The sequence below is a fragment of the Triticum aestivum genome, chromosome 5A, assembly GCF_018294505.1.
Source record: "Triticum aestivum cultivar Chinese Spring chromosome 5A, IWGSC CS RefSeq v2.1, whole genome shotgun sequence".
NCBI lineage: Eukaryota > Viridiplantae > Streptophyta > Magnoliopsida > Poales > Poaceae > Triticum > Triticum aestivum.
The window spans coordinates 600,599,582-600,660,529 of record NC_057806.1 but is presented as its reverse complement, the minus strand read 5'-3'; the positions used below and the strand labels follow the sequence as shown (position 1 = coordinate 600,660,529).

The following is a 60,948-nucleotide window of genomic DNA, read 5'->3' as shown; positions in this document are numbered from 1 at the left end:
ATGTATGCACGCCAGCACCCTAGGTGGGGTCACTACGTGATTACATTATATTTCTTTTTGTGGGGTGTGATTAGATTATACTCATACTACAAAAAGAAGGACGACGATAACTGCCACATGTGTGGGCATTAAGGGGTCTGTCCACACATTTTGTGTGGTGTCTAAGAGAACCAGCCCACACACCTACGTGTGGGCAAAACAACTAGCGCCCACACGCCTCGTTTTTTTCTTGCGGTCCCTCTCACATGCCTACGTGTGGGCAAAATGCATAACACCCACACGACCTCTCTCAGCCACCTACCTCAAGGTCCCGCACGCCCCGCGTGACAGTCACCACGCATCCCCGCAGTTGCCATGGTCTGGACCCTCTTCAATGTCCGTTTAACTGCAGTTGCCATGTCGCTGAACTACAGTTGCCATGTCGCTGAACTACAGTTGCCATGGTTGCTCAACTGCAGTTGCCATCTCAGGTCAAGTGACAGATGCCATTTTGGACAACTGCAGCTGTTGCCATGTATGGTCTGGTTTACTATAGTTGCCATGATTTGAAAACTTTAGAGGTTGCCACCTACTAACACTAAGCAGTTGCCATGTATGGTCTGGTTTACTACAGTTGCCATAATTTGAAAACCTTAGGAGTTGCCACCTACTAACACTAGGCAGTTGCCGTGTAGCGCTACAAAGAGACATGACAAAACAACATGTTCGGGTAAAAGAGAGAGTTGCCATCTGCTTACAAGCACACTAGGGCAGTTGCTGTGTACCCTGCAAAACACATGGCAACTGACATGTTCGAATAAAAAAAGAGAGAGTTGCCATCTGCTTACAAGCACACTAGGGCAGTTGCCATGTACACTGCAAAACGCATGGCAACTGGCAGCTTGGGTGTGGGAGAGAAGACGAGCGTGTGGGCGAGATGGCAAATATCCGCACACCAGCCCTTGTGTGTGAGTGAAAACTGGTGTGTGGGCGAACTGCTAAATGCCCACACACCAGCCCCTCCGTGTGGTGAAACAAACGTGTGGGCGACCGGATGAATGCCTACACACCAGCCCAGTCCTACGTGACACCACAAACATGTCAAGATTCGTGCACCTACAAACGGACGCGGATCCACGCGTGTGGGCTAGATGCAAATGCCCACACGTGTGGGCGTTAGTGTTTCCGAAAAAGAATCCACTATACGTGATTAGAATATACTATACAACTTCCTCCGTTCGAAAATACTTGTCATCAAAATGGATAAAAAGAGATGTATCTAGATGTATTTTAGTTCTAGATACATGTTTTTCTATTCATTTTGATGACAAGTATTTTTTGGATGGAGGGAGTATAAAAAAGCTGCAGATTTGATACTTGCAATTTTTCCTTCTATCAAGCAAGAACAATTTTTGTTTATTACTCAAAAAAGCTGCAGATTTGATGTTTGCAAATTTTTCTTGCATCAAGCAATAACTTTTTTTTACAGTTCAAGCAAGAATAATGTAAACATTCCAAAGAAGGAACCCCTATATTTTTAGGCCAAAGCTAATATGATCCCAAAAGCTTTCGCCATGCGAAAATTCATAGAAGCGTCCATCCTCGCCTAATCACTTTATCAGCCCTCTATTAAGGATTTTACTATTGGACCTAAGCCCGGACATAAAAATTGAAGACCGAAGATCGAATCCAGAAAGACTAAGTCCAAACCCATAAAGGTCCAAGTATAAAAGACCGAACAAAAATTGGTCGTCAAAACTGAAGGCCCAATTTAAATTTGGCCGGATCGGGCTTCTTATCTGGATGACCACATAAACCAGATAGATTGAATTACCACAATTCTCTGAAAGTATATGGGACAATTAGCACAATCCGTGGTTATCTCTTGATGTTTATGACACAGTTCGGCTGAATACACCTACTACACACACGTTGTTTCAACTCTAAAATTTTGGTTGCATATACCTGTTACACATACCCATTATCTCAATTTTGTTTGCATACATATGTACTGTAATGTACATAAATTTTAGTTGTAGTATGACATTTGGTCTATTTGGTCGGGACCGAACACCACCCTATAGAAGCCGAAGACTGAATAGAGAAGAACCGATAAGACCAAATAATTTCAGTGTTAATTATGAAATATCAAATTCTTCAAAAAACAAAAAACTGGAATCAGCGGGCACTTGTTCGCGTCAGGATATGGGCCACCTTCCGGATTGTATACTTATTTCAACCGTGTAGGGTACTGTTGGCCTCACGTGCTAGCAAACGACGTTTCTTGAAACATGGCATTGCGGGTCTTGTACTCACCTGTGCAGACTATATTCTAATGTATGCAAACAAAACATATGCAAGCAGAGTGTTTTTTTAGTAATGATGTATTTAAAAGATATACCATGTACATTTTCTAATACAAGGTGAATATTTTTTTAATTACATTTGAGTATATTTTTGTACACGATGAACACTTTCAAATATACGTTTAATGGTTTTGAATTACAGTATGAGCAATTTTGGAAACACCATGATTCTTAATGTTGATGTAACTATAAAACGTGTTAACGCACAATGAATATTTTGAGATTACACGATGAACATGTATGAATTACACTATGAATAATTTTTACTGCATGACAAACAAGTTTGCAATATACATCATGAATTTTTTAAAGATATGAGTTGATTTTTTTAACGTGATGGATATTTTTTAACACACACATAAAAATATTTTTGACATACACTTGAAAGTTTTGTATATCCACGAACATTTCTTTGATGTGTGTGAATGTTTTATTTTTTAGCATGTGTATTTACCGAAAAGAAAAAAAGAAATTAAAATGTAAATAAAACCGGAAAAGAAAAGAAAAATAACAATGCTAGAGTGTTCGCTCCACTAGTAATCCCTCCGTTCGAAATTACTCGTTCAAGAAATAAATGTATCTAGATATATTTTAGTTGTAGATACATTCATTTTTGTGATAAGTAATTCCGAACGGAGGGAGTATTTTTTTACGAAGTGCGTTCCTAACCTTTTCTGTTTCGAGAAAGCGTGTAGCTAACCTCACGGCCGCGAGCCGTTATGCACCGGCGTCGTCATATCGGACGGCGAAGTCACTACAGTGCTGGACGCTAGGTAGCTTTTCCTCTCCTATCTACCATCGCATTCAATACCTGTACCAACTACTCGTTCTTCCATTGGAACACGTAGCATGAGCAGGCGAGCCCGGGAGCTCTATCGCCACACTCCACACAGCACGTCGTATAAAGAGGTGTATTCTCACCCCTGTGAATCATGCCGCCTCGTATTGCCAGAGGGCCTATTAACAGTAGGAATCGCGACGCGCGGCGGACGGACTGGATATCGGCAGCGCGTGGCCGCATGTCCCAAAAATTCATGTCGCATCTTCAACATCCTAAATTAAAATGTGGGGAATCGTATACTCCCTCCCTTTCTAAATACTTCCTCCGTCCAAAAAAATTTGCCCCTCAAATGAATGTATCTAACACCAAGTTAGAGAAACAAGCTTTTTCGAACGGAGCGTGTACAAGTTTTTATAGATATTTCAATGCGGACTACATACGAATGTATATAGACGTACTTTAGAGTATAGATTCACTCATTTCGCTCTGTATGTAGTTTGTAGAGAAATCTCTAAAAAGACATATATTTAGGAACGGCTTTTTTGGGAATGTGAAATATAAAACAGTTTTGCTAAAGCGCATCTAGATGTTCTCTAAGTATTGCACATCTAAGTCCTAAAATGATTCATTTGAGACCAGAACATTAAAAGCCTCTTTGACTTGCAAGGAAAAAAGAGCATGGGAACACAAAGTTTTACCATGGTGGCACTTGATCTAACCATTGATTTTTGTGTGTATGTGTGTGATGAACATTAATTTACATAGACTACAATAAGAAAAGAAGTACTCACATAATAGAGTGGATTTCATTTATTTTTTTCACCCCCAAATTTCACATGTGTGACAAATTTTACCCCATTTAGCGTAATTTCTCAACTTTTAGTCGACTTAGCCAAACTTGTGCCACATCTTTTAGATATGTGTAAGTCATTGAGGTCATGTTTTCTCATCTAAACTTGATCTTTCCACTTGGTTCATATCTCAGAGCTGTCAACTTATACAGAGAAATATAACATGATTAGTTTTAGCAAAACCTTCTGACATAAAATAGGCCAATTTTCTACATATCGAGATGCCCCTGGTTCACCGCACTTTTTCTTATTCTGTATATGGATTTTGATATTGATATAGCAAAATATTCTAAATAGTACTCACTCATGTCTTAATTTTTCGGTAAATTGTAAAATAATTCAAAGATTACAAATAACTGATTTTAGGAAGATAATATTGTTTCAACATATTACATTATCCCCCCCCCCCCCCCCCCCCCCCAAATGATGTCACCTATTTCAGAAAGGTTTCATTATTCCAAAAAAGCGATCCATTTGTTTTAGAAAGGTTCCATTATTCCAAAAAGGTGATTCCATTTGTTTCAGAAATGTTTTCAATTTTTCATTATTCCAGAAAAGTGGTTTCATCTCGCAAAAAAAGTGGTTTCAACTATTTAAGATATATATTTCAATATTTTGGAAATATTGCAGTGTCTTTAAAAGTTGATTTCAACTATTACAGATAGATTTGGTTGCTTCAAACAAGTGAATGCACCTACGCCGAGATATTTCAGTTATTTCATAACGGTTTAATTATTAATTAGAAATGGATTTCGACCATTTCAGCGAGAATTCATTATTTGGTCACTACTATTTCAGAGAGGCTCCATCATTTCAAAAGGGCGTGGCGGTGCACAGCCATAGCTGGCAACAAAAGGGCGTGGCCGGCCTTGTCGCGGGCGGCCGGAGCCCAACGGCCGCCCCGCGCGCGCACGTGCTTGTCGCCTCCGCCGCGCGACAGCGCCACTCGCCTAGCTATTACTCGCAACCGGCCACGCGCCGTCGCCGTCGCGCCACAGTTTCGCCGACCCCGGCCGGGAGCCTGGCCGTACTACGCGCCCAGGAGAAGCAGCTGAAAAAACAGGCACCACCCGTGCCGTACGCAGGTCACGAGCGCCGAACTGGCTAAGCCCATGCCGACGGGTGGTCCTCTTCCCCTTATCCCCTCCCATACAACGAGCGATCGACGTAAAGCGGGGGAGGCCCCGCCGATCAAGTGCACGCCGTCACGCCCACGCTGCCCCGCCGGAACAGGAACGGGCCGGTGCCGGCCACGCGCACTATATATGCGGCTTAGCCATGCCATCGTGTGGCCGGCTGGCCGCTGCGCGCTACCCCCTCATCCCGCCCCCCCGGACAGCCAGCGGCAGAGCCCGGCCGCCGCGCCGAGAGCCACGCAGCTGGTCGGTCATGTCGTCGTCCCAAGAGGGGAAGGCGGGCGCCAATGGCGAGCAGAGGCTGGAGGAGGGCGAGGGCGTGCTGGCGGCGGCGATGGAGCAGCTGGCGGCGGAGGGGGTGCGGGCGCTGCACGCGCGGGTGGAGGCGGAGTGGGACCCCGTGCTGCAGAGCGCGTGCCAGACGGCGGCCGTGCGGGCGCTGTGGGCGGGCGCCGTGCGGGACCCGGCCGCCGGGGTGCTGGCCGGGGAGCGCCACCTCAGGGGCCTCCACGAGAGGATGCGCCGCGACGAGCGCACCGGCGCGCGCGAGGTGCACGGGGTCATGATCGCCGTGCGCACGCTCTGGTTCGACGCCCGCATCGAGGCCGCCGTCGCCGGCCTCGTCGGCGCCGCGCAAGTCGTCCTCCTCGGCGCAGGTTCGTCACGCCTACACAAGTAACACAGCCTCGCTGTGCTGTGCGTAGCTACTGTGCACGTGGCATTCCTTGGTGAAATGTGTTGCGAATTCAAAGTTTGAAATGCATCTTCGTATTACACGGATGCAAGCTGCATGCATCGCACACAGAGTATTTGTTTGTTTTACAATTGATTGCTTATTCCACTGGTTGAAACGCTTTTAACATGTTTTGGCATTTCGGTCTGGTTCGTGCTTCAATTTGTTTATGATGACTAAATAGTTGCTTTAATGAAATATAATTGCTTCCATCAAACAGAATAATAGTTTTACTTACACAATTGCACATGCTTCAAACAAAATGGGTGTGTGTTTCCAAAGATTTTGAAATTACTTCTGTCGAATGGGCAATTAGTTTTCATCGTGGTTGTGAAACACCATGGTATCTGCAAGCTTAAATAGCTTAACCATTTGCAAATAGATGAATTTGCTGAAATCTGAGATGGGCTCTAGGCCCATATTGCAATTTCTGAAAAATCTCTAAGGGCCCATGTGGGTTATATGGCACTAGGTGTGTGGGAAGTTTAGTCCCACCTTGGAAGTGGAAGGAGAGTTGGAGTGGTTTATAAGGGACTCTCTCCCTCATGCTATTGGAGCTTGAGAAGAGATGAGGCCCTCGCGCACTTCTCCTCCTCCCGCTCGCCTCGCCACGCCACGCGCCCGCGGGTTTGCGGGATGCCGAGCCGAGCTCACTCCTATGCGCTTTCTTTTTGCCGGTCAGGACGGAGAGTCTTTGACAGGTGGGGCCACGATCTGAGACGTCGGATCGTGGGCTACCGACTTGGACGTGGGTTAGCCACGTCTTCCACGCGCGGCCGCACATATATATGTGGGGCGCTGCCAACCCTAGCCGTCACGAAAACAGAACGCATCTCCGCCTCCACGCCCACGTCGTTCCTCTGCTGCTGCTGCCGCCGGCGACTCCGTCCCGTTCACACGCGTACACGGTTGACGGGAGAGCAGGCCTCCGAAACCACGCCTCTCCGGATCCTGTACGGGAGAGGGGCGATTAGGTTTTTGGGTAGCGACTACGCGACTGCTCGCTTCTGTTCATCTACGTCCGCATCACCTTCATCATCACCATGTCGACCGACACCGACCGTGCCGCCGCTGAGAAAGCCGAGGCCGACAAGAAGGCCGCCGAGGATGCCGCGGCTGCTGTCACCGCCACCGCCACCGCGTGGCCGATTGGAGGGTATACATCGCTTATCCCTCTCGTGTTTCTTTCTGTTGTAGCAGTACTAGCGGTATGCGTAGATGTCTCTACTATATGCGTAGTACATGCTCTGTTAGATCATAATCAGTATGTTATCAATGCTGTCCATGTCATGCTCATGATTTATTCATGGATTAATTTAATCGAAAAACTGCCTATTTTCTCATCAATCCAAAAACCTAATATCTGTAGGAGTTTTTCGAATTCTGGTTTTGCTGCTGCACTGAAACCGTCCCCGTTTACGGGGACGTACTTTAAGCGTTGGCAGACTAAAACCACCTTATGGCTCACGGCCATGAACGTGTTCTGGGTCGCCGGTGTGACTCCTACAGGAACGATCGCTCCTGAACAGGAGAAGGCGTTTAAGGAGGCCACCGTGGTGTTCCTCGGGGCAGTTCTGAGCGTGATTGGAGATAAGCTGGTTGATGCATATTTACATATGCGGTCTGCCAAGGACTTGTGGGAGGCGCTCGAATCTAAGTTCGGGGCTGCCGATGCAGGGAGCGAGATGTATATTATAGAGCAGTTCCACGATTACAAGATGGTTGAAAACCGTCCTGTATTGGAGCAGGCTCATGAGATAATATGCATTGTTAAGGAGCTTGAGCTTCTTAAGTGCGAGTTACCGGGCAAATTTGTCGCGGGCTGCATAATCGCTAAGCTCCCCAATTCCTGGAGGAACTTTGCCACCACTCTGAAACATCAGAGGCGTGAATTCTCTGTGGAGGATGTCATTGGCCATCTGAGTGTTGAGCAGAACTCAAGGGCAAAGGACTCGCACGGAAAAGGGGTCGAAGGAACTTCTGTGGCCAATATGGTGCATCAGAAGAACTCCAATTCCCACAAGCCCAGGGGAAAGAACGGTGTCCAACAGACTGCCGACTTTAAGAAGAAGGGTAAGAAGACCTTCAAGAAGAACAAGAAGGATGAGGGCTGCTTTACTTGTGGTTCGGCTGAACATTGGGCCAACAAGTGCCCAAACAAGTTTAAGAAGTCAGGACAGGACTCCAAGTCTGTCAACATGATTGTGAGCAACAATGAGAATGGTGCATCTGGGTACGGTAATTTATTTACTGTTTTTTCAGTGTTTCAGCCTACCGATTGGTGGGTGGATACAGGTGCAGGTGTTCATGTGTGTGCTGACATTTCATTGTTCTCTTCTTACCAGGTCACAGGCCACGGGTCCGTATTGATGGGGAATGGCGCGAGTGCTTCTGTTCATGGTGTTGGCACGGTCGATCTGAAGTTTACTTCGGGAAGGATCGTGCAGCTGAAGAACGTGCAGCATGTCCCCGCCATCAAGAAGAACCTCGTTAGTGGCTCCCTTCTATGTAGAGAAGGGTTTAAGTTGGTATTCGAGTCTAATAAATTAGTTGTTACTAAGTATGGACTATTTGTTGGAAAAGGTTATGAGAGCGGAGGGATGTTCCGCCTTTCCCTCGCAGATTTCTGTAATAAAGTCGTGAACCATATTCATTCGAGTATTAATGAATCTGAGGTTTGGCACTCACGTCTTTGTCACATAAGTTTCGGTGTTATGACGCGGCTAGCCAAGTTGGATTTAATCCCGAGTTTCACTTTAGCCAAAGGTTCTAAGTGCCTTTCATGTGTGCAAGCTAAGCAACCTCGCAAGCCTCATAAGGCCGCGGAGGAGAGACACCTGGCACCATTAGAACTCATACATTCTGATCTTTGTGAGATGAATGGTGTGTTGACTAAAGGTGGAAAGAGATACTTCATGACATTGATAGATGATTCCACTAGATATTGCTATGTGTATCTGTTAAATACTAAAGATGAGGCTCTACACTACTTTAAAATCTATAAGGCAGAAGTTGAAAATCAACTTGAAAAGAAAATTAAACGAGTCCGGTCAGATCGTGGTGGAGAGTACTTCTCGAGTGAGTTTGATTCCTTCTGTGCGGAACACGGCATTATTCATGAGAGGACGCCTCCCTATTCACCCCAGTCAAACGGGGTTGCCGAGCGGAAAAACCGTACTCTAACTGATTTGGTTAACGCCATGTTAGATACATCGGGTTTATCCAAGGCATGGTGGGGGGAGGCTATATTGACGGCATGTCATGTCCTGAATAAAGTTCCGACAAAGGATAGTGAGATCACTCCCTATGAGAAATGGGCAAAGAGAAGGACGACACTCTCGTACTTGCGCACTTGGGGCTGTTTGGCGAAAGTCAACGTGCCGATCCCCAAAAAGCGTAAGCTTGGACATAAGACCGTGGACTGCATTAATTTGGGCTACGCTAAGAACAGCGTTGGCTATAGATTTCTAGTAGTGAAATCTGAGGTACCTGACCAGAAGATCGGTACAATTATGGAGTCTAAGGATGCTACATTCTTTGAGGATATTTTTCCTATGAGAGATATGCAAAGCACTTCTAGACAGGAATCTGAGGAGACTCCTGAACCTGCCATCCCTATGGAATATTATGAACAAACACATGATGAAAATCCCGAGGAGGATGACGAGGAAACCCTTGGTAGGGGCAAGAGACAAAGGACTGCAAAGACCTTTGGTGATGATTTCTTCGTGTACCTCGTGGATGATACTCCAACTTCTATTTCAGAAGCGTATGCCTCTCCAGAAGCTGACTACTGGAAGGATGCGGTCCGTAGCGAGATGGATTCCATCATGGCTAACGGGACATGGGAGATCACCGACCGTCCCTATGGTTGCAAACCACTGGGATGTAAGTGGGTGTTCAAGAAAAAGCTTAGGCCCGATGGTACGATTGAAAAGTACAAGGCTAGACTTGTGGCCAAGGGCTATGACCAGAAAGAAGAGGAAGATTTCTTCGATACTTATTCACCTGTGGCTAGACTGACCACCATTCGAGTATTACTCTCGTTGGCGGCCTCACATGGTCTTCTCGTCCACCAAATGGATGTCAAGACGGCTTTTCTGAATGGAGAGCTAAATGAGGAAATCTACATGCAACAGCCAGATGGCTTTGTGATAGATGGTCAGGAAAGAAAGGTGTGTAGGTTGCTGAAATCTCTATATGGCCTAAAGCAAGCACCTAAGCAATGGCATGATAAGTTTAATACAACTCTGACATCTGTTGGCTTCGTTGTTAATGAAGCTGACAAATGTGTATACTATCGCCATGGTGGGGGCGAAGGAGTTATACTGTGCTTGTATGTTGATGACATACTGATATTCGGAACCAACCTCAAAGTCATTGAGGAGGTTAAGTCCTTTCTGTCTCAGAACTTTGAGATGAAGGATCTTGGTGTGGCTGATGTTATCTTGAATATCAAGCTACTGAGAGATAATGAGGGTGGGATCACACTTCTGCAATCCCATTATGTTGAGAAGGTGTTGAGTCGCTTTGGATATTCGGACTGCACACCATCTCAAACACCATATGATCCTAGCGTGTTGATTCGAAAGTCCAAAGGCATGGCTAAAGATCAATTGAGATACTCTCAAATCATTGGTTCACTGATGTACCTAGCGAGCGCAACGAGGCCTGACATCGCGTTTGCTGTGAGCAAACTGAGCCGGTTTGTTTCCAAACCGGGTGATGTACATTGGCATGCTGTAGAAAGAGTTATGCGCTATCTCAAAGGTACTATGAATTATGGACTTCACTATACCGGAGACCCGTCGGTACTTGAAGGGTATAGTGATGCGAATTGGATCTCTGATGCTGATGAGATGAAGGCCACAACTGGGTATATGTTTACTCTTGGAGGTGGCGCTGTTTCTTGGAAGTCTTGCAAGCAAACGATCTTAACGAGATCGACAATGGAAGCAGAATTAACAGCATTAGACACTTCTGGTGTTGAAGCAGGATGGCTTCGAGATCTTTTGATGGACTTGCCACTGGTTGATAAACCGGTTCCGGCTATCCTTATGAACTGTGATAATCAGACTGTTATCACCAAGGTGAAGAGTTCAAAGGACAACATGAAGTCCAACAAACACATAAGAATGAGATTAAAGGCTGTCAGAAAATTAAGAAACTCCGGAGTGATAGCGTTGGACTATGTCCATACGGCTAAGAATCTGGCAGATCCCTTTACGAAAGGGCTATCACGTGTAGTGATAGATAGTGCATCGAGGGAGATGGGTATGAGACCCACATGAGTTACCATGGTGGTAACCCAACCTATGTGATCGGAGATCCCGTGAAGTAGGACCTGGGGAAACAAGCCAGTGGTGAACTGAGGAGAGTAACTTTACTAACCCACTCCGTTGGAGATGCAATACTCTCGGAAACTGTACGGAAGGATGACTATTGTCTTAATGTGTTCCAAGGCTTATATGTATAAGCAAGATGCTATCCTACAGAGCGATCTTTGGAGGAACACACCTATGTGAGCCCGACTGCTAGTCACAGTCTATGAGATTGGGGTGATCTCTAGTAAACTCATGAATAGGCCAGGAGTGTGACTTATATGCTCCACCCGAGGGGTCAGCCTTCGGCAGCCCAGTACTAGTAAGACATGTGGTGAAACTTCTTTACGCCAAACTGACAATTCAAGGCATAGTCCATTGTTCAGTTGTGAAGGAATGTAGCTACTTGCTCTAGGTGAAGCTCAACCTTAATAGGTCTTCACTGAAACACTAGTATATCAAAACAGTATTTGGAACAGAGGACACTATGGGCCCTCGAGATCTGGTGGGGGATTGCTGAAATCTGAGATGGGCTCTAGGCCCATATTGCAATTTCTGAAAAATCTCTAAGGGCCCATGTGGGTTATATGGCACTAGGTGTGTGGGAAGTTTAGTCCCACCTTGGAAGTGGAAGGAGAGTTGGAGTGGTTTATAAGGGACTCTCTCCCTCATGCTATTGGAGCTTGAGAAGAGATGAGGCCCTCGCGCACTCCTCCTCCTCCGCTCGCCTCGCCACGCCACGCCTCGCCACGACGCGCCGCGGGTTGCGGGATTGAGCCGAGCCGAGCTCACTCCTATGCGCTTCTTTTTGCCGGTCAGGAACGGAGAGTCTTTGACAGGTGGGGCCACGATCTGAGACGTCGGATCGTGGGCTACCGACTTGGACGTGGGTTCAGCCCACGTCTCTCCACGCGCGGCCGCACATATATATGTGGGGCGCTGCCAACCCTAGCCGTCACGAAACAGAACGCATCTCCGCCTCCACGCCCACGTCGTTCCTCTGCTGCTGCTGCCGCCGGCGACTCCGTCCCGTTCACCGCGTACACGGTTGACGGGAGAGCAGGCCTCCGAAACCACGCCTCTCCGGATCCTGTACGGGGAGAGGGGCGATTAGGTTTTTGGGTAGCGACTACGCGACTGCTCGCTTCTGTTCATCTACGTCCGCATCACCTTCATCATCACCATGTCGACCGACACCGACCGTGCCGCTGCTGAGAAAGCCGAGGCCGACAAGAAGGCCGCCGAGGATGCCGCGGCTGCTGTCACCGCCACCGCCACCGCGTGGCCGATTGGAGGGTATACATCGCTTATCCCTCTCGTGTTTCTTTCTGTTGTAGCAGTACTAGCGGTATGCGTAGATGTCTCTACTATATGCGTAGTACATGCTCTGTTAGATCATAATCAGTATGTTATCAATGCTGTCCATGTCATGCTCATGATTTATTCATGGATTAATTTAATCGGAAAACTGCCTATTTTCTCATCAATCCAAAAACCTAATATCTGTAGGAGTTTTTCGAATTCTGGTTTTGCTGCTGCACTGAAACCGTCCCCGTTTACGGGGACGTACTTTAAGCGTTGGCAGACTAAAACCACCTTATGGCTCACGGCCATGAACGTGTTCTGGGTCGCCGGTGTGACTCCTACAGGAACGATCGCTCCTGAACAGGAGAAGGCGTTTAAGGAGGCCACCGTGGTGTTCCTCGGGGCAGTTCTGAGCGTGATTGGAGATAAGCTGGTTGATGCATATTTACATATGCGGTCTGCCAAGGACTTGTGGGAGGCGCTCGAATCTAAGTTCGGGGCTGCCGATGCAGGGAGCGAGATGTATATTATAGAGCAGTTCCACGATTACAAGATGGTTGAAAACCGTCCTGTATTGGAGCAGGCTCATGAGATAATATGCATTGTTAAGGAGCTTGAGCTTCTTAAGTGCGAGTTACCGGGCAAATTTGTCGCGGGCTGCATAATCGCTAAGCTCCCCAATTCCTGGAGGAACTTTGCCACCACTCTGAAACATCAGAGGCGTGAATTCTCTGTGGAGGATGTCATTGGCCATCTGAGTGTTGAGCAGAACTCAAGGGCAAAGGACTCGCACGGAAAAGGGGTCGAAGGAACTTCTGTGGCCAATATGGTGCATCAGAAGAACTCCAATTCCCACAAGCCCAGGGGAAAGAACGGTGTCCAACAGACTGCCGACTTTAAGAAGAAGGGTAAGAAGACCTTCAAGAAGAACAAGAAGGATGAGGGCTGCTTTACTTGTGGTTCGGCTGAACATTGGGCCAACAAGTGCCCAAACAAGTTTAAGAAGTCAGGACAGGACTCCAAGTCTGTCAACATGATTGTGAGCAACAATGAGAATGGTGCATCTGGGTACGGTAATTTATTTACTGTTTTTTCAGTGTTTCAGCCTACCGATTGGTGGGTGGATACAGGTGCAGGTGTTCATGTGTGTGCTGACATTTCATTGTTCTCTTCTTACCAGGTCACAGGCCACGGGTCCGTATTGATGGGGAATGGCGCGAGTGCTTCTGTTCATGGTGTTGGCACGGTCGATCTGAAGTTTACTTCGGGAAGGATCGTGCAGCTGAAGAACGTGCAGCATGTCCCCGCCATCAAGAAGAACCTCGTTAGTGGCTCCCTTCTATGTAGAGAAGGGTTTAAGTTGGTATTCGAGTCTAATAAATTAGTTGTTACTAAGTATGGACTATTTGTTGGAAAAGGTTATGAGAGCGGAGGGATGTTCCGCCTTTCCCTCGCAGATTTCTGTAATAAAGTCGTGAACCATATTCATTCGAGTATTAATGAATCTGAGGTTTGGCACTCACGTCTTTGTCACATAAGTTTCGGTGTTATGACGCGGCTAGCCAAGTTGGATTTAATCCCGAGTTTCACTTTAGCCAAAGGTTCTAAGTGCCTTTCATGTGTGCAAGCTAAGCAACCTCGCAAGCCTCATAAGGCCGCGGAGGAGAGACACCTGGCACCATTAGAACTCATACATTCTGATCTTTGTGAGATGAATGGTGTGTTGACTAAAGGTGGAAAGAGATACTTCATGACATTGATAGATGATTCCACTAGATATTGCTATGTGTATCTGTTAAATACTAAAGATGAGGCTCTACACTACTTTAAAATCTATAAGGCAGAAGTTGAAAATCAACTTGAAAAGAAAATTAAACGAGTCCGGTCAGATCGTGGTGGAGAGTACTTCTCGAGTGAGTTTGATTCCTTCTGTGCGGAACACGGCATTATTCATGAGAGGACGCCTCCCTATTCACCCCAGTCAAACGGGGTTGCCGAGCGGAAAAACCGTACTCTAACTGATTTGGTTAACGCCATGTTAGATACATCGGGTTTATCCAAGGCATGGTGGGGGGAGGCTATATTGACGGCATGTCATGTCCTGAATAAAGTTCCGACAAAGGATAGTGAGATCACTCCCTATGAGAAATGGGCAAAGAGAAGGACGACACTCTCGTACTTGCGCACTTGGGGCTGTTTGGCGAAAGTCAACGTGCCGATCCCCAAAAAGCGTAAGCTTGGACATAAGACCGTGGACTGCATTAATTTGGGCTACGCTAAGAACAGCGTTGGCTATAGATTTCTAGTAGTGAAATCTGAGGTACTTGACCAGAAGATCGGTACAATTATGGAGTCTAAGGATGCTACATTCTTTGAGGATATTTTTCCTATGAGAGATATGCAAAGCACTTCTAGACAGGAATCTGAGGAGACTCCTGAACCTGCCATCCCTATGGAATATTATGAACAAACACATGATGAAAATCCCGAGGAGGATGACGAGGAAACCCTTGGTAGGGGCAAGAGACAAAGGACTGCAAAGACCTTTGGTGATGATTTCTTCGTGTACCTCGTGGATGATACTCCAACTTCTATTTCAGAAGCGTATGCCTCTCCAGAAGCTGACTACTGGAAGGATGCGGTCCGTAGCGAGATGGATTCCATTATGGCTAATGGGACATGGGAGATCACCGACCGTCCCTATGGTTGCAAACCACTGGGATGTAAGTGGGTGTTCAAGAAAAAGCTTAGGCCCGATGGTACGATTGAAAAGTACAAGGCTAGACTTGTGGCCAAGGGCTATGACCAGAAAGAAGAGGAAGATTTCTTCGATACTTATTCACCTGTGGCTAGACTGACCACCATTCGAGTATTACTCTCGTTGGCGGCCTCACATGGTCTTCTCGTCCACCAAATGGATGTCAAGACGGCTTTTCTGAATGGAGAGCTAAATGAGGAAATCTACATGCAACAGCCAGATGGCTTTGTGATAGATGGTCAGGAAAGAAAGGTGTGTAGGTTGCTGAAATCTCTATATGGCCTAAAGCAAGCACCTAAGCAATGGCATGATAAGTTTAATACAACTCTGACATCTGTTGGCTTCGTTGTTAATGAAGCTGACAAATGTGTATACTATCGCCATGGTGGGGGCGAAGGAGTTATACTGTGCTTGTATGTTGATGACATACTGATATTCGGAACCAACCTCAAAGTCATTGAGGAGGTTAAGTCCTTTCTGTCTCAGAACTTTGAGATGAAGGATCTTGGTGTGGCTGATGTTATCTTGAATATCAAGCTACTGAGAGATAATGAGGGTGGGATCACACTTCTGCAATCCCATTATGTTGAGAAGGTGTTGAGTCGCTTTGGATATTCGGACTGCACACCATCTCAAACACCATATGATCCTAGCGTGTTGATTCGAAAGTCCAAAGGCATGGCTAAAGATCAATTGAGATACTCTCAAATCATTGGTTCACTGATGTACCTAGCGAGCGCAACGAGGCCTGACATCGCGTTTGCTGTGAGCAAACTGAGCCGGTTTGTTTCCAAACCGGGTGATGTACATTGGCATGCTGTAGAAAGAGTTATGCGCTATCTCAAAGGTACTATGAATTATGGACTTCACTATACCGGAGACCCGTCGGTACTTGAAGGGTATAGTGATGCGAATTGGATCTCTGATGCTGATGAGATGAAGGCCACAACTGGGTATATGTTTACTCTTGGAGGTGGCGCTGTTTCTTGGAAGTCTTGCAAGCAAACGATCTTAACGAGATCGACAATGGAAGCAGAATTAACAGCATTAGACACTTCTGGTGTTGAAGCAGGATGGCTTCGAGATCTTTTGATGGACTTGCCACTGGTTGATAAACCGGTTCCGGCTATCCTTATGAACTGTGATAATCAGACTGTTATCACCAAGGTGAAGAGTTCAAAGGACAACATGAAGTCCAACAAACACATAAGAATGAGATTAAAGGCTGTCAGAAAATTAAGAAACTCCGGAGTGATAGCGTTGGACTATGTCCATACGGCTAAGAATCTGGCAGATCCCTTTACGAAAGGGCTATCACGTGTAGTGATAGATAGTGCATCGAGGGAGATGGGTATGAGACCCACATGAGTTACCATGGTGGTAACCCAACCTATGTGATCGGAGATCCCGTGAAGTAGGACCTGGGGAAACAAGCCAGTGGTGAACTGAGGAGAGTAACTTTACTAACCCACTCCGTTGGAGATGCAATACTCTCGGAAACTGTACGGAAGGATGACTATTGTCTTAATGTGTTCCAAGGCTTATATGTATAAGCAAGATGCTATCCTACAGAGCGATCTTTGGAGGAACACACCTATGTGAGCCCGACTGCTAGTCACAGTCTATGAGATTGGGGTGATCTCTAGTAAACTCATGAATAGGCCAGGAGTGTGACTTATATGCTCCACCCGAGGGGTCAGCCTTCGGCAGCCCAGTACTAGTAAGACATGTGGTGAAACTTCTTTACGCCAAACTGACAATTCAAGGCATAGTCCATTGTTCAGTTGTGAAGGAATGTAGCTACTTGCTCTAGGTGAAGCTCAACCTTAATAGGTCTTCACTGAAACACTAGTATATCAAAACAGTATTTGGAACAGAGGACACTATGGGCCCTCGAGATCTGGTGGGGGATTGCTGAAATCTGAGATGGGCTCTAGGCCCATATTGCAATTTCTGAAAAATCTCTAAGGGCCCATGTGGGTTATATGGCACTAGGTGTGTGGGAAGTTTAGTCCCACCTTGGAAGTGGAAGGAGAGTTGGAGTGGTTTATAAGGGACTCTCTCCCTCATGCTATTGGAGCTTGAGAAGAGATGAGGCCCTCGCGCACTCCTCCTCCTCCGCTCGCCTCGCCACGCCACGCCTCGCCACGACGCGCCGCGGGTTGCGGGATTGAGCCGAGCCGAGCTCACTCCTATGCGCTTCTTTTTGCCGGTCAGGAACGGAGAGTCTTTGACAGGTGGGGCCACGATCTGAGACGTCGGATCGTGGGCTACCGACTTGGACGTGGGTTCAGCCCACGTCTCTCCACGCGCGGCCGCACATATATATGTGGGGCGCTGCCAACCCTAGCCGTCACGAAACAGAACGCATCTCCGCCTCCACGCCCACGTCGTTCCTCTGCTGCTGCTGCCGCCGGCGACTCCGTCCCGTTCACCGCGTACACGGTTGACGGGAGAGCAGGCCTCCGAAACCACGCCTCTCCGGATCCTGTACGGGGAGAGGGGCGATTAGGTTTTTGGGTAGCGACTACGCGACTGCTCGCTTCTGTTCATCTACGTCCGCATCACCTTCATCATCACCATGTCGACCGACACCGACCGTGCCGCTGCTGAGAAAGCCGAGGCCGACAAGAAGGCCGCCGAGGATGCCGCGGCTGCTGTCACCGCCACCGCCACCGCGTGGCCGATTGGAGGGTATACATCGCTTATCCCTCTCGTGTTTCTTTCTGTTGTAGCAGTACTAGCGGTATGCGTAGATGTCTCTACTATATGCGTAGTACATGCTCTGTTAGATCATAATCAGTATGTTATCAATGCTGTCCATGTCATGCTCATGATTTATTCATGGATTAATTTAATCGGAAAACTGCCTATTTTCTCATCAATACATTGCTGAAATCTGAGATGGGCTCTAGGCCCATATTGCAATTTCTGAAAAATCTCTAAGGGCCCATGTGGGTTATATGGCACTAGGTGTGTGGGAAGTTTAGTCCCACCTTGGAAGTGGAAGGAGAGTTGGAGTGGTTTATAAGGGACTCTCTCCTCATGCTATTGGAGCTTGAGAAGAGATGAGGCCCTCGCGCACTCCTCCTCCTCCGCTCGCCTCGCCACGCCACGCCTCCACGACGCGCCGCGGGTTGCGGGATTGAGCCGAGCCGAGCTCACTCCTATGCGCTTCTTTTTGCCGGTCAGGAACGGAGAGTCTTTGACAGGTGGGCCACGATCTGAGACGTCGGATCGTGGGCTACCGACTTGGACGTGGGTTCAGCCCACGTCTCTCCACGCGCGGCCGCACATATATATGTGGGGCGCTGCCAACCCTAGCCGTCACGAAACAGAACGCATCTCCGCCTCCACGCCCACGTCGTTCCTCTGCTGCTGCTGCCGCCGGCGACTCCGTCCCGTTCACCGCGTACACGGTTGACGGGAGAGCAGGCCTCCGAAACCACGCCTCTCCGGATCCTGTACGGGGAGAGGGGCGATTAGGTTTTTGGGTAGCGACTACGCGACTGCTCGCTTCTGTTCATCTACGTCCGCATCACCTTCATCATCACCATGTCGACCGACACCGACCGTGCCGCTGCTGAGAAAGCCGAGGCCGACAAGAAGGCCGCCGAGGATGCCGCGGCTGCTGTCACCGCCACCGCCACCGCGTGGCCGATTGGAGGGTATACATCGCTTATCCCTCTCGTGTTTCTTTCTGTTGTAGCAGTACTAGCGGTATGCGTAGATGTCTCTACTATATGCGTAGTACATGCTCTGTTAGATCATAATCAGTATGTTATCAATGCTGTCCATGTCATGCTCATGATTTATTCATGGATTAATTTAATCGGAAAACTGCCTATTTTCTCATCAATCCAAAAACCTAATATCTGTAGGAGTTTTTCGAATTCTGGTTTTGCTGCTGCACTGAAACCGTCCCCGTTTACGGGGACGTACTTTAAGCGTTGGCAGACTAAAACCACCTTATGGCTCACGGCCATGAACGTGTTCTGGGTCGCCGGTGTGACTCCTACAGGAACGATCGCTCCTGAACAGGAGAAGGCGTTTAAGGAGGCCACCGTGGTGTTCCTCGGGGCAGTTCTGAGCGTGATTGGAGATAAGCTGGTTGATGCATATTTACATATGCGGTCTGCCAAGGACTTGTGGGAGGCGCTCGAATCTAAGTTCGGGGCTGCCGATGCAGGGAGCGAGATGTATATTATAGAGCAGTTCCACGATTACAAGATGGTTGAAAACCGTCCTGTATTGGAGCAGGCTCATGAGATAATATGCATTGTTAAGGAGCTTGAGCTTCTTAAGTGCGAGTTACCGGGCAAATTTGTCGCGGGCTGCATAATCGCTAAGCTCCCCAATTCCTGGAGGAACTTTGCCACCACTCTGAAACATCAGAGGCGTGAATTCTCTGTGGAGGATGTCATTGGCCATCTGAGTGTTGAGCAGAACTCAAGGGCAAAGGACTCGCACGGAAAAGGGGTCGAAGGAACTTCTGTGGCCAATATGGTGCATCAGAAGAACTCCAATTCCCACAAGCCCAGGGGAAAGAACGGTGTCCAACAGACTGCCGACTTTAAGAAGAAGGGTAAGAAGACCTTCAAGAAGAACAAGAAGGATGAGGGCTGCTTTACTTGTGGTTCGGCTGAACATTGGGCCAACAAGTGCCCAAACAAGTTTAAGAAGTCAGGACAGGACTCCAAGTCTGTCAACATGATTGTGAGCAACAATGAGAATGGTGCATCTGGGTACGGTAATTTATTTACTGTTTTTTCAGTGTTTCAGCCTACCGATTGGTGGGTGGATACAGGTGCAGGTGTTCATGTGTGTGCTGACATTTCATTGTTCTCTTCTTACCAGGTCACAGGCCACGGGTCCGTATTGATGGGGAATGGCGCGAGTGCTTCTGTTCATGGTGTTGGCACGGTCGATCTGAAGTTTACTTCGGGAAGGATCGTGCAGCTGAAGAACGTGCAGCATGTCCCCGCCATCAAGAAGAACCTCGTTAGTGGCTCCCTTCTATGTAGAGAAGGGTTTAAGTTGGTATTCGAGTCTAATAAATTAGTTGTTACTAAGTATGGACTATTTGTTGGAAAAGGTTATGAGAGCGGAGGGATGTTCCGCCTTTCCCTCGCAGATTTCTGTAATAAAGTCGTGAACCATATTCATTCGAGTATTAATGAATCTGAGGTTTGGCACTCACGTCTTTGTCACATAAGTTTCGGTGTTATGACGCGGCTAGCCAAGTTGGATTTAATCCCGAGTTTCACTTTAGCCAAAGGTTCTAAGTGCCTTTCATGTGTGCAAGCTAAGCAACCTCGCAAGCCTCATAAGGCCGCGGAGGAGAGACACCTGGCACCATTAGAACTCATACATTCTGATCTTTGTGAGATGAATGGTGTGTTGACTAAAGGTGGAAAGAGATACTTCATGACATTGATAGATGATTCCACTAGATATTGCTATGTGTATCTGTTAAATACTAAAGATGAGGCTCTACACTACTTTAAAATCTATAAGGCAGAAGTTGAAAATCAACTTGAAAAGAAAATTAAACGAGTCCGGTCAGATCGTGGTGGAGAGTACTTCTCGAGTGAGTTTGATTCCTTCTGTGCGGAACACGGCATTATTCATGAGAGGACGCCTCCCTATTCACCCCAGTCAAACGGGGTTGCCGAGCGGAAAAACCGTACTCTAACTGATTTGGTTAACGCCATGTTAGATACATCGGGTTTATCCAAGGCATGGTGGGGGGAGGCTATATTGACGGCATGTCATGTCCTGAATAAAGTTCCGACAAAGGATAGTGAGATCACTCCCTATGAGAAATGGGCAAAGAGAAGGACGACACTCTCGTACTTGCGCACTTGGGGCTGTTTGGCGAAAGTCAACGTGCCGATCCCCAAAAAGCGTAAGCTTGGACATAAGACCGTGGACTGCATTAATTTGGGCTACGCTAAGAACAGCGTTGGCTATAGATTTCTAGTAGTGAAATCTGAGGTACTTGACCAGAAGATCGGTACAATTATGGAGTCTAAGGATGCTACATTCTTTGAGGATATTTTTCCTATGAGAGATATGCAAAGCACTTCTAGACAGGAATCTGAGGAGACTCCTGAACCTGCCATCCCTATGGAATATTATGAACAAACACATGATGAAAATCCCGAGGAGGATGACGAGGAAACCCTTGGTAGGGGCAAGAGACAAAGGACTGCAAAGACCTTTGGTGATGATTTCTTCGTGTACCTCGTGGATGATACTCCAACTTCTATTTCAGAAGCGTATGCCTCTCCAGAAGCTGACTACTGGAAGGATGCGGTCCGTAGCGAGATGGATTCCATTATGGCTAATGGGACATGGGAGATCACCGACCGTCCCTATGGTTGCAAACCACTGGGATGTAAGTGGGTGTTCAAGAAAAAGCTTAGGCCCGATGGTACGATTGAAAAGTACAAGGCTAGACTTGTGGCCAAGGGCTATGACCAGAAAGAAGAGGAAGATTTCTTCGATACTTATTCACCTGTGGCTAGACTGACCACCATTCGAGTATTACTCTCGTTGGCGGCCTCACATGGTCTTCTCGTCCACCAAATGGATGTCAAGACGGCTTTTCTGAATGGAGAGCTAAATGAGGAAATCTACATGCAACAGCCAGATGGCTTTGTGATAGATGGTCAGGAAAGAAAGGTGTGTAGGTTGCTGAAATCTCTATATGGCCTAAAGCAAGCACCTAAGCAATGGCATGATAAGTTTAATACAACTCTGACATCTGTTGGCTTCGTTGTTAATGAAGCTGACAAATGTGTATACTATCGCCATGGTGGGGGCGAAGGAGTTATACTGTGCTTGTATGTTGATGACATACTGATATTCGGAACCAACCTCAAAGTCATTGAGGAGGTTAAGTCCTTTCTGTCTCAGAACTTTGAGATGAAGGATCTTGGTGTGGCTGATGTTATCTTGAATATCAAGCTACTGAGAGATAATGAGGGTGGGATCACACTTCTGCAATCCCATTATGTTGAGAAGGTGTTGAGTCGCTTTGGATATTCGGACTGCACACCATCTCAAACACCATATGATCCTAGCGTGTTGATTCGAAAGTCCAAAGGCATGGCTAAAGATCAATTGAGATACTCTCAAATCATTGGTTCACTGATGTACCTAGCGAGCGCAACGAGGCCTGACATCGCGTTTGCTGTGAGCAAACTGAGCCGGTTTGTTTCCAAACCGGGTGATGTACATTGGCATGCTGTAGAAAGAGTTATGCGCTATCTCAAAGGTACTATGAATTATGGACTTCACTATACCGGAGACCCGTCGGTACTTGAAGGGTATAGTGATGCGAATTGGATCTCTGATGCTGATGAGATGAAGGCCACAACTGGGTATATGTTTACTCTTGGAGGTGGCGCTGTTTCTTGGAAGTCTTGCAAGCAAACGATCTTAACGAGATCGACAATGGAAGCAGAATTAACAGCATTAGACACTTCTGGTGTTGAAGCAGGATGGCTTCGAGATCTTTTGATGGACTTGCCACTGGTTGATAAACCGGTTCCGGCTATCCTTATGAACTGTGATAATCAGACTGTTATCACCAAGGTGAAGAGTTCAAAGGACAACATGAAGTCCAACAAACACATAAGAATGAGATTAAAGGCTGTCAGAAAATTAAGAAACTCCGGAGTGATAGCGTTGGACTATGTCCATACGGCTAAGAATCTGGCAGATCCCTTTACGAAAGGGCTATCACGTGTAGTGATAGATAGTGCATCGAGGGAGATGGGTATGAGACCCACATGAGTTACCATGGTGGTAACCCAACCTATGTGATCGGAGATCCCGTGAAGTAGGACCTGGGGAAACAAGCCAGTGGTGAACTGAGGAGAGTAACTTTACTAACCCACTCCGTTGGAGATGCAATACTCTCGGAAACTGTACGGAAGGATGACTATTGTCTTAATGTGTTCCAAGGCTTATATGTATAAGCAAGATGCTATCCTACAGAGCGATCTTTGGAGGAACACACCTATGTGAGCCCGACTGCTAGTCACAGTCTATGAGATTGGGGTGATCTCTAGTAAACTCATGAATAGGCCAGGAGTGTGACTTATATGCTCCACCCGAGGGGTCAGCCTTCGGCAGCCCAGTACTAGTAAGACATGTGGTGAAACTTCTTTACGCCAAACTGACAATTCAAGGCATAGTCCATTGTTCAGTTGTGAAGGAATGTAGCTACTTGCTCTAGGTGAAGCTCAACCTTAATAGGTCTTCACTGAAACACTAGTATATCAAAACAGTATTTGGAACAGAGGACACTATGGGCCCTCGAGATCTGGTGGGGGATTGCTGAAATCTGAGATGGGCTCTAGGCCCATATTGCAATTTCTGAAAAATCTCTAAGGGCCCATGTGGGTTATATGGCACTAGGTGTGTGGGAAGTTTAGTCCCACCTTGGAAGTGGAAGGAGAGTTGGAGTGGTTTATAAGGGACTCTCTCCCTCATGCTATTGGAGCTTGAGAAGAGATGAGGCCCTCGCGCACTCCTCCTCCTCCGCTCGCCTCGCCACGCCACGCCTCGCCACGACGCGCCGCGGGTTGCGGGATTGAGCCGAGCCGAGCTCACTCCTATGCGCTTCTTTTTGCCGGTCAGGAACGGAGAGTCTTTGACAGGTGGGGCCACGATCTGAGACGTCGGATCGTGGGCTACCGACTTGGACGTGGGTTCAGCCCACGTCTCTCCACGCGCGGCCGCACATATATATGTGGGGCGCTGCCAACCCTAGCCGTCACGAAACAGAACGCATCTCCGCCTCCACGCCCACGTCGTTCCTCTGCTGCTGCTGCCGCCGGCGACTCCGTCCCGTTCACCGCGTACACGGTTGACGGGAGAGCAGGCCTCCGAAACCACGCCTCTCCGGATCCTGTACGGGGAGAGGGGCGATTAGGTTTTTGGGTAGCGACTACGCGACTGCTCGCTTCTGTTCATCTACGTCCGCATCACCTTCATCATCACCATGTCGACCGACACCGACCGTGCCGCTGCTGAGAAAGCCGAGGCCGACAAGAAGGCCGCCGAGGATGCCGCGGCTGCTGTCACCGCCACCGCCACCGCGTGGCCGATTGGAGGGTATACATCGCTTATCCCTCTCGTGTTTCTTTCTGTTGTAGCAGTACTAGCGGTATGCGTAGATGTCTCTACTATATGCGTAGTACATGCTCTGTTAGATCATAATCAGTATGTTATCAATGCTGTCCATGTCATGCTCATGATTTATTCATGGATTAATTTAATCGGAAAACTGCCTATTTTCTCATCAATACATTGCTGAAATCTGAGATGGGCTCTAGGCCCATATTGCAATTTCTGAAAAATCTCTAAGGGCCCATGTGGGTTATATGGCACTAGGTGTGTGGGAAGTTTAGTCCCACCTTGGAAGTGGAAGGAGAGTTGGAGTGGTTTATAAGGGACTCTCTCCCTCATGCTATTGGAGCTTGAGAAGAGATGAGGCCCTCGCGCACTCCTCCTCCTCCGCTCGCCTCGCCACGCCACGCCTCGCCACGACGCGCCGCGGGTTGCGGGATTGAGCCGAGCCGAGCTCACTCCTATGCGCTTCTTTTTGCCGGTCAGGAACGGAGAGTCTTTGACAGGTGGGGCCACGATCTGAGACGTCGGATCGTGGGCTACCGACTTGGACGTGGGTTCAGCCCACGTCTCTCCACGCGCGGCCGCACATATATATGTGGGGCGCTGCCAACCCTAGCCGTCACGAAACAGAACGCATCTCCGCCTCCACGCCCACGTCGTTCCTCTGCTGCTGCTGCCGCCGGCGACTCCGTCCCGTTCACCGCGTACACGGTTGACGGGAGAGCAGGCCTCCGAAACCACGCCTCTCCGGATCCTGTACGGGGAGAGGGGCGATTAGGTTTTTGGGTAGCGACTACGCGACTGCTCGCTTCTGTTCATCTACGTCCGCATCACCTTCATCATCACCATGTCGACCGACACCGACCGTGCCGCTGCTGAGAAAGCCGAGGCCGACAAGAAGGCCGCCGAGGATGCCGCGGCTGCTGTCACCGCCACCGCCACCGCGTGGCCGATTGGAGGGTATACATCGCTTATCCCTCTCGTGTTTCTTTCTGTTGTAGCAGTACTAGCGGTATGCGTAGATGTCTCTACTATATGCGTAGTACATGCTCTGTTAGATCATAATCAGTATGTTATCAATGCTGTCCATGTCATGCTCATGATTTATTCATGGATTAATTTAATCGGAAAACTGCCTATTTTCTCATCAATCCAAAAACCTAATATCTGTAGGAGTTTTTCGAATTCTGGTTTTGCTGCTGCACTGAAACCGTCCCCGTTTACGGGGACGTACTTTAAGCGTTGGCAGACTAAAACCACCTTATGGCTCACGGCCATGAACGTGTTCTGGGTCGCCGGTGTGACTCCTACAGGAACGATCGCTCCTGAACAGGAGAAGGCGTTTAAGGAGGCCACCGTGGTGTTCCTCGGGGCAGTTCTGAGCGTGATTGGAGATAAGCTGGTTGATGCATATTTACATATGCGGTCTGCCAAGGACTTGTGGGAGGCGCTCGAATCTAAGTTCGGGGCTGCCGATGCAGGGAGCGAGATGTATATTATAGAGCAGTTCCACGATTACAAGATGGTTGAAAACCGTCCTGTATTGGAGCAGGCTCATGAGATAATATGCATTGTTAAGGAGCTTGAGCTTCTTAAGTGCGAGTTACCGGGCAAATTTGTCGCGGGCTGCATAATCGCTAAGCTCCCCAATTCCTGGAGGAACTTTGCCACCACTCTGAAACATCAGAGGCGTGAATTCTCTGTGGAGGATGTCATTGGCCATCTGAGTGTTGAGCAGAACTCAAGGGCAAAGGACTCGCACGGAAAAGGGGTCGAAGGAACTTCTGTGGCCAATATGGTGCATCAGAAGAACTCCAATTCCCACAAGCCCAGGGGAAAGAACGGTGTCCAACAGACTGCCGACTTTAAGAAGAAGGGTAAGAAGACCTTCAAGAAGAACAAGAAGGATGAGGGCTGCTTTACTTGTGGTTCGGCTGAACATTGGGCCAACAAGTGCCCAAACAAGTTTAAGAAGTCAGGACAGGACTCCAAGTCTGTCAACATGATTGTGAGCAACAATGAGAATGGTGCATCTGGGTACGGTAATTTATTTACTGTTTTTTCAGTGTTTCAGCCTACCGATTGGTGGGTGGATACAGGTGCAGGTGTTCATGTGTGTGCTGACATTTCATTGTTCTCTTCTTACCAGGTCACAGGCCACGGGTCCGTATTGATGGGGAATGGCGCGAGTGCTTCTGTTCATGGTGTTGGCACGGTCGATCTGAAGTTTACTTCGGGAAGGATCGTGCAGCTGAAGAACGTGCAGCATGTCCCCGCCATCAAGAAGAACCTCGTTAGTGGCTCCCTTCTATGTAGAGAAGGGTTTAAGTTGGTATTCGAGTCTAATAAATTAGTTGTTACTAAGTATGGACTATTTGTTGGAAAAGGTTATGAGAGCGGAGGGATGTTCCGCCTTTCCCTCGCAGATTTCTGTAATAAAGTCGTGAACCATATTCATTCGAGTATTAATGAATCTGAGGTTTGGCACTCACGTCTTTGTCACATAAGTTTCGGTGTTATGACGCGGCTAGCCAAGTTGGATTTAATCCCGAGTTTCACTTTAGCCAAAGGTTCTAAGTGCCTTTCATGTGTGCAAGCTAAGCAACCTCGCAAGCCTCATAAGGCCGCGGAGGAGAGACACCTGGCACCATTAGAACTCATACATTCTGATCTTTGTGAGATGAATGGTGTGTTGACTAAAGGTGGAAAGAGATACTTCATGACATTGATAGATGATTCCACTAGATATTGCTATGTGTATCTGTTAAATACTAAAGATGAGGCTCTACACTACTTTAAAATCTATAAGGCAGAAGTTGAAAATCAACTTGAAAAGAAAATTAAACGAGTCCGGTCAGATCGTGGTGGAGAGTACTTCTCGAGTGAGTTTGATTCCTTCTGTGCGGAACACGGCATTATTCATGAGAGGACGCCTCCCTATTCACCCCAGTCAAACGGGGTTGCCGAGCGGAAAAACCGTACTCTAACTGATTTGGTTAACGCCATGTTAGATACATCGGGTTTATCCAAGGCATGGTGGGGGGAGGCTATATTGACGGCATGTCATGTCCTGAATAAAGTTCCGACAAAGGATAGTGAGATCACTCCCTATGAGAAATGGGCAAAGAGAAGGACGACACTCTCGTACTTGCGCACTTGGGGCTGTTTGGCGAAAGTCAACGTGCCGATCCCCAAAAAGCGTAAGCTTGGACATAAGACCGTGGACTGCATTAATTTGGGCTACGCTAAGAACAGCGTTGGCTATAGATTTCTAGTAGTGAAATCTGAGGTACTTGACCAGAAGATCGGTACAATTATGGAGTCTAAGGATGCTACATTCTTTGAGGATATTTTTCCTATGAGAGATATGCAAAGCACTTCTAGACAGGAATCTGAGGAGACTCCTGAACCTGCCATCCCTATGGAATATTATGAACAAACACATGATGAAAATCCCGAGGAGGATGACGAGGAAACCCTTGGTAGGGGCAAGAGACAAAGGACTGCAAAGACCTTTGGTGATGATTTCTTCGTGTACCTCGTGGATGATACTCCAACTTCTATTTCAGAAGCGTATGCCTCTCCAGAAGCTGACTACTGGAAGGATGCGGTCCGTAGCGAGATGGATTCCATTATGGCTAATGGGACATGGGAGATCACCGACCGTCCCTATGGTTGCAAACCACTGGGATGTAAGTGGGTGTTCAAGAAAAAGCTTAGGCCCGATGGTACGATTGAAAAGTACAAGGCTAGACTTGTGGCCAAGGGCTATGACCAGAAAGAAGAGGAAGATTTCTTCGATACTTATTCACCTGTGGCTAGACTGACCACCATTCGAGTATTACTCTCGTTGGCGGCCTCACATGGTCTTCTCGTCCACCAAATGGATGTCAAGACGGCTTTTCTGAATGGAGAGCTAAATGAGGAAATCTACATGCAACAGCCAGATGGCTTTGTGATAGATGGTCAGGAAAGAAAGGTGTGTAGGTTGCTGAAATCTCTATATGGCCTAAAGCAAGCACCTAAGCAATGGCATGATAAGTTTAATACAACTCTGACATCTGTTGGCTTCGTTGTTAATGAAGCTGACAAATGTGTATACTATCGCCATGGTGGGGGCGAAGGAGTTATACTGTGCTTGTATGTTGATGACATACTGATATTCGGAACCAACCTCAAAGTCATTGAGGAGGTTAAGTCCTTTCTGTCTCAGAACTTTGAGATGAAGGATCTTGGTGTGGCTGATGTTATCTTGAATATCAAGCTACTGAGAGATAATGAGGGTGGGATCACACTTCTGCAATCCCATTATGTTGAGAAGGTGTTGAGTCGCTTTGGATATTCGGACTGCACACCATCTCAAACACCATATGATCCTAGCGTGTTGATTCGAAAGTCCAAAGGCATGGCTAAAGATCAATTGAGATACTCTCAAATCATTGGTTCACTGATGTACCTAGCGAGCGCAACGAGGCCTGACATCGCGTTTGCTGTGAGCAAACTGAGCCGGTTTGTTTCCAAACCGGGTGATGTACATTGGCATGCTGTAGAAAGAGTTATGCGCTATCTCAAAGGTACTATGAATTATGGACTTCACTATACCGGAGACCCGTCGGTACTTGAAGGGTATAGTGATGCGAATTGGATCTCTGATGCTGATGAGATGAAGGCCACAACTGGGTATATGTTTACTCTTGGAGGTGGCGCTGTTTCTTGGAAGTCTTGCAAGCAAACGATCTTAACGAGATCGACAATGGAAGCAGAATTAACAGCATTAGACACTTCTGGTGTTGAAGCAGGATGGCTTCGAGATCTTTTGATGGACTTGCCACTGGTTGATAAACCGGTTCCGGCTATCCTTATGAACTGTGATAATCAGACTGTTATCACCAAGGTGAAGAGTTCAAAGGACAACATGAAGTCCAACAAACACATAAGAATGAGATTAAAGGCTGTCAGAAAATTAAGAAACTCCGGAGTGATAGCGTTGGACTATGTCCATACGGCTAAGAATCTGGCAGATCCCTTTACGAAAGGGCTATCACGTGTAGTGATAGATAGTGCATCGAGGGAGATGGGTATGAGACCCACATGAGTTACCATGGTGGTAACCCAACCTATGTGATCGGAGATCCCGTGAAGTAGGACCTGGGGAAACAAGCCAGTGGTGAACTGAGGAGAGTAACTTTACTAACCCACTCCGTTGGAGATGCAATACTCTCGGAAACTGTACGGAAGGATGACTATTGTCTTAATGTGTTCCAAGGCTTATATGTATAAGCAAGATGCTATCCTACAGAGCGATCTTTGGAGGAACACACCTATGTGAGCCCGACTGCTAGTCACAGTCTATGAGATTGGGGTGATCTCTAGTAAACTCATGAATAGGCCAGGAGTGTGACTTATATGCTCCACCCGAGGGGTCAGCCTTCGGCAGCCCAGTACTAGTAAGACATGTGGTGAAACTTCTTTACGCCAAACTGACAATTCAAGGCATAGTCCATTGTTCAGTTGTGAAGGAATGTAGCTACTTGCTCTAGGTGAAGCTCAACCTTAATAGGTCTTCACTGAAACACTAGTATATCAAAACAGTATTTGGAACAGAGGACACTATGGGCCCTCGAGATCTGGTGGGGGATTGCTGAAATCTGAGATGGGCTCTAGGCCCATATTGCAATTTCTGAAAAATCTCTAAGGGCCCATGTGGGTTATATGGCACTAGGTGTGTGGGAAGTTTAGTCCCACCTTGGAAGTGGAAGGAGAGTTGGAGTGGTTTATAAGGGACTCTCTCCCTCATGCTATTGGAGCTTGAGAAGAGATGAGGCCCTCGCGCACTCCTCCTCCTCCGCTCGCCTCGCCACGCCACGCCTCGCCACGACGCGCCGCGGGTTGCGGGATTGAGCCGAGCCGAGCTCACTCCTATGCGCTTCTTTTTGCCGGTCAGGAACGGAGAGTCTTTGACAGGTGGGGCCACGATCTGAGACGTCGGATCGTGGGCTACCGACTTGGACGTGGGTTCAGCCCACGTCTCTCCACGCGCGGCCGCACATATATATGTGGGGCGCTGCCAACCCTAGCCGTCACGAAACAGAACGCATCTCCGCCTCCACGCCCACGTCGTTCCTCTGCTGCTGCTGCCGCCGGCGACTCCGTCCCGTTCACCGCGTACACGGTTGACGGGAGAGCAGGCCTCCGAAACCACGCCTCTCCGGATCCTGTACGGGGAGAGGGGCGATTAGGTTTTTGGGTAGCGACTACGCGACTGCTCGCTTCTGTTCATCTACGTCCGCATCACCTTCATCATCACCATGTCGACCGACACCGACCGTGCCGCTGCTGAGAAAGCCGAGGCCGACAAGAAGGCCGCCGAGGATGCCGCGGCTGCTGTCACCGCCACCGCCACCGCGTGGCCGATTGGAGGGTATACATCGCTTATCCCTCTCGTGTTTCTTTCTGTTGTAGCAGTACTAGCGGTATGCGTAGATGTCTCTACTATATGCGTAGTACATGCTCTGTTAGATCATAATCAGTATGTTATCAATGCTGTCCATGTCATGCTCATGATTTATTCATGGATTAATTTAATCGGAAAACTGCCTATTTTCTCATCAATACATTGCTGAAATCTGAGATGGGCTCTAGGCCCATATTGCAATTTCTGAAAAATCTCTAAGGGCCCATGTGGGTTATATGGCACTAGGTGTGTGGGAAGTTTAGTCCCACCTTGGAAGTGGAAGGAGAGTTGGAGTGGTTTATAAGGGACTCTCTCCCTCATGCTATTGGAGCTTGAGAAGAGATGAGGCCCTCGCGCACTCCTCCTCCTCCGCTCGCCTCGCCACGCCACGCCTCGCCACGACGCGCCGCGGGTTGCGGGATTGAGCCGAGCCGAGCTCACTCCTATGCGCTTCTTTTTGCCGGTCAGGAACGGAGAGTCTTTGACAGGTGGGGCCACGATCTGAGACGTCGGATCGTGGGCTACCGACTTGGACGTGGGTTCAGCCCACGTCTCTCCACGCGCGGCCGCACATATATATGTGGGGCGCTGCCAACCCTAGCCGTCACGAAACAGAACGCATCTCCGCCTCCACGCCCACGTCGTTCCTCTGCTGCTGCTGCCGCCGGCGACTCCGTCCCGTTCACCGCGTACACGGTTGACGGGAGAGCAGGCCTCCGAAACCACGCCTCTCCGGATCCTGTACGGGGAGAGGGGCGATTAGGTTTTTGGGTAGCGACTACGCGACTGCTCGCTTCTGTTCATCTACGTCCGCATCACCTTCATCATCACCATGTCGACCGACACCGACCGTGCCGCTGCTGAGAAAGCCGAGGCCGACAAGAAGGCCGCCGAGGATGCCGCGGCTGCTGTCACCGCCACCGCCACCGCGTGGCCGATTGGAGGGTATACATCGCTTATCCCTCTCGTGTTTCTTTCTGTTGTAGCAGTACTAGCGGTATGCGTAGATGTCTCTACTATATGCGTAGTACATGCTCTGTTAGATCATAATCAGTATGTTATCAATGCTGTCCATGTCATGCTCATGATTTATTCATGGATTAATTTAATCGGAAAACTGCCTATTTTCTCATCAATCCAAAAACCTAATATCTGTAGGAGTTTTTCGAATTCTGGTTTTGCTGCTGCACTGAAACCGTCCCCGTTTACGGGGACGTACTTTAAGCGTTGGCAGACTAAAACCACCTTATGGCTCACGGCCATGAACGTGTTCTGGGTCGCCGGTGTGACTCCTACAGGAACGATCGCTCCTGAACAGGAGAAGGCGTTTAAGGAGGCCACCGTGGTGTTCCTCGGGGCAGTTCTGAGCGTGATTGGAGATAAGCTGGTTGATGCATATTTACATATGCGGTCTGCCAAGGACTTGTGGGAGGCGCTCGAATCTAAGTTCGGGGCTGCCGATGCAGGGAGCGAGATGTATATTATAGAGCAGTTCCACGATTACAAGATGGTTGAAAACCGTCCTGTATTGGAGCAGGCTCATGAGATAATATGCATTGTTAAGGAGCTTGAGCTTCTTAAGTGCGAGTTACCGGGCAAATTTGTCGCGGGCTGCATAATCGCTAAGCTCCCCAATTCCTGGAGGAACTTTGCCACCACTCTGAAACATCAGAGGCGTGAATTCTCTGTGGAGGATGTCATTGGCCATCTGAGTGTTGAGCAGAACTCAAGGGCAAAGGACTCGCACGGAAAAGGGGTCGAAGGAACTTCTGTGGCCAATATGGTGCATCAGAAGAACTCCAATTCCCACAAGCCCAGGGGAAAGAACGGTGTCCAACAGACTGCCGACTTTAAGAAGAAGGGTAAGAAGACCTTCAAGAAGAACAAGAAGGATGAGGGCTGCTTTACTTGTGGTTCGGCTGAACATTGGGCCAACAAGTGCCCAAACAAGTTTAAGAAGTCAGGACAGGACTCCAAGTCTGTCAACATGATTGTGAGCAACAATGAGAATGGTGCATCTGGGTACGGTAATTTATTTACTGTTTTTTCAGTGTTTCAGCCTACCGATTGGTGGGTGGATACAGGTGCAGGTGTTCATGTGTGTGCTGACATTTCATTGTTCTCTTCTTACCAGGTCACAGGCCACGGGTCCGTATTGATGGGGAATGGCGCGAGTGCTTCTGTTCATGGTGTTGGCACGGTCGATCTGAAGTTTACTTCGGGAAGGATCGTGCAGCTGAAGAACGTGCAGCATGTCCCCGCCATCAAGAAGAACCTCGTTAGTGGCTCCCTTCTATGTAGAGAAGGGTTTAAGTTGGTATTCGAGTCTAATAAATTAGTTGTTACTAAGTATGGACTATTTGTTGGAAAAGGTTATGAGAGCGGAGGGATGTTCCGCCTTTCCCTCGCAGATTTCTGTAATAAAGTCGTGAACCATATTCATTCGAGTATTAATGAATCTGAGGTTTGGCACTCACGTCTTTGTCACATAAGTTTCGGTGTTATGACGCGGCTAGCCAAGTTGGATTTAATCCCGAGTTTCACTTTAGCCAAAGGTTCTAAGTGCCTTTCATGTGTGCAAGCTAAGCAACCTCGCAAGCCTCATAAGGCCGCGGAGGAGAGACACCTGGCACCATTAGAACTCATACATTCTGATCTTTGTGAGATGAATGGTGTGTTGACTAAAGGTGGAAAGAGATACTTCATGACATTGATAGATGATTCCACTAGATATTGCTATGTGTATCTGTTAAATACTAAAGATGAGGCTCTACACTACTTTAAAATCTATAAGGCAGAAGTTGAAAATCAACTTGAAAAGAAAATTAAACGAGTCCGGTCAGATCGTGGTGGAGAGTACTTCTCGAGTGAGTTTGATTCCTTCTGTGCGGAACACGGCATTATTCATGAGAGGACGCCTCCCTATTCACCCCAGTCAAACGGGGTTGCCGAGCGGAAAAACCGTACTCTAACTGATTTGGTTAACGCCATGTTAGATACATCGGGTTTATCCAAGGCATGGTGGGGGGAGGCTATATTGACGGCATGTCATGTCCTGAATAAAGTTCCGACAAAGGATAGTGAGATCACTCCCTATGAGAAATGGGCAAAGAGAAGGACGACACTCTCGTACTTGCGCACTTGGGGCTGTTTGGCGAAAGTCAACGTGCCGATCCCCAAAAAGCGTAAGCTTGGACATAAGACCGTGGACTGCATTAATTTGGGCTACGCTAAGAACAGCGTTGGCTATAGATTTCTAGTAGTGAAATCTGAGGTACTTGACCAGAAGATCGGTACAATTATGGAGTCTAAGGATGCTACATTCTTTGAGGATATTTTTCCTATGAGAGATATGCAAAGCACTTCTAGACAGGAATCTGAGGAGACTCCTGAACCTGCCATCCCTATGGAATATTATGAACAAACACATGATGAAAATCCCGAGGAGGATGACGAGGAAACCCTTGGTAGGGGCAAGAGACAAAGGACTGCAAAGACCTTTGGTGATGATTTCTTCGTGTACCTCGTGGATGATACTCCAACTTCTATTTCAGAAGCGTATGCCTCTCCAGAAGCTGACTACTGGAAGGATGCGGTCCGTAGCGAGATGGATTCCATCATGGCTAATGGGACATGGGAGATCACCGACCGTCCCTATGGTTGCAAACCACTGGGATGTAAGTGGGTGTTCAAGAAAAAGCTTAGGCCCGATGGTACGATTGAAAAGTACAAGGCTAGACTTGTGGCCAAGGGCTATGACCAGAAAGAAGAGGAAGATTTCTTCGATACTTATTCACCTGTGGCTAGACTGACCACCATTCGAGTATTACTCTCGTTGGCGGCCTCACATGGTCTTCTCGTCCACCAAATGGATGTCAAGACGGCTTTTCTGAATGGAGAGCTAAATGAGGAAATCTACATGCAACAGCCAGATGGCTTTGTGATAGATGGTCAGGAAAGAAAGGTGTGTAGGTTGCTGAAATCTCTATATGGCCTAAAGCAAGCACCTAAGCAATGGCATGATAAGTTTAATACAACTCTGACATCTGTTGGCTTCGTTGTTAATGAAGCTGACAAATGTGTATACTATCGCCATGGTGGGGGCGAAGGAGTTATACTGTGCTTGTATGTTGATGACATACTGATATTCGGAACCAACCTCAAAGTCATTGAGGAGGTTAAGTCCTTTCTGTCTCAGAACTTTGAGATGAAGGATCTTGGTGTGGCTGATGTTATCTTGAATATCAAGCTACTGAGAGATAATGAGGGTGGGATCACACTTCTGCAATCCCATTATGTTGAGAAGGTGTTGAGTCGCTTTGGATATTCGGACTGCACACCATCTCAAACACCATATGATCCTAGCGTGTTGATTCGAAAGTCCAAAGGCATGGCTAAAGATCAATTGAGATACTCTCAAATCATTGGTTCACTGATGTACCTAGCGAGCGCAACGAGGCCTGACATCGCGTTTGCTGTGAGCAAACTGAGCCGGTTTGTTTCCAAACCGGGTGATGTACATTGGCATGCTGTAGAAAGAGTTATGCGCTATCTCAAAGGTACTATGAATTATGGACTTCACTATACCGGAGACCCGTCGGTACTTGAAGGGTATAGTGATGCGAATTGGATCTCTGATGCTGATGAGATGAAGGCCACAACTGGGTATATGTTTACTCTTGGAGGTGGCGCTGTTTCTTGGAAGTCTTGCAAGCAAACGATCTTAACGAGATCGACAATGGAAGCAGAATTAACAGCATTAGACACTTCTGGTGTTGAAGCAGGATGGCTTCGAGATCTTTTGATGGACTTGCCACTGGTTGATAAACCGGTTCCGGCTATCCTTATGAACTGTGATAATCAGACTGTTATCACCAAGGTGAAGAGTTCAAAGGACAACATGAAGTCCAACAAACACATAAGAATGAGATTAAAGGCTGTCAGAAAATTAAGAAACTCCGGAGTGATAGCGTTGGACTATGTCCATACGGCTAAGAATCTGGCAGATCCCTTTACGAAAGGGCTATCACGTGTAGTGATAGATAGTGCATCGAGGGAGATGGGTATGAGACCCACATGAGTTACCATGGTGGTAACCCAACCTATGTGATCGGAGATCCCGTGAAGTAGGACCTGGGGAAACAAGCCAGTGGTGAACTGAGGAGAGTAACTTTACTAACCCACTCCGTTGGAGATGCAATACTCTCGGAAACTGTACGGAAGGATGACTATTGTCTTAATGTGTTCCAAGGCTTATATGTATAAGCAAGATGCTATCCTACAGAGCGATCTTTGGAGGAACACACCTATGTGAGCCCGACTGCTAGTCACAGTCTATGAGATTGGGGTGATCTCTAGTAAACTCATGAATAGGCCAGGAGTGTGACTTATATGCTCCACCCGAGGGGTCAGCCTTCGGCAGCCCAGTACTAGTAAGACATGTGGTGAAACTTCTTTACGCCAAACTGACAATTCAAGGCATAGTCCATTGTTCAGTTGTGAAGGAATGTAGCTACTTGCTCTAGGTGAAGCTCAACCTTAATAGGTCTTCACTGAAACACTAGTATATCAAAACAGTATTTGGAACAGAGGACACTATGGGCCCTCGAGATCTGGTGGGGGATTGCTGAAATCTGAGATGGGCTCTAGGCCCATATTGCAATTTCTGAAAAATCTCTAAGGGCCCATGTGGGTTATATGGCACTAGGTGTGTGGGAAGTTTAGTCCCACCTTGGAAGTGGAAGGAGAGTTGGAGTGGTTTATAAGGGACTCTCTCCCTCATGCTATTGGAGCTTGAGAAGAGATGAGGCCCTCGCGCACTCCTCCTCCTCCGCTCGCCTCGCCACGCCACGCCTCGCCACGACGCGCCGCGGGTTGCGGGATTGAGCCGAGCCGAGCTCACTCCTATGCGCTTCTTTTTGCCGGTCAGGAACGGAGAGTCTTTGACAGGTGGGGCCACGATCTGAGACGTCGGATCGTGGGCTACCGACTTGGACGTGGGTTCAGCCCACGTCTCTCCACGCGCGGCCGCACATATATATGTGGGGCGCTGCCAACCCTAGCCGTCACGAAACAGAACGCATCTCCGCCTCCACGCCCACGTCGTTCCTCTGCTGCTGCTGCCGCCGGCGACTCCGTCCCGTTCACCGCGTACACGGTTGACGGGAGAGCAGGCCTCCGAAACCACGCCTCTCCGGATCCTGTACGGGGAGAGGGGCGATTAGGTTTTTGGGTAGCGACTACGCGACTGCTCGCTTCTGTTCATCTACGTCCGCATCACCTTCATCATCACCATGTCGACCGACACCGACCGTGCCGCTGCTGAGAAAGCCGAGGCCGACAAGAAGGCCGCCGAGGATGCCGCGGCTGCTGTCACCGCCACCGCCACCGCGTGGCCGATTGGAGGGTATACATCGCTTATCCCTCTCGTGTTTCTTTCTGTTGTAGCAGTACTAGCGGTATGCGTAGATGTCTCTACTATATGCGTAGTACATGCTCTGTTAGATCATAATCAGTATGTTATCAATGCTGTCCATGTCATGCTCATGATTTATTCATGGATTAATTTAATCGGAAAACTGCCTATTTTCTCATCAGAATTTCTAGAAACAACACAGTAGATAATTTTCAGTTTGTATAAAAATATATTTTGATTGGTAAACTGAAAATAGTACCAATTTGCGTGTCGTGATTTTTTTTCACAATATAAGTTAATAATTTCCTTTAACTAACATATGCCAGCAAAAACAGTTGTAAAAATGCATACTGCAGACTAAGTTAGTGTACGAGCTCATCTATTTATGACCAGAGACCTCACAAAGTGTCATTTCACCTTTTAGAAAAACAGATGCACAAAAGAGTTGTGAATGATTTACAGCATATTTTCCAGATCCTATCAAAGTAATTTTTTTGAAAGGCCAATACCATTAAAATAGTTTAAATTCTACTATACTATCCAGCAGGCTTCATATCATATTTTCACAAGTATAACATTCCACAGAAAAATAAGTATTTTCACAAGAACATCAGCAAAGCAAAGTGGCAAAACAAATACAGGCGAAAATATCATTTAACTAAACGGTACTGTCATAATCCATCATAATACCCAAACTGACTTGAAATATATAGAAAAGCATCCTCAAAATCTTAAACGGGAGTTTCATTGGTAGGCAACGGTCCCTCCTCTGCGCCAGTCTTTTTCCACCCTGCAGATTTTATACGTGGCAGAAAACTTATGTGGATCACTTTTGGAAAACAATCAGTGTGAAAGAAAAACTCTGATCTTTTTCTTTTTTGCGGGGGAAAGAAACCCTGATCGATTCGAGGAAAAAAACAAGGTCCACGAGAGACATTATCACTGTACATGTAGACGGAAAGGGAAACAAAACAAATTACACAATTGTGGCCAGCAATGGAGACACTCGGCGACACTGCAGCAAGAGCAAAGCTATCCAGTAATGTAGGGATGTAAATTTTAGTACAGGCAAAATATGAGTGTGATTTGTCCAGACTCCAAAGAGCACTTGACACATCAACTTCATGTCCTCTTCTTTTTTGCGGAAAAGCTTCATGCCTTCAAGACCCTGGCATTTATATCCTCCATCGGTTGGCGCCCACGTAGACCAGGATATATTTTTTCTCTAGATACAGTGTACCAGGACATTTTGTTGGTATCTACCTAGGGGAGTAAAGGACACGCACATAAAGTTCCAAGAAAAGAAAAACATCGATTTCTTTTTCAGCAGCTACAGATGAGCATCTATAGAAACCCAAACTTCCACAAGCAAATTTTCCTTTGGATACATGACAGTTTGCCGAAATTCGCTATGTATTCAGCAATGCATTTGAGGCTCATCCCTGAACATTCTAACGCTTTTCAGCAATTGCACAAAAGATTGCTAGAAGAAGACGTTGAGCATTTTGCAGCTGATGAAACATGTAGAGCTGCACAATTAAACTCTAGCATTTTTCATTAATAGTATTTTTTTCATTTTGAAGCATTGCACAAACCTGATGAAGAAACTTGGGAGATATGTTCACATGTACAACACACTTTTACTTTGACGAAATAAAGGACTGACTTGGATAAATATTGTTTTTATAGGGATGGACGCAAGAGCCTATCGACTGGGCTGCCTAAAGGAATGCGCTGTATTTGAACTCGACTTTGCAGATCTCCTAGATATGAAATCAGATATTCTGCATGAAGCAATGAGTTCTGGAAATCATCAAAAACTCACCATGATGGCAAAATCGTTGACTAGGGTTCCTGCTGACATACGAGATGTTGACTGGATGACCAAGCTACAGAGTTGTGGGTATGTTCCTGAAAGAAATACCGTATGGGTTCTTGAAGGAATCCTCTATTACCTTCATCATGTGCATGCAATGCAAGTCCTTGAAACAATTGCGGCATGCCGCACCTTAGCCTGCACAGTCCTCCTTGCTGACTTCATGAACAAGAATGCGGCGTCGCTGTCGCAGACGATGTACCATTTCTACCACGACAGCCCTGATCTCCTTCTGCCTTCTATGGGGTTCTCTCAAGCAATGTTGTCACAAATTGGAGACCCCCAAGCACATTTTGGTCTCCTAAATCATCCACAAAATCTGTTTGATAAGCTGAGGAGATTGCCAAGATCAGTGGAGACTAATCCAGAGGATGGCACACCATGCCGCAGATTGTATTTGGTAGAAGCCTCTGCTTCTCCAGATGATCACACCACTTTATAAGGCTTTATATGCACTGGATCGCTGTTTGAAATAATTATGATTCTTCATTTTGCTCTGATTACTTGGAGAGTACGGTCACACTCAAACCCAGACGTGAGTTTGTATAATACACTTATCGATATTTTTCACTGACAAGATTTTGTGGATTATCTCGGACTGAAAGGTGCACTTTATCAAGGATTTGCCCAGTTCTTCGCCCATTTATAGTACCTTCCAAGCAATCACAGTTCATTAAAAATCATCAATAAGTGTGAGCATAAAACAATCTCATGGTACACAAAGCGAAGGAAGGGAACCACACTACAGGAAGATGCATGTATATATATTTTACTGGCATTAAACATTCTGATAAAATGTGGAACCCAAGAGATGGAAAACATTAAACGAGGTAACCGAAACACAACAGATAGAAAACACTGAAGGAAGTGACATATATCTTATCTGAACCAATAACTCTTGTTATTTCATTTGTCCAATAGGGTGAGCGATTCTATTTACTATGAATCGCATTTGCCAAACAAAATATACAAACTGTATTGAACAAAAAAGGCAATGGTGAGAAAAGACCAGAGGCAAGCAAAACCCTTACCACACATGGCAGGAAAACAAAACGATTTATATTCTGAAATGATTTCAATCCTCAAGAGTTGCTTCAGAGTAAACTTAACGAAAATCAGCAAAGTATTCTATACACCTAAACAATCCTTAACACCCTGTTCGTATTTATCAAGGGCGGAGATAGTGCTCAGCAGGTCATCCTTCATCTTCTTTCTGCAGTACAGTGAAGTTGGTAAGCGCCAGCGAGTTTACTAGCTTAAGAAGACTCCAAAGCAGTTTCATGGAAAATACAGAACTATAATCTACATTATAAAACTCTTTTTGTAAGGAAAGTCAAGGAATGGGCACATCGACATTGGTATTTAAATCCTACCTAGGAGTATTAGTGAACAAAAGTGTAAATTTTACTTGATTGCAATATGAAAAGACTTTTCACAGTAAAGAATATAAATATGAAAATAACCTGTGATGACAAATTAACGATACATAAGACCTATGGGTACTTAAACACGGTTTTATAAAACTGTTTCAACTGTTTGAAACCATCACCTGAACTAGGAACTTGAAAAAGTGGTAACAATCATTAGTAATAAAACTAGTGCTTGCTGGGTTTAACCTGGCTAAAAACCAACATGAGCACCCCTAATAAGGCCTATCGGAAACACAGAGAAATGGTTGGTTATGGGAACTTTTTTAGTAAAGAAACAAGTTGAGTGGCGAGGCCACATCACTCACCTATCATCACTGAGCTCAAAGTTACTGTTCTCCACCACAGTTCCCAGGTCAGAGAATGATCTGCACAAGGTTAACTAACGATCAATTTTGCCACAAAAAAAGACCCGATAGTTTACTCGACAGTTGACACAATAATATACAGAAATTTGGCAAGCTTCTTGAGATGTCCAAGATAAACCTACTGTATTAGCTCTGCAAGGCTGGTATCAGCTTCAACCTTGAGAGGATCCTTATCGTCGAGCAGCGACGCGGCATTCTTCAGAATCAAGCTGAATGTGCAGACCTGCGGGTAATTTCATCAAACACTTGGAACACCAAAAATGCAAAGAGAAACCACCCATGGCTAGTGCAAGCCCCCCAACCTCGACGCCGGTTCGTGACTGAAAGGCGACTACCGAGTTCCTCTCCCGCGGCACGCAGTCCCTCCCCGCCGCGCTCAGCCGCCCCCTCACCTCCTCCGCGTCCGCCGCAGACGCATTCTCCGAAGCTGCATTGCGTAGGTCACAATTGCCGAGAACTGCAAGACAAAATTATAGGAGGATAAACTAAGCCATTGGAGAATACCGAGAAGGTTCTGGGCCTTGACGAGGGTCTCGCGGGAGGCGGCGATGGGCGCGAGGAGGAAGCGCGCCGACTTCCTCTTCTGCTCCCGCAGCAACTCCTTCGGCCCAGCTGCGCACACACCAGCGAGGAAAGCAAGAAGAGTGAGGGGGAACGATAGCCATGACCGGCGGTTGAAGAGATGGTGGTGGTGTCCGTACGGAAGCTGAAGGAGAAGGCGGCGGCGGCGGGCCTTGCCGGCGAGGCGGCCAGGACGAGGGCGAGGAGGGCGGCGCGCCGAGAGGAGATGCTCAGGGGCGCTAGAGGCGGCTGTGGGGACTCCCGGAGGGTGGATACCGCGGAGGTAGCGCGCCGGAGAGGAGGCGTTGCCGGCGCCTGCGGCCGCGGCGGCGCGCTGAGCGAGTGGATGGCGGGAGTCGGGGCGCTCATGGTCATCGCCGGATGTGCTTCCGTGGTGGGCGTCAACGCGATTTCGTGCTTACGCGCCCGTCTCCGAAGGTAGTCTCGCGCGGCCGCTGCTGAACCCGCTTTATGAAGAGCAAGGCGTATTCACTCTTTCTGCTTTTAAAATACTCCAATAGGCTCCATGTTTTTTAGCACAATCCACTACTCCCTCCGTTCAAATGGGCTATAATATAAAAATGTATGTAGACATATTTTAGAGTGTAGATTCATTCATTTTGCTTTGCATATAGTCACTTGTTAGAATCTTTATAAAAACTTATATTTGGGAACGAAGAGAGTAGGTTTTATTCATTGATGATCATCGGAATACAAATAGTATCATGGGGGAGACCAAGCCATGCATGCCTCCCCTGATTTAGAGTAGTAGCAAACGTAGCTAGATTGTGGGCTTCATAATTCGGGCCTCTTTTTTCATGGATGAAATTACATAGCGTAAATAAGGATCTGGATGTGGTAAGTTCTCTAATGACAACTTCATGTTTCCCTTCCTGCTTGGCGGCAATATCATTGATCACACTTTGGCAATCCGAAGCAATATGCTTCATGTTTCGACTGTGAACTTTTGGTTCCCGGGCTTTTTGAAGCCCGGTATGTTAGGAAAACAAAATTCCTATCCAAAGTTTACAAAAAGAATTATGTGAACACATACATGACTAGAAGTGTGCGCGCGCTTTTGCCACGCTGATTCCTTTTAGAGGGCTTATATGTTGGTTGTTTATTGTGGGCCAGATGTTACTGCAACATGGGTGAAAATGGATTGACAGTGATGTTGTTTTTACAAACCTCGACTTAAAACTCTAAGTAAAAGTATAATTATTTCATTATACTTCCTCTAAAATATATTAGGTTACACTTCAAAATATGCAAAGTTACTAATTATGGCTACGGTGTGAAACACAGAACCAAAATCAGATGTCAGTGCTATGAAACTGCAAGGTATATGTTTGATCCACATCGAAGCTTCGTCAGTGCATGTCACCTTGTTTGAATGCATCTGCCAATTTAATATATGGTACTTGCTACAACAAATCAACCACAAGTCATCTAACCTTGTGAAACTGCATTGTGGCATGAAAGTAATTTGAATGAGTATGACCACAAATCACAAACTTAACAACACTACTCACAAAAAATGATTTACAATACATCATATTCACAACTCAAATATGGAAAGATTTAAAGCAATATTAGAAGGTGGGCCGATGTGAACATCACATGCCAACTGACTGAACTTCTCTATGCAAACAGATAGCACAACAAAGGAGACACAACTGTTATGCTCAAACTATTATCCGACATAGAATAACTACAAAATGATGATCTCATAAGCAAAGTGTCGTTTAAGTAGTGGATAATAATTCTAGAACCAGTAACTTATTTTTTTCATGTTAGCTTCCTGAATTCACATCACAAAGATAACATGGCAACTAAAAACACTTTCGTCGGAGGCTTAAGTGGTCTAGAAAATAAAATTTGGTGGGTGGGGGGGGGGGTGGGAAGGGGGGTGAGGGAAATTAAATGAATACAACGTGTTATGAAATATAGACAACAAAAGGATGTAAGCCTGTGCAAAATTATGAACAAGTGCTTACTTCTGAAGGGGTGAAAACCCGTAAACCCAACTCACTTAGTGAAGAAATTTCAATGTTCTCTTTTGGAACTAGTTTACGGGTCTATGATTTGAAGAAATTTACAACAAAATGAGGAATCATGAAAAATAAAGGGTAATGCCAGATGGTGAGTGGTGTAACATGTTAAAGACTGGAACTAAAGACAAGCAAAAGACTATATAGAAGAGCCTTACTTTGGATGTAGATAGTAGGGAGCTGAAGTTTTGTCTAGCATGTGCCCTTGTTGCAAGAGAGTGACTAAACCAGCATTTTTCAGTGCAACTATGCAGGGAAACACACGAGAGTAATTAGACTTGAAAGGTAACTATTTTAGTTATCTATTCATGCATTAGTATGGGCAAGTTTATAGTATACGAATGACAAGTGCTCTTCCTTGTTTAGATCCTATTTCAATCGGAGCTTTCCACGTCGATCTTTTTTTATTAGGCCTTGCTTTTACTCCTATATTGGGAGTTACTCTACATATTGCTTGACGTGAAACCAATAGTGGATTTGTTTCTATCTTTTGTTGGATCTTTTTCCGGGCTCGATAGAGAATTTGATAAGCCAATTATTTTTTTTCCTCCTTCACAATACCAGTAACATCTTATATTGTGGGACGGAGGGAGTAATATTTTTTGTTTCATGCTTTACTTGGCTTGTGCATCCCTTATATTATATCATCATCATAACTCCGAAATTTTAAGATGTGCTGAAGAAAATACTCCCTCCATTTTTATATACAAGGCCACTATCAAAATTACAATTTGCACATATACAAGGCCACTAACACTAATTGATGCAATATTAATGGTGTTTGCCTCGTAGTACTAGCAAAGGAGACATTAATTATCCCTTGCATGCATGCGGAAGTAGGAGCATTGGTTTGATGTGCATGAAAGAAAAAATACACATTAATTTACACGGCAAACAAGGAAACAAGCTGACTTGCAACATTGACTTAAAAGACATTAACTTTTGCCTTGATACCTGTAATATGAGTTTGTGTCCTTGTATATAAAAATGGAGGGAGTACTAATCTTATGTGTAAAATCATGCACTTCTAAATTTTGTTGCCTTTTTGGAATTGATTCCTTATTTTACATACCTTATATATGTTTCATAAAATTCAGAACATATCCATCGTCTCTCCCCATCTCCATCTTAGCCCATCACCCTTTCCTCCTTTTTATATCTTAAATGTGTTGAAATTATTTTTCACTTTAATTTGTGCGCTTTTGAATTTTATAACCTTTTCATATATAGTAGATTTGGTAATTCTTTTGGAGCATATTTTCTTTCATTAGTATTACCAAATTATGGAAAACTTCTTAATTCCAAGACTTGTATCTTCTATACATTATAAACTTAATAATGCACTCTTCAATTTATATATATATTAGTTAATTTGATATTTTTGAAATGTATGTAATTTTATCATATTTTCTAAAAATCACTTCAAATCTTGAAATGACTCGGGCCTCGAGTCCAGCCAGTTCACCACCCATCTTTTCTCTCCATCCCCAACCAAAAGAGGCCTTAGCCCATCACCATTTCTTCTCATTTTGGTTTTCTTATTTTTTCCCGGCATTTCCTCTAAAGCACGCTTAGATTTTCCTCTTTCAGCCCATCTCACAACTGAAATTTACTAGGCCAAAAATTAACATCACTAGGTGGTTTTTAATTTAATCTGAACCGTTATAATTTTGTCCCATGGAAGTTGAATGGCTAGGAATATTATTTTTCCAATTAAAATGGAATTCTTAAATAATGGGATAGGCCAAAACAAATTCGAATGTGTTTTTTGTGTCGGCGCACTCGACCATTGAATCTCCACTGGACGGCAAAGAAACATATATTTTACACTAAAAAAGGCAAAAGACAGAAAGCAAATACTAACACAAATCGTAATGCAGATTGGATGGAACTCCATTGAGTGCGCAGAAGCAATATACTTTATTTAACATAGTACAATCCAAGCGGCGCATATACACGAGCATAGACTATCCCTATGAACGCACACACGCACACCCTACCTCTATGAGCACCTCCGAGAGACTGAACGGGCACTATCCCACTGAACGCGTATCACCGGACTTAAACTCCGGTGCGCAGGAGATACCACTGTCCTCCTAACCATCCAACCACCGGTTGGTTTTCGGAAACAATATACTTACATAATAACTTACTCATGGTTATGCATGCAAAAATAAAAAACTTACGCTTAGAAAAAAAAAAGAAACACTAGGGACAAATAGCTGCTTCACGCTTCCTCCTTGCGGTTGTTTTATGCCTCTGTTTAGCACAAGATGGAACGAAGTAGCTAAACTCGGTATAAGGTGGCAACCGTGATTTCCATTTCACTAAATCGAAGTCACCCTTGGGACGGATGGTAGGATCCACTATGAGGTCCGCCATCGTCACTTTAGGTAGTCTCCTCTGGGAAACCTCGGTTTCAGTTCGAGGACGAGTAAGCAACAATGGAGCAGCAGGAGATGGAAGAAAGCTTGTGATGTCTACCGGAGCGCGCCTTCTGATACGGAGCGACAGATGCTCGCCGAACATGGACAAGTTATTCTCGGTCACATTCTTGTACCTGTTGAAAATAGAAAGCCAGAACTGAAAGCTTACATCCTTCCTCAGCACACTGGCAAGTGAGTATGCTGCCACAAATGACCCTCCCAACATTGTCGCCAACTCTATTGCAATTGGTGTCAGATTCGGGTGGTCCTCTGGGTCTGCACTTCCAAATGCCAGTGTCTTGAAGAGGTAGATGTACTCCTCGGCTGGTAATCTAGTTAGGCGGATTGGCTTCACAGTACCATATTTCACTCAACTTTCCTTCCTGCTTACGATTATGACCTTGCTTTCTGTGTTTATGCATGCCACTGCATGGTGAATCTTCTTCCATTCCTCACAATCAACATCTGAAGCAAATATGACAACAATCAATGTCCTTCCTGCTGCAGACGCACACCTTCCATGGTCTTCTGCGCAGAACTTGTCTCCATTGAGGTGCAAAACCGAAGCGAAGTGACCGCGGACCCTCTTATCGTTGCATACATTTGCTACCAGAGTTTTCTTTCCGACTAGGTTGTCACCGGTGATTGGAAGCACAGCTGGAGAACCAGGAGCGTTATGATGAAGTAACAAGAAGTTCAGAACTTTCTGCTTCTCGATACTGCGACCGAACATGAAGTTGTCAACGTACAGATAGGTGTCATAGGGTCTACGGGACATGCGCTCGCATCCTCCCAAAAGTATAGCAAACTCCGTCAGGTTAGAAACTAAAGCTTCTAGATTTGACAAGGTACCATGCAGCAGGTCGGAGCCACCAACTCTGTGATTTGATCTACTGCTGTTTGCACGAGCGCGCTTGAGAGGAGTGCCAAGGCACAACGCAAATGGGCCACTCGTACCTTCGTTGGAGCCCTCTTTGATCAGTCGATTGCACTTGACGGTGTCTAGGGCATGATAACCATTGTACATAGCCTCAGCCAGCATCTTCAGTTGTAGGAGCATACCAGAGTTGGTGATGTATCGCCCGTTCGCCTCCTCAACCACGGCGTGAACTCTTACAAGGAGTTGCTGCAACCTCTCCACCTGCTTCTCCTCTGAACATGCAAGATCTGAATACTTGCTTGTCATAAAGGAGATGAATCTGCTGACAAAGTCGCCTATAACAGCCGACAAAATAGCTTCCATTTTTGAACAACTTGAGATCAGGAGTTTGAGATTGAAGGGGGATACTGTTGTGCAAGGAAGAAACTATATATTCCGATGCAGAGATAGGGTTTTGATGTGTGTGTATTTATTCTGGTGTGCGATGTCCTGAACTACAGGAATTGCAAGGTAATTGGGAGAAACTGGGATAAGAAGCAGACGAATGGATTGGGGGTGAGAAGTTGAGAACAAAGGCGAGACAGACGGAGGGTGTTCAGTTTTCATTCATTCTGATCGATACATGATTCGGTGCAGAAGGATGGGCATTATATGCCACTTACCACTGACACGGCACTGCACTCTGGATCCAGTCCAAATGTACAGAGGTCAGGGATGCAACCATTACACGATGCCATGGTATTCACCCGTCCCATGATGCCGTATATCCGAGGCCACGATACCCGTCAAGCTATAAGTGCACCGTAGAAGGCCAGGTGATGCCTTTTAGGTCGCCAGTCATACCACGAGGTGGAGTACGGTATTTTACCTTCAGTCCATAGCGGCGGGGAAGGCAAGACGCGCGTCTTCCACATGGCCTTCTACAAGACGCGGTCCATTCTTCCATTTTCTCTCCTTCGGTCTTTCTCTTTCGCCGCTCACCCTAGCTGCCACGACACATTCCTTTCGAAACTCGACGAGTCTGTCACCTCCAACAGCAACGGTACACCCCGACTCACACGCCGCTTCTCCTCCTCCGCCGTTCTGCACCCCTCTTCGACCGCCGTGTAGGTACCATCCGCTCCTATGATGCTCATTATGCCCGACAATTGTTTGATAAATTGCCCGAGCTAAATTTTTTTGTCTTTTTTCTTTTTAACAATGGATCCGGAGCAAATTTGAGGGTCGGTACTGCTGAATCTTGACCCAGGACGACACGATCCACGTACCCCATCCCTGGGTTCTACAAATCTCTTTTGACTCCGGGTTAACTAGAGATGAAAGTAAACTTGTGCCTGTGCTAAAAGCATGAGCGATAATGCAGGCTTTCACTACACCGACGTACGTGCGAGCAAACTTGAAAGACAAAAAAACTAATGTCAGATGCCATTGGGCACACTGGCTAGAAAAATACGAACGTCGTCCCTACGATCAACCCAAACAAACAAAAAATATTCATTTGGGTCGACGCATTGAAGTTAGCGTAAGAGCATCTACAACAGGGCACTCTAAATCCGTCTCAAACGTTGGTCCGAACGGCAAGGTCAAAAAAAGTCAATACCTCTGTGACGGCCGGAGATATACAACAGTGGACGTCTGGCAATACCTTTGTGGCGGCCGGAGACGTACAACAGTCGTGTCGAAGGTGGAGGGTGCGGATGCAAAGTAAAGGGGAGAAGGAGCAAAGTCGAAGGATGTCGGTGTCAAAACCGACGGATCTCGAGTAGGGGGTCCCGAACTGTGCGTCTAAGGCGGATGGTAACAGGAGGCGGGGGACACGATGTTTACCCAGGTTCGGGCCCTCTTGATGGAGGTAATACCCTACGTCCTGCTTGATTGATATTGATGATATGAGTATTACAAGAGTTGATCTACCATGAGATTGTAGAGGCTAAACCCTAGAAGCTAGCCTATGGTATGATTGTTGTTGTCCTACGGACTAAACCCTCCGGTTTATATAGACACCGAAGGGGGCTAGGGTTACACAGAGTCGGTTACAAGGGAGGAGATCTACATATCCGTATTGCCAAGCTTGCCTTCCACGCCAAGGAGAGTCCCATCCGAACACGGGACGAAGTCTTCAATCTTGTATCTTCATAGTCCAACAGTCCGGCTGTCCGGAGACCCCCTAATCCAGGACTCCCTCAGTAGTCCCTGAACCAGGCTTCAATGACGATGAGTCCGGCGCGCAGATTTGTCTTCGGCATTGCAAGGCGGGTTCCTCCTCCGAATATTCCATAGAAGATTTTAAACACAAGGACAGTGTCCGGCTCTGCAAAACAAGTTTCACATACCACCGTAGAGAGAATAATATTTCCACAAATCTAATCTGCTGACACGTTTAGCAACATGACATCACGCCATGGCCCGGTCATTATTCAAACCGTTTTTCTCAACCAACACTACACATATCGTGAGACGGTTTTCTTGACACTTCTTGTCGAAGCAGAGATCGTGTCCCCTTATCACGGGATTCTCATCACTACGGACGTGGGTAACCCAATCGTGCCCGTTGGTATGACTCCTCGATTTTAGGCAAGTCCCAAACGGCCACGAGGAGGACGCTTGATATTCACCCTCTTTATAAAGAGGCCAAGGCATGTCCTTTTTTCCTTCTCGTACTCAATCGAATCCTTCCCCCGCCTCGAGTTCCAACACCCAAGGCTCAGGTCAGGCGCTTCAGATCTTCAACCATGTCCGGATCCAACCTTCAAGGTCGGTGGATGCCTTCCTCTGTCACAGAGGAAGACATCAAGAAGCTAAGAGAGGCCAGGTACTTGACCGGCGAAATCTGGCACATGCTGTCTGCTCGAGGGCAGGTCATTCCCACTCCCAAGCCCGGCGAGAGCATTGTATTCATCTGTCACTTCCTCCGAGGGCTAGGCCTCGCTCTGGATCCCTTTGTTAGGGGGCTCATGTTTTATTATGGGCTGTATTTCCATGATCTGGCCCCGGATTCCCTCCTTCACATCTCGTCGTTCATCGTCTTATGTGAGGCCTTCCTCCGCATTACCCCACACTTCGGCCTGTGGCTCAAGACTTTCAATGTGAAGCCGAAGATGATCGAGGGGCGACATGTAGAGTGCGGAGGTGCCATAATAAGCAAAAAACACTGATACTACATGGCCAGAGGGTTCCTTCCCGGAGGTGTCCAGTTTACGGCAACTGGAGTGGTTTTATATCACCGCTCCCGGAGTACCAAGTGGGTAGCCGCCCCTGCCTTTCGCTCGGGCCCCCCACCACAACTGACATCATGGATCAACAAGGGGCTAGACTGGGGGCCAGTAAATGATGTGCCGATACTGCAGAGTCGCATCTGAGATCTCCTTGAGAGAGATGTCAGCCTAGTCGCGATAATGCAAGTCATGCTAGTTCGTCGGGTCCCGCCTTGCAAACGTGGACCCCTCCGTATGTGGGAATTCAACCCGGAGGGACCGCGAACTATTCAGCACTTCCTTGGCATGACACTCGAAGAGATGTACAAGTTGTTCTTCGGACCACAAATAAAGTGTCCGGACACCACCGAGGATGCGAGTCTGAGCTGTAATCGCCCAGATACCCAAGTAAGTAATCCCGTGGCCGAACACGCTGTCTTTTTATTTATCACAACATCATTCTGAAAAGTCGCTCTTTGACCAGGATTGGGTAACAAAGGCGAAGATGATCAGGTCTTCGGCCCCCCTTCCCGAAGGCTCAGCGAATCCAGTACTAGCTAGAATGCTCAAGCCGGCGCCTTATCAGGCGCCCTCAGGGGAAGATAAAGGGGAGAATAAAGAGGCTGAAAGCAGGCCTCACTCATTATTCATCCAAGCCGGGGGAATTAGCGCCTCCATGAAGGAGGATAACCAGGGAGAAGAATCTGAAATTCTCTCTCCCCAAGGAAGGAAGATGACCACTTCTGAAGACCCGGAAACAAAGGTTTCCAAATGGGGGAAGAAATCTTCGCTAGATGGTCCTGCCTCGGAGGGTACTCTTGCCGCACCATGCCCGCAAGGGGATCAGCCCTCTACCAAGATGTAAGTAAACAAAAGGTACTTAATAGTAGAAATATCCTATATTACTTCTGAAGACAATAACCGAAGTATATATCTTGTAGTTCAGATAGTAGCCCTTCTCGACAGAGTTCGTCTTCGGAGGATCTTCTTCCGGAGATGATGGAGAGCGAAACACCTCCCCCTACCACCCTGCCTCATGAGGCGGGAGACCCTGAAGTGTCGTCGCGGAGGGTTTCTCCTGATCCGCCAAGGCCAGAGGGTAATCCTTTGGCCACCCGAAGTCCTCAGTATTTGGCTCCTAAAGAGAGCAACAGAAAGAGTCCGGAACCGTCCAGTGTGCGATCGGACGCACTGAAGGGTCTTCTGGAGCAAGCGACCATCTCAGAAGCGCATCGTACGCTAATGGGTACGGTGATTGAGAGGATTTCATCCACCAAAAGCGGGTTGCATGAAGCTTTTATGAGTCTGCTGAAAGGCTTTGAGGTACGTGAAATAGTGTATGTTTTTGACAGTACCGCACATGTTAGGTGTGCCCTATGCAGATAGTAGCCCCTGAAACTCTGGTTGCCGTCGCCAACGGTGGCAAACAGAGGATCATAGTCCCAGGTAATAATCAGGTTGCCTTCATGTGCAGGTGGCTGAAAGTTCGGTGGCTAGCCGGACTGGTGAGTTTGCCGAGCTGAAGCGGCAACTTGATGCGGCAGATGCCGACATCATGCTTGTCAACAAGCGGCTCGACGAGGCACAGGTATGTGATTTCTTCGGTGATCAACACATAGTAAGAGGAGCATGATGCCAGTATCTTTAATATGTTGTGGCTGCAGATGGAGCTGCCACCGTGGAGACCCTTCGGGCGGAACTTGCCCGAGCCAAGGAACAAGCCAGGAATACCGATGCGGCCGCTCTAAAGGCGGTCGAAGAGTTGAGGGCCGAACAGGCCGCGCATTGACAAAGCAAGGAAAGAATGGCCAAGATGGCCGTTGAGTTGAAAGATGCCGCCGACCGTTACCAGCTTCTTGAAAAAGAAAGCCGAGCGAAGGCGACAAACCTGGAGAAGGCCATGGTAGTAGCCAAGGAAGCCCGCTCCAAAATCAGAGCGGCGAAGGAGGAGCTGCGTCAAGCTGGAGATATCACGGCTGGGAAGCCCTTTTTGTTGCCGACTAAGTTCGAAGATCCGAAGTATGCCCCTCTTGATCAACTATGGAGTTTTGTAGACGCATACGTGGATTTGGCAGCAAGTGCTGCTGATGCGGCCGAGTACTTCAAGGATCAAAAAGATCGTGAAGTGGAAAAGCTGTTCTGGTCACAGTTCCATGCTCCAGTGCGTCCACTGTTGTTGAATGAGCGAATGGCCGAGTGGGCCTAGCTCCATAGGTTGTACAGACTTGCCATGAGGTCTGTTGTGGATCATCTGTGTCCGGAAGGGCCAAGGCCAAATAGTTACTTTACTTTAGTGCAACAATTCCTTGGTGTTGTCCCGCACATCGACGCTATGAAGAGGTCGGCATGCATAGAGGGTGCGCGGATGGCACTTGCCTGTGTCAAGACATACTGGGCAGAGATGGAGGCCACCACTATAGCAACACAGGGTTCGGCCGTGGGCCGAGTAGCTGCCGAGCACTACTTTGAAGAAGTCCTTGAAGGCGCTCGTTCGATAGAGGCTCAGTGCTCGAAGAATATTATGTTCTAGTGACATGTATTCCCACTGTAAAAACAATGTTTTATTGAATTATAAGGGCCGTGTTTATACTTTTGCCTGAAAGTATTATGATGCCTCATGTGCGACCGTTTATATATATATGTATATAACCTGAAAGTTTGCAGTCGTCGGCTTCAGCCCCCACGCATATAATGCGGGGGTGTTCGCAAAAAACGCGTATTCACACTTGATCCAACGTCTTGGTCCATGAAGGAGGTCGTACCGCAGCGAACGAGGCAATCGGACTATATTGCTTTAACACTTTCACTTAGCCATAGGAGTTTGACGGTGGGACTATTATATAGCCCCTGGTACTTCCGTGCTCGTCCGAATACGGGGCGCGTACATACATGACCGGGAAACGGCCCTTCATTAATGCGGAGGAATCCAGAAGATTCCGCTAAGTCATCGAGTGGTTGACCAGTCTCGTGCTTTATCATGACAGTCAGTTTTCGGCTTTCTCTACTGAGGTGCTCATCCGGATGAACTAGGGCACAATTGCGGTAGTTCTCCCGGTGCCGCCTTAGCCGATAGAGCGGAACGTAAGGTAGCAAAACACGGGAGCCGGGAAAACCCAACATTTGACCAAAGACATGATTCAGAGCTCATGTATATAAGGCCAAACTCGCGACGCCGAACACTCCCTAAGGTATTCGGTCTTCATAACATATGCCGGGCTGAACAATGCCCTTAATAATAAACCTCGAGTGTCCAGGTACGTGCAATATTGATGTCTACTACACAACCTTCTTCTTGTAGATGTTGTTGGGCCTCCAAGTGCAGATGTTTGTAGGACAGTAGCAAATTTCCCTCAAGTGGATGACCTAAGGTTTATCAATCCTTAGGAGGCGTAGGATGAAGATGGTCTCTCTCAAGCAACCCTGCAACCAAATAATAAAGAGTCTCTTGTGTCCCCAACACACCCAATACAATGGTAAATTGTATAGGTGCACTAGTTCGGCGAAGAGATGGTGATACAAGTGGTATATGGATAGTAGATAAAGGTATTTGTAATCTGAAATTATAAAAACAGCAAGGTAACTAATGATAAAAGTGAGCGTAAACGGTATTGCAATGCGTGGAAATAAGGCCTGGGGTCATACTTTCGCTAGTGCAAGTCCTCTCAACAATAATAACATAATTGGATCACATAACTATCCCTCAACATGCAACAAAGAGTCACTCCAAAGTCACTAATAGCGAAGAACGAACAAAGAGATTATGGTAGGGCACGAAACCACCTCAAAGTTATTCTTTCCAATCAATCCGTTGGGCTATTCCTATAAGTGTCACAAACAGCCCTAGAGTTCGTACTAGAATAACACCTTAAGACACAAATCAACCAAAACCCTAATGTCACCTAGATACTCCAATGTCACCTCAAGTATCCGTGGGTATGATTATACGATATGCATCACAAAATCTCAGATTCATCTATTCAACCAACACAAAGGACCTCAAAGAGTGCCCCAAAGTTCAACCGGAGAATCACGATGAAAACGTGTGCCAACCCCTATGCATAGGTTCATGGGCGGAACCCGCAAGTTGATCACCAAAACATACATCAAGTGAATCACGTGATATCCCATTGTCACCACAGATATCCACGACAAGACATACGTCAAGTGTTCTCAAATCTTTAAAGACTCAATCCGATAAGATTACTTCAAAGGGGAAACTCAATTCATTATAAGAGAGTAGAGGGGGGAAGAAACATCATAGGATCCAAATATAATAGCAAAGCTCGCGATACATCAAGATCGTATCACCTCAAGAACACGAGAGAGATCAAACACATAGCTACTGGTACATACCCTCAGCCCCGAGGGAGAACTACTCCCTCCTCGTCATGGAGAGCACCGGGATGATGAAGATGGACACCGGAGAGGGGTTTCCCCCTCCGGCAGGGTGCCGGAACGGGTCTATATTGGCTTTCGGTGGCTACGGAGGCTTCTGGCGGCGGAACTCCCGATCTATTGTGCTCACGAATGTTTTTAGGGTATATGGAGATATATAGGCGGAAGAAGTACGTCAGGGGGGCCACGAGGGGCTCACGAGGGTGGAGGGCACGCCTAGGGGGGGGGTGGGTGCGCCCCCCTGCCTCGTGACCTCCTTGCAGATCCCCCGACGTGCACTCCAAGTCTTCTGGGCTTCTTTCCTTCCAAAAATGAGTTTCGTGAAGTTTCAGGTCAATTGGACTCCGTTTGGTTTTCCTTTTCTTCGAAACCCTAAAACAGGGTAAAAACAGAAACTGGCACTGGGCTCTAGGTTAATAGGTTAGTCCCAAAAATGATATAAAAGTGTATAATAAAGCCCATAAACAATCAAAATAGTAAACAATATAGCATGGAGCATAAAAAATTATAGATACATTGGAGACGTATCAGCATCCCCAAGCTTAATTCATGCTCGTCCTCGAGTAGGTAAATGATAAAAACAGAATTTTTGATGCGGAGTGCTACTTGGCATAATTTCAATGTGATTCTTCTTAATTGTTGTATGAATATTCAGATCTGAAAGATTCAAGACAAAAGTTCATATTGACATAAAAATGATAATACTTCAAGCATACTAACTAAGCAATTATGTCTTCTCAAAATAACATGGCCAAAGAAAGTTCATTCCTACAAAATCATATAGTTTAGTCATGTTTCATTTTCGTCACACAAGAATGCTCTCATCATGCACAACCCCGATGACAATCCAAGCAATTGTTTCATCCTTTAGTAATCTCAAACCTATAAACTTTCACGCAATACATGAGCACGAGCCATGGACATAGCACTATGGGTGGAATAGAATATAATGAGGGGGGTTATGTGGAGAAGACAAAAAGGAGAAAGTCTCACATCAACGAGGCTAACCAATGGGCTATGGAGATGCCCACCGATTGATGTTAATGCAAGGAGTAGAGATTGCAATGCAACGGATGCACTAGAGCTGTAAATGTATGAAAGCTCAACAAAAGAAACTAGTGGGTGTGCATCCAACTTGCTTGCTCACGAAGACCTAGGGCATTTGAGGAGGCCCATTGTTGGAATATACAAGCCAAGTTCTATAATGAAAAATTCCCACTAGTATATGAAAGTGATAACATGAGAGACTCTCTACTATGAAGATCATGGTGCTACTTTGAAGCACAAGTGTGGTAAAAGGATAGTAACATTGTCCCTTCTCTCTTTTTCTCTCATTTTTTGTGCCTTTTCTGTTTTTATGGCCTTTCTCTTTTTTTGGGCCTTCTCTTTTTATGGCCTTTTTTTATTCCTCACTTGGGACAATGCTCTAATAATGATGATCATCACACTTTTATTTATTTACAACTCGATACTAGAACAAAGATGACTCTATATGAATGCCTCCGGCGGTGTACCGGGATATGCAATGAACCAAGAGTGACATGTATGAAAAATTATGAACGGTGGCTTTGCCAAAAATATGATGTCAACTACATGATCATGCAAAGCAATATGACAATGATGAATGTGTCATGATGAACAGAATGATGGAAAGTTGCATGGCAATATATCTCGGAATGGCTATGGAAATGCCATAATAGGTAGGTATGGTGGCTGTTTTGAGGAAGATATAAAGAGGTTTATGTGTGAAAGAGCGTATCATATCACAGGGTTTGGATGCACCGGCGAAGTTTGCGCCAACTCTCAATGTGAGAAAGGGCAATGCACGGTACCGAAGAGGCTAGCAAGGATGGAAGGTTGAGAGTGCGTATAATCCATGGACTCAACATTAGTCATAAAGAACTCACATACTTATTGCAAAAATCTACAAGTTATAAAAAACCTCGGCACTACGCGCATGCTCCTAGGGGGATAGATTGGTAGGAAAATACCATCGCTCGTCCCCGACCGCCACTCATAAGGAGGACAATCAAATAACACCTCATGTTTCAAATTTGTTACACAATGTTTACCATACGTGAATGCTACGGGAGTTGCAAACTTCAACACAAGCATTTCTCAAATTCACAACTACTCAACTAGCACGACTTTGATATTATTACCTCCATATCTCAAAACAATCATCAAGCATCAAACTTCTCTTAGTATTCAATACTCTATATGAAAGTTTTTACTATTCTTGGATGCCTAGCATATTAAGATTATTTAAGCAAATTACCATGCTATTTAAGACTCTCAAAATAATCTAAGTGAAGCATTAGAGTTCATTAATTTCCTGCCACCATGCTCTAAAAGATATAAGTGAAGCACTAGAGCAATTGACAAACTACTCCGAAAGATATAAGTGAAGATCAATGAGTAGTTGAATAATTATTCAACTATGTGAAGACTCTCTAACATTTAAGAATTTCAGATCTTGGTATTCTATTTAAACAGCAAGAAAAAGCAAAATAAAATGACATTCTAAAAACGGCAAACATCATGTGAAGAAGCAAAAACTTAGGATCAACCGATACTAACCGATAGTTGTTGAAGAACAAAGGTGGGATGCCAACCGGGGCATCCCCAAGCTTAGATGCTTGAGACTTCTTGAAATATTATCTTGGGATGCCTTGGGCATCCCCAAGCTTGAGCTTCTGTGTCTCCTTAATTCCTCTCATATCACGGTCTCCCTAAATCTCAAAAGCTTCATCCACACAAAACTCAATAAGGACTCGTGAGATAAGTTAGTATAAACCATTGCAAAAACCTTATCATAATCTACTGTAGCAAATCACTAAAATTATTATTAAAAATTGCATACTAAATGCCTCTGCATGTTTAATAGTCCTATCCTCAAATAGAATCATTAAAGAAGCAAACATATGCAAACATAACAGCAATCTGCCTAAACAGGATAGTCTGTAAAGAATGCTGCAACATCCATACTTCCCTATCTCCAAAAATTATGTAAGAAAATTCACACTGTAGTAAATTTATCAGAGCTTAATAGAAAAAGGTTTCAACATTTTATCACATTCTGAATTGTCTAGGGAATTATTGCAACAGCGGTAAACTTTCTGTTTTCAAACAGCAACATGTGGACTCCTAAAATAGGCATAGTACAGGCTATCAATGCCACTTTTATTGAAATAAAAGATGAAAAACATTGTTCTAAATAACAGCAAGCAAATCCTAACAAAATAAATTGACGCTCCAAGCAAAACACATATCATGTGGTAAATAAAAATATAGCTCCAAGTAAAGTTACCGATGAACGAAGACAAAAGAGGGGATGCCTTCCGGGCATACCCAAGCTTAGGCTCTTGGCTATCCTTGAATATTACCTTGGGGTGCCTCTGTCATCCCCAAGCTTAGGCTCTTGCCACTCCTTATTCCATAGTCCATCGAATCCTTACCCAAAACTTGAAAACTTCACAACACAAAACTTAACAGAAAACTCGTAAGCTCCGTTAGTATAAGAAAATAAATCACCACTTCAAGGTACTGTAATGAACTCATTCTTTATTTATATTGGTGTTAAACCTACTGTATTCCAACTTCTCTATGGTTTACAAATTATTTTACTAGCCATAGATTCATCAAAATAAGTAAACAACACATGAAAAAACAGAATCTGTCAAAAACAGAACAGTCTGTAGTAATCTGGATCAAACGTATACTTATGGAACTCATAAAATTCTCAAATAAATTGCTGGACCTGAGGAATTTATCTATTAATCATATTCAAAAAGAATTAACTAAATATCACTCTCCAAATAAAAATGGCAGCAATTCTCGTGAGCGCTAAAGTTTCTGTTTTTTTACAGCATGATAAACAAGACTTTCCCCAGGTCTTCCCAAAGGTTCTACTTGGCACAAACACTAATAAAAAGCATAAAGCCACATCTAAACAGAGGCTAGATATATTATCTATTACTAAACAGGAACAAAAAGCAAGGAACAAAAATAAAATTGGGTTGCCTCCCAACAAGCGCTATCGTTTAACGCCCCTAGCTAGGCATGATGATTTCAATGATGCTCACAAAGAAGATAAGAATTGTAACATAAAGAGAGCATCATGAAGAATATGACTAGAACATTTAAGTCTAACCCACTTCCTATGCATAGGGATTTTGTGAGCAAACAACTTGTGGGAACAAGAATCAACTAGCATAGGAAGGCAAAACAAGTATAACTTCAAAACTTTAAGCACATAGAGAGGAAACTTGATATTATTGCAATTCCTAAAAGCATATATTCCTCCCTCATAATAATTTTCAGTAGCATCATTAATGAATTCAACAATATAACCAGCACTTAAAGCATTCTTTTCATGATCTACAAGCATAGAAAATTTACTACTCTCCACATAAGCAAAATTCTTCTCATGAATAATAGTGGGAGCAACAAAATAACTATCATGGGATTGAAAATTGAAATCAAGATGACAAGTTTCATTGTTATCATTATTCTTTAAAGCACACGTGTCATCACAATAATCATCATAGATAGGAGGCATGCTTTCATCATAATAAATTTGCTCATCAAAATTTGGGGGACAAAAAATATCATCTTCATCAAACATAGCTTCCCCAAGCTTGTGGCTTTGCATATCATTAGCATCATAGATATTCAAGGAATTCATACTAACAACATTGCAATCATGCTCATCATTTAAATATTTAGTGCCAAACATTCTAATGCATTCTTCTTCTAGCACTTGAGCACAATTATCGGAATCCTTATTTTCACGAAAGACATTAAAAAGATGAAGCATATGAGGTAACCTTAATTCCGTTTTTTGTAATTTTCTTTTATAAACTAAACTAGTGATAAAACAAGAAACTAAAAGACTCGATTGCAAGATCTAAAGATATACCTTCAAGCGCTAACCTCCTCGGCAACGGCGCCAGAAAAGAGCTTGATGTCTACTACACAACCTTCTTCTTGTAGACGTTGTTGGGCCTCCAAGTGCAGATGTTTGTAGGACAGTAGCAAATTTCCCTCAAGTGGATGAGCTAAGGTTTATCAATCCGTAGGAGGCGTAGGATGAAGATGGTCTCTCTCAAGCAACCCTGCAACCAAATAACAAAGAGTCTCTTGTGTCCCCAACACACCCAATACAATGGTAAATTGTATAGGTGCACTAGTTCGGCGAAGAGATGGTGATACAAGTGGTATATGGATAGTAGATAAAGGTATTTGTAATCTGAAATTATAAAACAACAAGGTAACTAATGATAAAAGTGAGCGTAAACGGTATTGCAATGCGTGGAAATAAGGTCTAGGGTTCATACTTTCGCTAGTGCAAGTCCTCTCAACAATAATAACATAATTGGATCACATAACTATCCCTCAACATGCAACAAAGAGTCACTCCAAAGTCACTAATAGCGGAGAACGAACGAAGAGATTATGGTAGGGTACGAAACCACCTCAAAGTTATTCTTTCCAACCAATCCATTGGGCTATTCCTATAAGTGTCACAAACAGCCCTAGAGTTCGTACTAGAATAACACCTTAAGACACAAATCAACCAAAACCCTAATGTCACCTAGATACTCCAATGTCACCTCAAGTATCCGTGGGTATGATTATACGATATGCATCACACAATCTCAGATTCATCTATTCAACCAACACAAAGGACCTCAAAGAGTGCCCCAAAGTTCTACCGGAGAATCACGACGAAAACGTGTGCCAACCCCTATGCATAGGTTCATGGGCGGAACCCGCAAGTTGATCACCAAAACATACATCAAGTGAATCACGTGATATCCCATTGTCATCACAGATAACCACGGCAAGACATACATCAAGTGTTCTCAAATCTTTAAAGACTCAATCCGATAAGATTACTTCAAAGGGGAAACTCAATTCATTACAAGAGACTAGAGGGGGAAGAAACATCATAGGTTCCAAATATAATAGCAAAGCTCGCGATACATCAAGACCGTATCACCTCAAGAACACGAGAGAGAGAGAGAGAGAGATCAAACACATAGCTACTGGTACATACCCTCAGCCCTGAGGGAGAACTACTCCCTCCTCGTCATGGAGAGCACCGGGATGATGAAGATGGACACCGGAGAGGGATTGCCCCTTCCGGCAGGGTGCCGGAACGGGTCTAGATTGGCTTTTGGTGGCTACGGAGGCTTCTGGCGGCGGAACTCCCGATCTATTGTGCTCACAGATGTTTTTAGGGTATATGGAGATATATAGGCGGAAGAAGTACGTTAGGGGGGCCACGAGGGGCTCACGAGGGTGGAGGGCGCGCCCAGGGGGGTGGGCGCGCCCCCTGCCTCGTGACCTCCTCGCAGATCCCCCGATGTGCATTCCAAGTCTTCTGGGCTTCTTTCCTTCCAGAAATGAGTTCCGTGAAGTTTCAGGTCAATTGGACTCCGTTTGGTTTTCCTTTTCTTCGAAACCCTAAAACAGGGTAAAAATAGAAACTGGCACTGGGCTCTGGGTTAATAGGTTAG

General features: G+C 46.0%; 2 protein-coding genes and 1 pseudogene across 2 annotated transcripts; 1 reads left to right on the top strand and 2 right to left on the bottom strand.

Annotated features, from left to right (window-relative positions):
• Positions 1-4,926: 4,926 nt before the first annotated feature.
• LOC123105189 (putative S-adenosyl-L-methionine-dependent methyltransferase Mvan_1344) lies at positions 4,927-39,571 on the top strand. Its single transcript, XM_044527203.1, has 2 exons — positions 4,927-5,769; positions 38,936-39,571. The coding sequence occupies exons 1-2, from the start codon at positions 5,256-5,258 to the stop codon at positions 39,562-39,564; spliced, it is 1,143 nt and encodes a 380-aa protein (XP_044383138.1). The 5' UTR covers positions 4,927-5,255; the 3' UTR covers positions 39,565-39,571.
• A 430-nt stretch (positions 39,572-40,001) lies between these two features.
• LOC123105191 (uncharacterized) lies at positions 40,002-41,926 on the bottom strand. Its single transcript, XM_044527204.1, has 6 exons — positions 41,619-41,926; positions 41,422-41,529; positions 41,220-41,344; positions 41,040-41,140; positions 40,858-40,917; positions 40,002-40,335 (listed from the first exon to the last, which is right to left on the bottom strand). Exons 1-6 carry the CDS (start codon positions 41,851-41,853, stop codon positions 40,251-40,253), a joined length of 714 nt encoding a protein of 237 aa, XP_044383139.1. The 5' UTR covers positions 41,854-41,926; the 3' UTR covers positions 40,002-40,250.
• Positions 41,927-45,661: 3,735 nt separating this feature from the next.
• Positions 45,662-47,198, bottom strand: LOC123101613 (uncharacterized; annotated as a pseudogene).
• Positions 47,199-60,948: the final 13,750 nt, after the last annotated feature.

Excerpts from the sequence above, each read along its gene's own strand:
- LOC123105191 (XM_044527204.1), bottom strand. The coding sequence starts at position 41,853 with ATGACCATGAGCGCCCCGACTCCCGCCATCCACTCGCTCAGCGCGCCG. Across the intron at positions 41,530-41,618 it reads CGCCTTCTCCTTCAGCTTCC|CTGGGCCGAAGGAGTTGCTG; the intron begins GTACGGACACCA and ends GTGTGTGCGCAG. Across the intron at positions 41,141-41,219 it reads AGTCACGAACCGGCGTCGAG|GTCTGCACATTCAGCTTGAT; the intron begins GTTGGGGGGCTT and ends AATTACCCGCAG.
- LOC123105189 (XM_044527203.1), top strand. The coding sequence starts at position 5,256 with ATGCCATCGTGTGGCCGGCTGGCCGCTGCGCGCTACCCCCTCATCCCG. Across the intron at positions 5,770-38,935 it reads AGTCGTCCTCCTCGGCGCAG|GGATGGACGCAAGAGCCTAT; the intron begins GTTCGTCACGCC and ends TTGTTTTTATAG.